General features: G+C 35.1%; 1 pseudogene; it reads right to left on the bottom strand.

Moving 5' to 3' along the window:
• Positions 1-24,099: 24,099 nt before the first annotated feature.
• On the bottom strand, positions 24,100-57,821 carry St13-ps4 (ST13, Hsp70 interacting protein, pseudogene 4; annotated as a pseudogene).
• Between the last annotated feature and the right edge of the window lie 14,268 nt (positions 57,822-72,089).

The raw sequence follows: 72,089 nt of genomic DNA, 5'->3' as shown, positions 1-72,089 counted from the left end.
AACTCTTAAAAATTAATTAAAAGGTAGAAAGAAAATAACAATGTCAGAAATAAAAGTTTAAAATAACAACAGACACTGAGGAGATTCAGAGAATTGTCTAAACATAATTTAAAAAAATTGTATTCCAGGAAATTGGAAAATAAGAAAGAAATACATAAATTTTCAATACTTACTCAAATAAAGTAAGTATCAGTTTAGCAATTTAAATAGACTATAAACAAAACTGAAATAGACCTAGTCAAAGCAGAGGGCCACAGGGTTTTATCACATATTTTTTCTAAACTTTCAATGAAGACTTAATACCAATACTCCCTATTTTTTTTTAACAAAATAGAAACAGAAAAAACATTGTCTTACTCTTTTTATGGGGCCAAAATTTCCCTTATATACAAACTACATAAAATTTGTAAAAGAAAAAAAAACTAGAGATCAAGTCTCATTTTCATCATAGATTCTAAAGTTCTCGATAAAATTATTGCCAAGTAAATCCAAGAAAACACTAAAAGATCGTCTTCTGTTAGCAAGTAGGATTCAACCCAGGGATCCACTTATATAGAAGCCAAATTCAGGAGACTACTGTGAGAGTTTAAGTGAACAATTGTGTGGACCAAAATATAGATTTTTCATGATCTTAGAAATTAATTCAAGAGAACTAAGAAGTACATCCACATGGTAATCTCTTGACAGCAAGAACGACATGAAATTTAAGAAGCCATGGATAGCAATGAATAGTCTAGTAAGAGCACCAGTGGAAGGGGAAGCCCTTGGTCCTGCCAAGACTGAACCCCCAGTGAACGTGGTTGTTGTGGGTAGGGTGATAATGGGGGGGAGAATGGGGAGGGGAAGCCCATATAGAAGGGAAGGGAGAGGGGTTAGGGGGATGTTGGCCCGAAAACCGGGAAGGGGAATAACAATCGAAATGTAAATAAGAAATACTCAAGTTAATAAAGATGGAAAAAAAATAAAAAAGAAGTCATGGATAGCAACTGAGAGGAAGCAATGTGTAGCAGGACTTGACATCAGTTAAGGGTCGGCAATCAATGTTGGCGTTGCCATCTCTGCAAAGAATTCGTCGACTGTCAAGTAAAGTACCTTTTCTGCTCTGCATGAGAGCAAATGGTAGCTAAAACACTGCTGCTCGATAGATGCTTACTTCCTACATCTTCTTCCTCCCTCTAATGTTCCAACCACCTACACATCACTCCTATCTTCTCTCTGTAGCTGTTTACCTGTCGGTCTTTCTGTCTTTCTGTCTGATTGTCCATCTGTCTTTCTATATTTACGTCTCCGTGTTTGTCTCTTCTTCTTCTTTTCTATTGGCTGAATTTCATCAGTTTTTAACCAATTTTCCACATTTGAGAACTATATTTTTCATATAAAGATCATCCAATTATTTCTTGTCTATGTTTGCAGAACGTACTGAATATTCTTAGTATTACATACTGATTGAATCAAATACGATCTTCTGGTTGCCCCACCTCAGTTTTCTCTCAGAAAAAATTCTCTTGAAATTTCCGCTATTCTGAGTAAGAATGTATTTGCATTAAAATTATTTCTTTCATATATATATTCAGTGTATATGTGTTTTATATTCCCAATATATTTAGACTTAGCTGTGACACTATTACAATACCGTATTTCTAAAATACTGCCATCCATCTCCTATTTTCTACATTCAGCACATTAAAGAGCTAAATACCATAGCAATGTGTATACCATGAAGTATGCATAATTCATGTTATGATCTTTTAAAATGATCCGATATATATATATTTGGTTCTTTTTTTTCTTTTCGGAGCTGGGGACCGAACCCAGGGCCTTGCACTTCCTAGGCAAGCGCTCTAACACTGAGCTAAATCCCCAGCCCCCCGATATATATTTTAAAGTGTAGCATGTTATATCTTCACTACATTGCTAATGGTTAGGCTCACATACTTATTTACATTTATTACATTGACTTATAGCCGTATGAAAAATATCCCTTGATACATTTGAAACATTCTTGCAAGAAGAAGCCATTTGGTGTTTTGGGAAACTGTTTATTAGTGAGTTTAGATAAAATGAAGCCGTGAGGAGGCAGCAAGTGAGAGTTAATTTACACTGCTTTAGGAGAGAAAAGGAGTGCAGCGACAGACAGTTCACAGTGGGGAAGGGACCAGCAGTATCGACACCGGACAAAGGAAATGCACGACTTTCAAAATTTATATATTGAGATTTCGAATTATATTTGCTTCAACTATTGTTGTTGTTCTGCAATGACGCTTACATGTCACGTGTTCTGCCAAAACAGAGACCCAAATATGCAGAAATGTGCGTTTAAGATTAATTTTTGCACGTTTTAGAACAATGTCATGAAATGTGTAAAATCGAATTGTATTCCAGAGACAAATTTAAGAGACAAAACAAGGATTAGCAAATAAACATTTGTACAGTGAAAAAAATGTTTCAAAAATCATATTCAGAATACGGACTGTTTTCTACCATTAGTTCTATTGTGCAACATTGTTTTTGAAATTTAACCAAAAGAAAAATAAATATGATAGGACCTCGTTCCTTGTGCACAGACAAATTTAGTCATATATAAAATATAATTCATTGTATTTGAAATATTTTATAATAAATCTCATCATTATATCTCCTCATAATGAAATTTATATTAAATTCATTAAAAAGGGATTTAACAATTGCTTGAAACTGTGTGGTCTGCAGTTGATGAGTTCTTTAAAAGGGTAGAGCTCCAAAATAAATACTCTGAATCATTGCTATAATATTCAGTGCTCAGTCACATTACTCAACTCTGTTACAAATTTGATCTAAATTAAATCATATACATTGTTTATATATTAGCTCATGTTGTCTCTTTAGAGTTGAAAACCAATATTATAATTGTTCCTTTAAGTTTCAATGTTCTACTTGCAGGTTTACAGAACAAAACAAAAACAAAAACAAAAACAAAAAACCCAAAACCAAAAACGAAAAAAAACAACCATGTTTTGACAATAACTTACTACATTAAAAATTAAAAATGGTATTTCTTATCCTCATACTTTAATTTTATCTAAGTTTGACAGTCCTTATTGACAGAAATAACATGTAATAACTAAGACTGAATACAGCAATCAATGAATCATATTATATTTTTTTTGTGGATATCACTACTTTGGTTTTTCTCTCTGTCCCTTTGGTCCTCTTCTTCAGCAAGTTAAATACAATATATATATATATATGTATATATATATATATATATATATATATATATATAGTGGCAGATTCAGTGTTGTAGGAATTTCTCAGATAAATCAGTAATTAATGATATATTTCAAGAGAGAGAAAGATAGAGAGGGAGGGAGGGAAGGAGAGAGAGAGAGAGAGAGAGAGAGAGAGAGAGAGAGAGAGAGAGAGAGATTTATATTTTGTTATATTCAATGCCACATTATTTTTCTTCTGGAAATTTATCCTTCAGGAGATTCCTCAGTTGACTTTTCTTGTTATATATTGACCATATATATCTTTCTAGTTTCTTATATACAAATATGATGCTGCTTAATATCATATAACTCCTATTGTGGTTCCAAAGAGAAGCTTTTGTTCATATATATGGAGAATACTTTGTTACCACATCTGGTCACTTATGAGGGGGATGAGTCTTCTTTCTCTTCTTCTTTCTCTTCTTCCTCTTCCTCCTCCTCCTCCTCCCCCTCCTCCTCCTCCTTTACTACTACTACTACTACTACTACTACTACTACTACTACTACTATTACTACTACTCATACTTCTGCTCCTCTTACTACTACTACTACTACTACTACTACTACTACTACTATTACTACTACTACTCATACTTCTACTCCTCTTACTACTACTACTACTACTACTACTACTACTACTACTACTACTCTACCCTGATAATCTATTTTTCAGGAAAATATTTTTATTGGATATTTTCTTTATTTCCATTTCAAATGTTATCCCCTTTCGTGATTTTCCCTCCAGAACCCCCTATCCAATTCCCCTCTCCCTATCTCTATGAAGGTGCTGATTTTCTACAGTGTTGTCAGAATACAGTTTTGCTTCTAGGCTGAGTCATAGTTTAGCCTTCCTAATAATGATACACACTTTTCTTTCTTAATTTTAAACTAGTTTGCCCTTCTCATTTAGCTGTTTTGTGCATTTAACTGTCTGTGGCTGCATCTTTCTATTGTATTTTTTCAGCTTTTGCTTTCCCTTTCTGTTTTTCTATTTGTCCCTATCTTTTATGCCAGGGACTGAGCCCAGCTGCAGACACTGAGGAATATAGTTGTGGTTTTTCAGACCCCTTTACATTCCATAAGTTTATAGTAAGTTTAAGATAATAATTCGAGTTATAAATTGATAAGGAGTCACAGCAGAACTGTTTATATGTGTTTCCACTAACTGTTACCTGACTGAGCATTCATTATGAGTTAGTAGCTCCATAAGTTCATTAAATGTTTAAAACAGTAATTCTTTTGTCTTAAATTAGCATGGTTTTGTCAAGAGGCAAATCATCTGCCTTATGTCTTAATAGTTTTGAAATTTTGTATAGATAAACCAGTTAATATTTAGTTTTTGTCTTCAAACCTACAATAAATCTGTCTATTCTCAATTTATAATCATTAGTTATTAAATAGCAGTCATAGAGCTAACCTAGAAAGAACATTTTTCCTGATTGTAAATCTGTTTGAAGCCTGCTTTCTTATACTAGTGCAATCAGCCCATGACAGATAAAGGTGTAACGAGACATATTCACAGCTTTTAAGAGATCTGGAAATTACTTATGTAAATTTGGAAGTTCTATAAAATCATTATGAGGAATTACGAAATCATCAATTTGTCTACACAACATTACTCCATGATAGTAAGTCATCATTGATCTGTAGAAAATCTGTACAATGGAATGGGCCAATGCCCAGGAGTCATTAGGCTCTGTAATAGCGACAGGAAAAGGCGTATCAGTAACCAGAAGCAATCCTGGAATGTAAATCTCTCTGTATGCTTTACAGTATTAGGCCTATCTTTTTTCATTGAGAGCAGACAAGGAAGTCCTCTGCTATGAATGTGCCAGGGTTCACAGAAGAGCTCATGTATACTTTTTAGTTGGTGGCTTTTTTGATGGCCAAAGGAAGTGAGATGCCCAGAGTGGTAGGGGTAGGGAAGTGGCTGGGGGGACTCTGTCAGAGGCAAAGGGGAGGGGAAATTGGCTCAAGAACATTTAGAGAGGAGACTGGGAAAAGGCAACATTTAAGATGTAAATAAAGTTATTTTTTAAAAATCTCTGAAGGCCTGCAACCCTGAGCTTACCCATTGCAGCCATGTAAAGTGGTGGGTCATCTCCAGAAACCTTACTTGCATGCCTGAACCTGATCCTAAATGGATCCTGACACTCACTGTCTCTCTGTGTGTATGTCTTTCTGTGTCTTTGTCTCTCTAATTCTCAATCTCATTGTCACTCTGTTTCTCTTCTCTCTCTCTCTCTCTCTCTCTCTCTCTCTCTCTCTCTCTCTCTTTCTCTCTCTCTCTCTCTCTCTCTCTCTCTCTCTCTCTCTCTCTCTCTCTCTCTCTGTGTGTGTGTGTGTGTGTGTGTGTGTTTTCTGTATATATCTATCCACTCTGACTTTTTTGAGGCAGAAATTAATCTGAGCTGTTCTTCAATTTTCCATCACATTTGAGGCACTACATTATACACTTAACTTGTATTTGCCTGATATAATTGTTGTATTGCAGACTTACTGCTTACTATACTCACCATTTTTAGTTCTTTCTGAACTCTGGCTGGTTCAGCTAAATTCTTCCAGCTCCAACTCCTTTCCAAGCTGACTGATTCAATCTGGCTGCTCTCGGCTTCTCACTGGATCTCTCGGCTTCTCACCGGATCTCTCGGCTTCTCACCGGATCTCTCGGCTTGACCTCAAACTGACTCTGGCAATTTGTTCTAATCTTCTGGTTCCATCTTGTTCTTTGGTTTCAATCGCCTCTGCCGACCTGCAGTGAACTGCATGAACTGAAGGAACTCAGCTGCACTGCACTGCACTGCACTCCCTGCATTGACTCCCAACTGTCCCCCCTCTCTCCCTGCACCTCTCATAAATAGCCTCTCTTTTCTGTGCTGTTCTTATGAGGATCAGGTGTATCCTATCTCTGACTTTGTCAAATCTTTCTCCGACATATCATTTTGCCTGCCCCTCAAGTACATGTCACTTTGAAACATGACTGTTTCTTTTAACAAACTAGTTTTTCCTTAAACGCGTACACTAAGTATAAATGGCAGTTTTTCGTTATCCATGGGTTGCTCCCAAATGAATGAGACAGAGACTATATTATTTATTTGATACACTTTATGGCTCAATAACTGAGCAGTTAATAATCTATTCTAATACTCTGAGATAATCTGGCTACTTCCCAATAAAAATTCCCTGAGAGAGTTGCATTTTAGTATTGGTCTGACTCTTTGTGCTTCCAGTGCTTTTTCCTGATGTCTCTTCTCAGCGCTCCTTTCTCTTCTCTCTCCCTCTCTTCTTCTCCTAGCTAGCATAAGCCCAGTCTTATTCTCTCTTGTGTCCAGCTATTTGCTGATCAGATTTTGTTGACAATTAAGAGGGTAAATGGAGAGCAATTAGACTATTAGAATAAGCATTACATGGTTATGTCATGATGGCAGTAAGATATGGGTGCAGAGAAATCAGCATTTGAGTAACACTAGGATAATTTTTACACAGTGCAAAATCATTATGCCTAAAACTCAGGGTGCATTTCAGTTCACACAGACTTTGTATGTGATCCCTTACCAACTCAGCCATATTGCTGGATTAGAATTCCTATAGACATCATTTGATTGTTATTTTTAATTATACCCTTTAATTTTGACATTTTAATTTAGTTATATCATTTCACTCTTCCTTTCCTCCATTCAAACACTTTTAATTACTCCTCATTACTACTTTTCAAAGTCTTCTCATTTTTCATTTTATGTATGCTATTACATGCATGTATATATGTATATAACATACATATATATGTATATATGTAAATATATGCATGTACATGTGTATACATACATATATAATATATACATACACATGTATATATGTGTATACACATGTATTTCCAAATACAGAATACCACATCTCAGTTTTTGTTATGCTACTCATGTCTCTGTTTTCAATCCTGACCACGTGATATTACATATCTAAGTTTCATACTCTTCCCAGTGTTGTTGTAAGACAGCAGAAAGACACTAATAAGTTTTTAAAACCCTGCTTCTGGTTCTATCTTACTCCTGAATCACTGGGATTAGAAAGATATGCTAAGTCCTCTTCTCAGTGCTGAGACCCTGCCTGAATTTAATCTAATTTAATCTAATCTAATTTAATCTACAAGCTGTCAAAGTCTTCATAAGTTCTAATATATGTTCATGCTGCTATATCTGGAAGATACTATTTCCTTGGTTATCCACCATGTCTTTCAAAAATCTTTCCACTTTCTATTCCATGTGTATCCTTGAGCCCTTAGGGAATCAATTTTATGAATACTTTCTGATTAAGAGTGAGTGCTTCAAAATATCTCACTCTGCCTATTGTCCTGTTGTGGGTCTCCTTTAATTCCCACCTACAGCAAAATGTTTCTCTGATGATGCTTGAGTAAAAATATGTATAACTCACATACCTATGGGGATAGTAGAATGTTATTAGTAGTCATTTTATTTCTATATCACTTTAGTAGAATAACTGTATTTTATTTTCCCCTAGGTTCATGGTCTATAGGGTTTGAGATTCCTGGTCACATTATCAGTACCAAGCATTGGCTCCATCCAATGGTGAGTCTTAATTCTTATCAGAGAATTGTTTGCTACTCGCAAAACATTGTGTGTAAGTTAGATGTGTGGCAGATGAGGCTTTTCTCAGAAGAGCTGGAAGTTGGAAAATATATGATCAAAATATATTAGATAAATATTATTTCTTTCAATTAAAAAAAAGAGAAAGGACACAAGTAATAGCATCCAGATTTTATATAGTTTCTGCTGTTCCTAACTCAGGAAGTACTTTTGTAATCTGTGTCATTTATTGAGCCTGTTTTTAGGTTTTTATTCCTAGAATACATGGCTATGATGTTACTGGTTTTCATGTACGGCACATATTCCAGGTTCTTTTCTTTTGTTACCAGACAATGATTCAGCACATGGCAGACCTGCACAATATGAATTCATCTTTAAATCTGAGCATTACATTTGCTTTCAAGGAAGTATTAACAACATCATAGACTGAATAAAAGAAGAATAAGTTAAAACACATTTTGCTGTGTTTTTTAATGTCTCTGAGATGAGTAAAATTTATTATGAAATATTTACTATAGAATGGATGGTAGGGATGTCCAAGTCAATGCTTACTTAGTGCTTTCTGCAAAATTCAAAAACATTCACATGCTTTAGTTGTATAATTAGATATTTTCTTACCTAAGAACATCTGCTGGGATAACAATATTTTTCATTGTATCAAGGTGTGTCTCTTTATTTTCAATTGTTAATTATATATGGGCAGAGAAGTAAATGCTGACAGGAGTTTGGTATCATCACTTCTATGGCCTGTCACCAGAGTGTTCTATTCTGTAAATATTTATCATTCCTCATCTACCTACAGGCAAGCCAGAATATCTTGATAGGTAATCTCACTACTGATCTGTTGTAATAGATATCAGACTGACAAAAGTTGAGCAGGACGTAGGGGGCAGAACTTATGGGAAGACAGCACAAGCATAAGATTTAGGTGTGCACATGAACCAGAGCAGAGCAGAAAAGATAGAGCAAGCCATGTGGAAGGTCATGGGCAAGATAGTTGGATTAGGTTAGATGAGTGACCTGAGAGACTGGCCTAGCAAAAGGCCTAAGATTAAACTACAATTAAAGCCTTCATGTCATTATTTATACTGCTGATGGGTCTGCAAAAGTACAGTTGTAGACATCTATTCTGACAATGAAAGAATTCATTCTAATCATTTCTTTAAATCATCATAAAATTTCTTACCAGTTATACTAAGAATATGTTTTTGACAACTTTGATAATATAAAGCACACAAATGTAAAAGAGGCTATATTTTATTTATTTGTCCTGATAGGACATTTTATAATATTGAATTCATAAATACCAAAGAGACCCACATTCTGCAAAGTGCTCCCCTCTGGATCCTAGACCACAGACCACACTCAAACACCAATTTCCAAACAAACCAAATGCAAAGAAATCCTTTATTAAGGCATGCAAAAGCAGAAGATGGCTGAATCTGAGTCAGACAGAAATGGCAGCAAATCGCTCTGTGAGTGTTAATTTGAAGAGAGAAATTGGGGAGGTCTGTAATAGGTTTGCTAGGATGTGTTGGTAAGTTTTGATTGGGTATTAAATTTAGGTTATTGGGTTATTAGGTATTAGATTAACCAGGTTAGTCAAACGAATGGATTTTGATTGCTGGACCTTGATGTTTTGATAATGGAATCTTGTTGATTAGTGTCAGAAATAAGGCAGTGGCCAAATAAGGGTGTAGATACGGGTCGCTAATCTATTTTAAAGTGTGAATAAGGATAAAAAGCAAAACCTGTGACCTCCATGTTTGTCATTCTTTAGATCTGTTAAAGCCCTTCAAATATAACATAGAACTACCATATTCAAGTGTTTAGTAATGGCACTTGCATAAAGATGATTAGTCTGGTTTTTATTAGTAGTAGCTCTCAACACAACCGTGCATAAATATATAGATCATGATTTTTCAGGAACTAATGGTGACATAATAATATAATTCTTGTGAACTTTTGTCCTGTGGTGAAGTGAAACATTTCAAGTAATCATCATTTTATTAGGTAAAACATAACTGATCTTTGAAGAAAATATAATACCTAGTGATAGCAAGACATCAAAAAAGGCATCATTACAAAGGACTTGCAGATATCTAAGCTATATAGAAACATTTACATATGAAAGTATTTCAAGTATCAATATAAATTCCTTTTTAGCTCAATAAGAAACAAATAAGACAACTCCTTTTTAATGGAAAGTTTAAAGAGCTTAATTAGAATCGCATAAAGTCATCATGTCAGTTGTTCTGTAAAAATTGGGTAAGGAACTCATTACATTTTCATAATTTAGTCAAATTGAAATGCTTCGACATGCTTTTATCACTTAGCAGCATTCTATGAATAAGTCAGTAGGTTAAAATTAGCATATTTCTTCAATGAAGTCTAATTTAGTTATTATTTTACATAATTTACTTAGCATAAGCCACTTTCTGAAATACTTACTTTGGTAAACTTTAATGAAAATCTAATATTTTAATGATAATACTGTAACATGCGCACATAACAATTTGGCAAACTTTAATGTTTTTTCTCGTTTATGAATATATGTTTGAGAAGGAATTTTCCAAAGCTATGAAATAATTTAAGATTTTTGATTTTGTGTATTCGTTTTCTCAGATTGTATATATTCCTACCACTGAAATAATCATATAATTAGAAACTACCAACAGTTTTTGATAAATAAAACATCAATTATTATACAATATACTTGATCATGTTTTTCCCTCTCCCAACTTCTCCCTGATCTTTTCTATGATGCTAACCTCCCAATTTCATCCCTTCCACACCTGTGTGTTTGAATATGAGTGTGTTGTGTTGTGTGTGTGTGTGTGTGATACATACAAACAAAACAGATCAAAATCAATAAGACAAAGATATGAGAAACAAAACAAAACAAGTCAAAAAGGCACCAATAAACATGAAGTTAATTTTGTGTTGTTCATGTACTCTCGGTCATGGGCTTTCACTGGAGTTTCGTTGGTATGGTCACTGACACCCCACTTGAGAAAACTGATCTTATTTCTGGTAGCACATACCAATGGGAAGTGGCTTCTTGGTTTGGAATGGGATCCTATGTCCACTTACTCTTCATACTAGGACATTGTCTAGTTTGGGCCTCTGTAAGACTTGACCATGCTGCCACAGTTTCTATGACTTTATATGTCCACAAGTCTTGTGGAATCTGCAAGACATTATTCCTTTGGAGTCATACATCACCTCTGATTACTAACATCTTCCAAAGAGCCAAGAGGAGAGAGGTATCATGAAGATATCCCATTGAGGACTAAGTATTTCAAGGTTTCATTCTCTGAATATTGTCCAGTTGTGGGTCAAGTGTTAAATTTCTATACCGTAAGAGGGGAGTTTCTCTAGAGAAGTGTTTTTAAATAGGTTTCTGATTATTCAGTTCTAACATGTACCTAGATCCTTGCCTAGGCTAAAAAAGGTGGTTGAAATGAGTATTCCCATGACATAACATGAGATGGCGAGTGTAATATCATCAGGGCGTGTATAACTGAAGCTTTCCTTCACCGTGACGCTGCATCACAGTATCAACCATGCTCTTAAGGAAAATGGATTTTACTTTTACAAGCAGCTATTGATTAGCAATAGCTTGTTATCTAGTATCTTTTAATTTTTTTGTTATATACATTGCAGTAGAATTTCAATCTGAAAAAAATGGATGCTTAACAATTTTAAATAAGTGAAAAACTATTTTTCACCATAGTTATATCATTTTATATTGTCACCATCAACCAACATCTTTTTGCAGGATTTACACATGTTTGTAACACTGTTGATAAAGATTAAAAAACTCATTATTGATTGAATAATGAGTAACAAAAGAAATCAAGACTTTTTTTATAAAAAAACATGGAACTAAATGAAAATTTAGAAATAGTATAGTGAAACCTCAAAAATATGAAATTATAGGTGCCTACATTAAAAACAAAGAGCATAAATAATACTTAATGATGTAATTCAATAGTTTTTAAAACAAAAACTAACCAATCCACAATTAGTCGATGGGCAGAAATAATAAAATTTGTGGCAGGAGATAATGTAATATATACAAAGCAAACACTAGCACATAGTTCAACACTGATATGTAGGCTCAACTACATCCCTCCTTCATCCATGACTGACAGTTGACCAATTCATTCTTTTTTTTTTTTTCAGTCTAATGCAGGAGTCTTTACCAACTGTGAATATGGGGTTGCAATGCCTTGTGTAGCTGTTATTTTCATTTTCTGTATCTGACATTAATTTTACTCCTTGTTTCACAATATTCCTTGAGGTTTTTTTTCCATCTTTATTAACTTGGGTATTTCTTATTTACATTTCGACTGTTATTCCCTTTCCCGGTTCCTTGAGTCTTGATTAATATTTTCCTATTCCAGACTTACTGTTTCATTTGGTTATAATAATCTCTTTTTAAACTGATGTGTCTGAGTACAGAGAAACCCAAGGGCAGAGAAGGATCGGATGAAGGACAATACGTACATTAGATCAACATGACATTTGGACATTTTGAAAGATTTTATCAAAATACATTTTTACATGTAGAAAGTATATACTAATGAGAAATAGTTTTTATATTAAGAGTAGAATCAAAAGGGTTATGGGTAAATTATCAGTATGTAAGATGAACTAACATTTTCACATAAATTAATCCAAAAAATTGAAAATAACCTTTGGTGCAAATTAGATCCAACATAATTAATAACCTGAAAATAAACTTTAGTAATTAAAAACATGTACACTGAACATTGTGAGACATTTCTAAAGTAAATTTATTTGCAGAAATAAATGGCCAACTCATATTCAGATTTAATTGCTTTTAAAATTACTTATCCCTTAAGATCTTTAAATACTCAATGCAAGTCATCTGAAGATACCAACGATATTTGTGGTATTATAAGAAAAATAATTCAAAACCAAGCTTCGATTTTCTACAGAGGAACAGAATTCCAAGCTAAATCAATATAGAATTTAAAAAGTGGGGAGGACCAATAACAAAAGCGTGCATTAGAAGCTTAGAGTTTGGTAGTATGTGCTGTAATACCCAGCTTGAGAGGGGCTAAAACACAAAGATTGTTGTGGCTACTTAATGGACTCTATCTCAAAAACAAACTTCAGAATCAGTTAAGTAAAATGAATATCTGTGATCATCAAAGAATACTACCTAGAACGTGCCAAACACACAACAGACCTGAGCAAAAGGCACTTTTAGATCACAGATATAACAAGATAGTAGAATCTGTAATTTTTGGAGGCTATATGTACAGCTGAACAAAATGGGTAACTATTTTAACAGATACAAAATTTAAAAAAGGGAAAATTTGGAGAATTTACATAAATGAAGCAGACACATGCAAAAAATTCTCAAACCAGAAAATGAGAGGCTCTGCCAGAGCCTTACTGATACGGATGTGGATGCTTGCAGCCAACCTTCAGACTGAGCTCAGAGACCCCAATGGAAGATTTAGAGAAAGGACTGAAGGAGATGAAGGGGTTTACAACCCCATAGGAAGAACAACGAAACCAACCAATCAGACCCCATCAGAGCTCTCAGGGACTAAACCACAAACCAATGAGTACACATGGAGGGACACACGGCTCCAGATACATCTGTAGCAGAGGATGACATTTCATCATCAATAGGATGGAGATTGGAGAGGGAAAAACAGGGAAGGAGATAACATTTGAAATGTAAATACATAAGCTATCCAATAAAAAAAAAATGCAAAAAAAAAAGAAAATAGAAAATGAAAATGAAAACCAAAATAAGATTCCACTTTATATGCACTTAAATTGCTATATTAGCAATTAGTTCATGGTTGCCCATCTTTAGCCTTCTTCCTATAACACCCCACACCATACCACCATAATCCACCCCATCATGGTGTCTTTAGAACAGCAACAACGAAAAGGCTTCTAAAGGGCAATAATAAAATATGTTAAATGTAGTAAAAACGAACACATTAGAAAAGAACAGAGCAAACAGAAATGAAAATTGTCCCTCGCGTGACCTCGCCAGCAAGAAAACACGCGGGGACATACGGATCCTTGCTACAGCCAAAACTTTTATTCAATCTTAAGGAGAAGCCCCGCACGCCCCGGAGTGGGCAAAGACCTGGCACGAAGGCACTCTTGCACATGCGCACACAGTTAACTTCCTGAAAGGAAGTTGGCTGGCGCAGCGGAGGCCAACGCCATCTTGTAATGGCAGAGGCTATCCTGGCCTTCCACGGGGGGGGGGGGGGGGGGGGGGGTGCAGTGGAAGCCAGCGCCATCTTGTGGTGGCAAATGTTATAGCGGCCCTCTACAGAAAATGTCAAAAATATAAAGGCTTCAGCATCATCCCATTCATTTGCACTCCCATGAATTCCATAAACTCATAAAATCAGGAGAGGTAATATGTATACAATGATGGACATGTAGGGTAAAAGCGTGTGTGTGTGTGTGTGTGTGTGTGTGTGTGTGTGTGTGTTTGAGAGAGAGAGAAACAGAGAGAGAGAGAGAGAGAGAGAGAGAGAGAGAGAGAGAGAGAGAGAGAGGAGACACAGAGAGAGAATAATTTAAACATAACAAAAATAAAAGAAATAATATAATATGAAACATAAAATTAAATAAAAGAACAAAAAAAGGCCTGACATAACAATGTTACTGATAAGGAACCTGGGAATTTGTCTTTGAATTGTTACTTTGGGCCCTCTACTGCTGGGCATGTGGTTAACCATTAATAGTAGTTTGTTTGCCCTTTGTGAATTCCTTGAAGAAAACTAAATTTTCATTTGCATGTTGCTACCAACAGGAAATAGGATCTAGTTGGGGCATGTGTTCATTTTACCTCTCAGAATTAGGACACCATCTAATGCAAACCCATGGAAGCTCTATGAGTACTGTCTCACATTCTGTGAGCTCACATGTATATGACATGTTCTGTCATTTATAGAAGCCCTTATTTTCGTGGCATTCTCTATCAGTTCTGGCCTTTACACTTTCTGCCTCCTCTTCTGTAAGGCTCCCTGAGCCCTGTAGGCAGAGGTGGTGATCGAGGCATCTGCTTATTGCTGAGTGTCCTAATATCTCTCACTCTCAATATATTGTCAGGCTGTTGGTCTCTGCATTTGCTCCCACCCGGTGCAAGAGGAAGCTTCTCAGATGATGACTGACGATGAAATTGATCCATGAATATAGTAGAATATCAATTGGAATCATTTTATTGCTGTGTTCATTTAGGAGAAGGAGAGTAGTTGGTTTTATTCTAGGTCCTGGGAATGAATGTGTGTATGTGTGTGTGTGTGTGTGTGTGTGTGTGTGTGTGTGTGTGTGTATAATCAGATTCTTGGTTACTCAAGTAGCTTCAGGTATGAGATCTGGAGTGCATCTCAAGACATATCAGATATCTCACTGCTTTGTGACACCATTACTCTAACATATTGTGTAGGATACCATTGTAGACTGATGAGTGTTCTAACTGGGTTGGTATGTTTCTTCTTTGGTAGCACGCAGAGTAACTTTAGGTAATAAAAACACTAGTAAGCAGGGGCAATAGCACTAGGCACACAACAACAGGTCTTCTCCCTGTTCAATGATGTTTGTACGTGTTGTCTTCGGTAAAAGGGCCTTTTCCATTAGTATCTGGAGATCAGCCTATAGCATTGGCAATGATATGGGCTATTTGTGTATTTATAGTACCTCTTTGACCAAAAAGACCTCAATGAGATGCAACCGATTCCTGGTGATAGAAGATGCCCATGTTGAGCTCTATCTCCCCTTTATTTAGTAATTTCATTTAGATCACCTTTATATATGTCTACATTTTAGAAACTTGTAGCAGATTTCCATAGCATCCCTCAAATGGCAATTAGTGTTAACTGTGTTGCCCTATATTAACTCACTCTCTCCCCTCTTCCCTCTGTATCCCTACCTGATTCTTCCATTCCAGTGCTCCCCACTTCCATCCATAACTCCATTTCCCTCCCCAATAATGTTAAGAAGTTAAATTTGTGTAATCCAGGTTCAGCGAAAATCTGTATTTTAAGAAAAAAATGTAAAAACAAGTAGAAGTTGTATAATATCAACCTCTGGCTTCTACATACATATGTCATGCAACCACATGTTTGTATGCATCTATGTACACATGTGTATAGAAGAACAGACATGTGCAAATACATTCACAGGCAAATGGATTTAAAAAGTGGATTAATAGGAGATGAATTGGAAGTTATTAAAAATCCTACTGATGGGGTTGGGGATTTAGCTCAGTGGTAGAGCACTTGCCTAGCAACTGCAAGGCCCTGGGTTCGGTCCCCAGCTCTGACAAAAAGAAAAAAAAATCCTACTGATGAATAATGTCATATGACAAAGCCATTAAATACCTAGTAGCAAATAAAACCTTTTACCCTGCCATGGTCTCTCCACTAATAAAATGTATTCAATCAAGTAAAAAAAATGAAGACATATTTATAGCTTTCCCTTAGTCATCACATAAAGACCTGTCATTAACAATCAATATGGTTTTCAATTAATGACCTTTTAGCCAATAGTGATGCAGACAATGGACTCTTCCAAAATTAAATGGAAGAATTATAGGAACAAAATAGTGAGTTTTTTTATACTTTGAGCAGGCAACCTCTCTTACTCCACCTATTACAGAACTCAGGTTGAGTAAAACATTGCATGATGGTTAAAACCCAAAACAAAAACTCTAGTAACAACTAGAGTTAAATAAAAGAGTTCACAAGGTGGGAAAACCCTGGTATCTTCATTTATTGTTGGTGGTAATATTAAATGGTGTACCACCTGTTCAAAATAATTGTGCATTTACTTCAAAATGAATAAACAGTTTATACTCTGTGACTCTGTAATTCTACTTATGCACAACAATATTTTAAAAATATATACTATCTTACGAACTAATTGTAATTCATACCTGTTTGGAGAGAGAGAGAGTCTGCTTTTTTAAGGACATGACTCCTGATAGGTTTAACACTTTTAGTAAGTGAGCACAAACCTAAAGACATATATACAACACAATATTGACTCAAGGGTTAAAATAAAATGAAGAGGACAGAAAGTTGAGTATGTTATGGAGTGGCAAAAGATAGATGTATAAAGGTCTGGGAAAGAAGAATGATCAAAATAAAAATACAATGCATGTAACTCTCACAGACATCAATATTTTTTTTAGAAAATTCAAAGTAAAACTTGTGCTAAACTAAGTCCATGTATCTGTGAGTTAATCTCAAAGCTATTCACAACAGCCTAAGTTATGATCAGCCTAAATTTGCATAAATTATCAAGTCAATGAGCATGTTATAATATATGCAAATGATGAAATATTTCCTAACCACTACTCGTGCTCCAGTATTGATATGTTCTACACTACAGATTGATCTCCAAAGCATAATCTCTGAGAACAATTGAAGAGAAAAAATGTTTTCATTTTTAAAATTCAATTTATTTTGCACATCAAATCTAAATTAGTTAATTAAGAAATAAGTGTACTTGTAGCTGCTGGAGAATTGGTCACTAGCTGCTTAATGTTCATGGCCATTCTTTTAGGGTAATAGAAACTTTTCATGCATGAGTAAGTTGCTGGTTAAAAAATGTTAATGAACTAGATGCAAATGAACTGTGCATTTTTTAAAAAAATGGGTGTTTTATTTATTTACATTCATTTCAAATATTATCCTCTTTCTTGGTTTTCCCTCTGCAAACTCCCAATCCTATCCCCCCTTACCCTGCTTCTGTGAGGGTACTCCCCGACCTACCCACCCACTCCCTCACCTCCCTTTGGTGCCAGATAAGACCCCTTTAGCTCCTTTGGTCCTTTCCCTAACTCCTCCATTGTGATCAGTCTGATGGTTAGTTTTGAGCATTCCTATCTATATTGGGCGGGATCTAGCAGAACCTTTCAGGAGACGGCTGTATCAGGCCCTGTCAGCAAGCACTTCTTGGTATCAGCAATAGTGTCTGGGTTTGGTATCTGCATGTGGGATGAATCCCAAGGTGAGGCAGTCTCTGGATGACCTTTCCTTCAGTGTCTGCTCCACTCTTTGTCCCTGTATTTCCTTTACACAGGAGAAATTCTGGGTTAAATTTTTGGAGATGGATGGGTGGTCCCATCCCTCAACCAGAGCACCATGCCTAACCTCTGGATATGGTCTTTACAGGTTTCCCTCCCCTTTGTGGTGTATACCAGGAAAGTAAGAGCCTCCCAGGACCCCATGGGGATGATATTAGCTGAATTGTACATTTTCTAAATAGTGAATTTCATTATCATTTTATGTCACCTAAAATGGTGACTTGTTAAATTAAAAATTCCTGTTTATTTGAAATTTATATGTGAATGTGTATCTACTATCTAGAAAAATTTGAATATTTGTCATACCTATTAAAACCTTAAATTGGGCATTAGTTATATTTGTATATCCATTCTATTCATTATTTTCAATAAGATTATTATTTACTTGAGATTTTATAAATAAAATTATGACATATAGCATTATGACATATTTGCTAAGCTTAGATCATGTATACTTGTGACTACATAGAGCCATGTGATTGTATTGGAGTCCAAATTTATTAGTAACTGATATGACAGTCATCCTTACTTCATCACGCTGCATATCACTCATACGCAGATATTGCCAAATCTGATATACTGAAACATAGTCACATGAGAATAGACTGCTGTCCAGTACGGTGTTCGATCCTTCAAACGTTTTCGATCTTGATAACTTAAATGAACTGTGATGACTGACTGCTCTCTCTCTCTCTTTTTTTTTTTTTTTTTCTTTTTTTCGGAGCTGGGGACCAAACCGAGGGCCTTGTGCTTCCTAGGCAAGCACTCTACCACTGAGCTAAATCCCCAACCCCATCTCTCTTTTTCTTATGTTGAAGTTTCTAAAGCCGTTTTAATGTATTGTTTAAAATGATGTTTGCCTCAACTACCAGATAAATCACCTAAATAAACAAATGCTATGCAGTCTCTTGCCAGTATCAGTACAAAAATAGAACTGCAGTCTACACCCGCTGACTCTTCTCAGCACACACAGCCCAGGGGAAGGCCTATGCCTGATTCAACCCAATACACTGAGGTAGCCTGAACAAAAAGCTCATGGCTCATTCTTTGCAAAGGAAGCGGTCTGTCTTGTGTTTGAGACCTGGCAGCCAGGTCCGGTCTGCCATTTATAAAGCAAAATCAATACCACCTCACTGATTCTGAGCTCCCCGCCCCTCCGTGAGCAGGAGGTGGAAAGAACTTGGCAATAAGATCACCATCTTACCAAATGAGAACCACGTGGCGCCAGTGGGCTCAACTGTGGCACTGCAAGTGTCCACACCCCAGGTTGAGGCATATCTTTACTCCAACCCAGTGAGGGAAAGATACAACCTAATCTCTACATTTAAATGAGTAGGGCCAGGGAAAAGTTAGGCAGGTGGCCACCACTCCTTGCTAGAATACTGGCCCTGTATCGCATTAGTGTGGGGGGGGGGGCGCGGGGTGGAGCGGGGATTAACTTTCCACTTGGGTAGCTTGAGTTTGGGAGCCTGGGTAGCCACTTGAAGTCTTCAGCCATTTTTTTTTTAACTATGCTAAGCCACATACACAACTACTTAAGAATAACTTAAGTATCTTTATGTTGAGCTAAAAATAATTAATGAAAAATAGTACTTACAATTCACTGCCTTTTTTCCTTTTATAATATTAATACCTCATTTCTGTAACTACATACCTGCTTTATTCTTGTCTGTGAAACTAAATTGAAAAACATAAACACAAATATGTAAAGAAATAAAGCATCATTTGACAGCAAATCTATTGTGTCTTTAACACACATAAACTGAAGTCATTTATTTTTAAATAATATTTTGTGATTGTTTCAGTTTAATTTTATAATTAGTGTATATAAATTACAAAAATTGGTTGTAAGTCAAATGATATTCTAAATTTCTCATACATAGTGTAAAAAAAACAGAAATTCTAATTTTTCAACCAAGAGAAAAATATAATATTTTATTAAATAGGAAAATATATTGTGGAAATATTAAATTCCCCACCTATATTATAGCAAACTAGTATCCAACTATGTTTATTCATTCATAGAAAATTCGGAAATTAATAGGAGACATTTAAAGTTATGCTTAAAGAGTATTCCATGGCAGAGTAAAATGTGACTTTCAAATTTGTGAGTTGCTCTGTGTAGACCAATATAAAGATGAAGGTGTATTAGTGTATTGCACATCAAATGATTAGTGTTTGGTGTTTTATCTTCTTCATGCTATACAAGACAGACTAGTAATCATATAAGGAGACCCTGAACTGTCAAGTGAAATTCAGTGTATGAAATACTTTCTTCTATTTTTTTAAACTTTCAAAAGCAGACACAAATCTTTCAGTAAGTAGCACTTACTTATCAAATTCAGGGAGAGTCCTCAAGGAAACCAATTCACACAGGATCTATAGTGTGCCAAACATTAAAACCTGACAATAAATTACAGTTACATATTGTCAAGCCATAAATAAAGTGATATCAGCTGGAAACCATGCAACGCATAATCATTTACCTTCTTAGCAGCATTGATGTTTAACATCAGGGAGACCAGCCAAGGTTATTAACTCTCATGAAGGATACTCACTATTCAAACATGTAGAAACGAATGTTAATCCATCATTGATGTTCAGCACATACATCTACTGTAGGGGAGCATGTTTCATATCAAATGTCATTTACTCAACAAAGGAAGATTTGCGGTGTCCAGCCAATCAGTCCTAGAACACTAAAATTATATGTATACTAATGGAACGATTGCAAGGACTTGAAAAAAAACTATTTATACCTGAATATGTTTATTTTGCGAAAGAAAAACTGACTCTTAATGAGAAGTAGGGACAAAGATATTCAGGAAGGGTATAAATGGAGGGAAAGTAAAATTTAAAAGATATTTGAGGAGTGGGGATGGGTAGGGGAGTGGAAGCTGTGGGCGGTGGGGGGAAACACTCTCTCAGAGGCAAAAGGAAAGGGGTAGGAATGATTGGGTGAAGAGCTCTAGGAGTGGGGCCCAGGAGATGGGCAACATTTGGAATGTAAACAAATAAAATAAAATAATTAATTAAAGAAGGCTGAGAGCAGTGCACAAGATGGAGACAGGGCTTAGGACGTTTCAAAGGGAAAAGTAAAGATGCTTTTAAGGCCATTTCCTCTTTTGAACTAACATTCTGAAATTCTTGTTAGAGTTGTGGCTGAGGAGTCACCCATAACTAACAGGAAATGAAACAGCACCATTGATGTGAAACCTTTGCATTACTGAGGCAATTAATTAATGCTGGTAAGCTGGAGCTAAGAAATTAGTGGTGATTAAGAAGATACGAGCTTCCCTGTGGTAAACTCTTCTGGAAAGTATTTTCTGAGAGCACATTGAAGCCGTGTCCCAGTGGCAGCCAGGATGTACCTTAATGGCTAGGATTAGTAAAATGTTAAGAGATGGCTCAGCGGTTAAGAGCACCCGACTGCTCTTCCAGAGGTCATGAGTTCAAATCCCAGCAACCACATGGTGGCTCACAACCATCTGTAAAGAGATCCGATGCCCTCTTCTGGTGTGTCTGAAGACAGCTACAGTGTACTTATATATAATAAATAAATAAATCTTTAAAAAAAAAAAAAAAAGAGTCACCTAGGAGGTACCTGCTTTAAAGGCCTGAAGTCATCATGGAGAGCAGCTGAGGCTTGGCACTGTGAGAGACCAGGGATGGTCTTTGGTGAAGGTGCAGCCTCAGTACCGAATAACACGCGCGTGCGTGCGTGCGTGCGTGTGTGTGTGTGTGTGTTTTAATCCTGCAGGCTTATCCCAGGTTCATGATGCGGTGTCAGTGTGGGCATCGACAGAGTTGAGCCAGCCAGAGCCTAGAAGACAAGCTGTGTGTGCTGCAAACACTAGAGCCAGAGAGGTGACCCAATCCCTTTGGAAGAGTCCTGAAAATCATTAGTGGGTCATAGACATGAAACATTTGGACTTTGATTTTGCTTTTTATTTGATTATTACTGTTCTTTTTTACCCTCCTGAAGTAAGAAAGTATTTGATTTATTTTTCATTTTAATGGAATCTACAATGGAGACACTTTAAATTTTAAAAGACTTCAGGTTTTAAACAAAACTGGCTACTCTAAAGGAACTGAAATTTTAATGTCTTTGAATTTATAAAGTCTGTGAGACTCTGAGAGTTATTTATGTTTTAAATCTGACATCATGGGGATGAATAAGAAAGGAGGGGTTGTAGCTTAATAGTGATGTATCAAGTTGACAAGGGGTCAGTTTTAATGGCTGTTTTTGTGTTAACATGAGTCATCACAGAGAAAGAAGCCTCAGTTGAGGAAAACGCCTTCATGAGATGCAGCTGTAAGGACTTTTCTCAATTAGTAATCAATGTGGGAGGGTCCAGACTACTGCGGGTGATGCAATCCCTCGACTGGTATTTCTGTGTTCTATTAAAAAACAAAACAAAAAACAAAAAACAAAACAAAAAACAGCTTGAACATGCTATGAGCCACGAGGAGCAAACTAGTGAGGTACACCCCTCCATGGCCTCTGTATCAGTTCCTGCCTACAGGTTCCTGCATTACTGAATTTTAGTCTCATGATACTTTATGGAATGACTATATGATAATACACATTTTGCTCATATGTTATGCTTTCTAAATTTGATTTTATATTTTGTTTGCTTGGAAGGATATATGTATCTCAGACTTTTCATGTATTTCTTTTGTCTTTGCTTCTTTTTTCCCCCTCTCTCATTTTATTCTGATTTTTAAAAAAATTTTAATTCATTTTATCGGTATTACTATTTCTATAGGATTCCTATCTGTAATCTAATGAGAAAAACAAGAGGGGGGGAGGCTTGGTATCAGTTGGTTTGGAAATTGGAAAAGGAGGTTGGGACAGAGTAATCTACAGTAAGAATATACTCTGAAAAATTATTTTTGTGAAAAAAAGAAAAAATAGTAAACATACAAAAATTTCAATATGCATGTATAGTATTTTTTTTTCCATGAGGAGAGGTTTAATGAGAGAAGAAGAGTTGAGGAAGGGAGGAACCAAGGCCAGCCATGGGCACGTGGAGGGAAGGTGGGGATGGGGAGAGAAGAGCTTGGGACAAAGAGGGCACGAGAGCAAAAAAGAGAAGAGCGAGAGCATACAGGATCTTTTCAATACTTTCAAATCTATAAATATATCAAGTAGGTTACTTAAAAGTGTAGAAATTCTGAGGTGATTTGCTCCAAATAATTATGCGCTTCTATAGTGGTATTGATGATGATGAGAGTTGTTGACATAAACATTGGACAGGGGCTCAATCGTCACAGAATGTACTGGGCCTTGGGTGAGTGTCAGGCATAGAAGTAAGAGACGGAACATGTGTTCACATAACTCACGTTCCACCCTCTTCCTCCCCTCTGGTTCTCATTTCTGCTTCTTTCTTTTCCCTAATAAAAGGAAAAGAATAAATTCCACTGAGGATCTCTGCCAAAGGACAACAACGGTTAAGTATCTTAATATAGATTTAATATAGATTTAGTATAGATTTTTACATATTCAGTGACTATTCCCACCCTTTTTAGAAATATTAATATAATTTTCATCATTTTTATGCCTGTAACATTCTAATAATGGTTTTGACTTACTACATCTGAAATTGCTATCATCTATATATTTAACACTGCTTTCCACAGAAGTAATGAATAACAAAAACATTGCATTTCCCTGGTTGTTTATTTTTGAGAAATTTTACACATAATAACTATGCAAAAACCAAAACTCAATAAGGGCTGAGGTTACTGCTGTGGCTGACCTCCAATCTTGGCTGACAAGTCAGTAATTAGATGCATAACCTTTGGGTTCCTCTAATATTTTAACATATTTACTGGGTTCTGGGCCACATCCTTGAAAGTTACCATGAGTTCTGGATTGTGCATGCTTCAAGAACATCTGGATCAATGAGGATTTCATTGGCTCTGTCATCCCTGACATTCTCAACACATCCTCCTATTCTGAGCATTCCCCGGAAATCAACTGAAAAAGCACGATTTTGAACTCTGAACTATCTTTTTTCTTCCTCTTCCTCTAAACCATATCATGCTCTTCTCGAGCTTTCTTCAGCCTCTCTATTCTGTCTTTTTCCCTCTCATTCTTCACTCTTTAACTTATACTTTTTCCAGTGTTCAGGATGTTTTTTTAAACTTCTTTCAGGATTGCGTCATTATAATACAGTTTACAAGAAAGGCAAAATCATGAGCTGCTTCTGCACAGTGACCCTGGATTCTTTGCTTTTCCTCCACCCTTGCAAGGCTGAGCTGAATCATGGTTTATTTTAATGGCCCTGTTACAGTCTCCAATGGCAGTGCTTGGCTCCTATAGTTTGATTAAGGCAGTAGCGCTCTTAGCATACGTAATAGGCAAGCTAGGATTTAGTTGGATGATGATGGTGGAAAAAGTGAATGGTTTACTGCAGCTCCCCATAATGTAAATCTTCGATGGAAGCTCCTTTCTTTTCATTTGCTCAATCCACCATGACTTCTGTTAGCTCTGCATATATTTCTCCCATTTCTGTAGTGCATCAATGTCTGTCTCAATTATACCTTCATTGTCAATTTCTTGATCAAATCTCTTCACTTATTTTGCCTGCCTTTTTGTTTCTTCTGTCTTATTATCTATTTTCCTTGGTATTTTCATCTGGATGAACTTTATGAGTAGCACGTGGTACTTCCCCCCTAATACTCTCCACATACTATCTCTAGATGCACATATCCTTCTTTTGGAAGAGTCTCAGATCCTGCTAACATGTCTGCACAAAGTCTGAAACTCGCTCATGTGAAACAATGATAGGAGGTGAAAAGGTAGAAGTGGTGGGTGGCAGTGCAGGCTGGATGCCATGCCCAAGAGTAGCTTAATGTGACCCAGTAGAAGCTGAATTTTAAGAAGTCCAAGTACTGTAATATACACTGATTGTCACTCATTGGTAAAATATTCAATGAAACAGTGATTTAAACAAAAAAATTGATCTGGAATTTTATATTGATAAAACAATTTGGCTACTCTGTGAGTCATTAGTATTAATTCCTTTACAACTTCAGATGATCTAATCAGGTGAATAGATGATAAAAAAAGTGGTAAGTACTTACATAAGTAAAATATATCCTATTAATGCCTAGAGAATATGTCAGTTTCCTATAATTTTTAAATATTGAATCACTATTTAAAATTTTAAATATTGAACCAATATTTAAAAATTATTATGTATTATGTATTATATGGAATTTTCCTTAAAAGAGAACATACATAGTATTTATATGCTATGTTTATTCATTTCTGTGTCCCTCTTCTTTCTCATAAGATGAAAATGTCATTAACATTCATTTTCAAGCTTAATCTATGCATGCATTAGGTAATGTCAATATTCTTCAAATTTCTGTCAGATGATACAGACAATGATAATGACTATAATGTTCCTTTGACAAGGAAATGTCATACCATAATGTGTCACTTAGAATTTAACAATGAATCAGTTCATCATAGAGGGAACACTTTTGAGTCCCTTTGTAAAAAGTGACCTCAAAAATGTCTTCAAGTTTCTCTATTCTGACATAAATGACACTTCTTTTTGAAACATGAACTTTTAGTGGGTCACATGTGCATAGTCTTAGATTTTCAGGACTATAGACCCCACATCCAAAGAGGCTACAGACATCCCAGGACAGAACAATTATAATAAGGACAAAAATATCTCTCAAGAAAGACCTCCAGAGTTTCATATACCATAAACTGACTTTTATCTTAAAACTATTCATAAAGGCCCACTATGTTCAAAGCAACATTTACACAGAAATCTTTTATTTTAAAGCCAATTCTAAAAATACCATTATGTGTCAGGATAAAATGTTATTTAAAGAAAAATGTATGTTTTGTTTTCCCAGAGGTCACTGTAGGGGAAATGTGGTAAAGTTGTCAGGGAAACCATCCACTGAAAAGTGTGAATATAAATTCAGAATAATAAGCATAGAATTGTAGCACTGGAGTTTAGGAGTCACTAATATCATGATTAAGAAAAATGAAAGACCATGAAAGGCAAGGTGGAGGAATTGTGAGAGCCAGAGTTGTTGAGGACACCAAGAAAGCAGGAAGTCAATTAACCAGGGCTCATGGCTGCTCACAGATCCTGCAGGGGTCTGCACTAGGTCCTCTGCATAAACATTAACTTAGTTGCCTTGCTGTTTGGAGGGGACTCCTCACAGTGAGTAATGGGAGTCTTTCTGACTCTTCTGCCTATTCTTAGAGCTGGTTTTACCCCAGCTACCTTGCCTTGCTCAGCCTTGATATGAGGGTTTGTGCTAGAGTATTGTATCTTGTGCAATGTGTGGTTGAAGTAACTAGGAGGACTTTTCTTTACTGGCTGGGATTGGGGCTGAACTTGGGGTAGAGTGGAGGTTGGGGGACAGTAGAATGACAGAAGAGAAAGGAAGCTGCAGTTGGTTGTACTGTAGAAGAAAACAATATTTAAAAAAAAATAGAAAAAAGACATGTAAAATATCATACAGATACCAAAAGTCTTAGAATTCCAAGAGTTCTAACCAAACAAAATATATCAAACATTCCTAAACTTGAGGATTCTGTATGAACCATTTTTAAATTTATCACTTTTGTCAATATTTGTAAATTAAACAGAGTAACATCTAAACTTGCCTTGTCTGAGTATAATTTAGGAAAATATTTACAAATATTTTAACATATGTTTTTTTTATTCATTTTTTTTATTAACTTGAGTATTTCTTATATACATTTCAAGTGTTATTCCCTTTCCCGGTTTCCGGGCAAACATCCCCCTCCCCCCTCCCCTTCCTTATGGGTGTTCCCCTCCCAACCCTCCCCCCATTGCCGCCCTCCCCCACACAGTCTAGTTCACTGGGGGTTCAGTCTTAGCAGGACCCAGGGCTTCCCCTTCCACTGGTGATCTTACTAGGATATTCATTGCTACCTATGAGGTCAGAGTCCAGGGTAAGTCCATGTATAGTCTTTAGGTAGTGGCTTAGTCCATGGAAGCTCTGGTTGCTTGGCATTGTTGTACATAGGGGTCTCGAGCCCCTTCAAGCTCTTCCAGTTCTTTCTCTGATTCCTTCGACGGGGGTCCTATTCTCAGTTCAGTGGTTTGCTGCTGGCATTCGCCTCTGTGTTTGCTGTGTTCTGGCTGTGTCTCTCAGGAGCGATCTACATCCAGCTCCTGTCGGTCTGCACTTCTTTGCTTCATCCATCATGTCTAATTGGGTGGCTGTATATGTATGGACCACATGTGGGGCAGGCTCTGAATGGGTGTTCCTTCAGTCTCTGTTTTAATCTTTGCCTCTCTATTCCCTGCCAAGGGTATTCTTGTTCCCCTTTTAGAGAAGGAGTGAAGCATTCACATTTTGATCATCCGTCTTGAGTTTCATTTGTTCTAGGCATCTAGGGTAATTCAAGCATTTGGGCTAATAGCCACTTATCAGTGAGTGCATACCATGTATGTCTTTCTGTGATTGGGTTAGCTCACTCAGGATGATATTTTCCAGTTCCAACCATTTGCCTACGAATTTCATAAAGCCGTTGTTTTTGATAGCTGAGTAATATTCCATTGTGTAGATGTACCATATTTTCTGTATCCATTCCTCTGTTGAAGGCCTCTGAGTTCTTTCCAGCTTCTGGCTATTATAAATAAGGCTGCGATGAACATAGTGGAGCATGTGTCTTTTTTATATGTTGGGGCATCTTTTGGGTATATGCCCAAGAGAGGTATAGCTGGATCCATCTGTTTCAATTTTGTGGAATAGTTTGGATAATATTGGTATGAGGTCTTCTATGAAGGTTTGATAGAATTCTGCACTAAACCCGTCTGGACCTGGGCTCTTTTTGGTTGGGAGACCTTTAATGACTGCTTCTATTTCCTTAGGAGTTAAGTTCACTCGTGTTTTGTTTGTTTTTATTTTTGCATGATTACTTAGGAATAATGAATTTAATATTGATTTGAAAAAGAATGAAATGTATTAAAAATCAAACAGATGTCTAGCTGGCACCCCAACCCCGCTGGGAGAGAGAGCTGATCACACAGAAGTGTGGGCAATCTTGAGACTGCAGGGCAGGAGAGACAGCCACTTCTGCCCACCTTTGCCCATATCCCTGGCCCAAGAGAGAACTGTATAGGGCCTCTGGGGACAGGAAGATAGGGGTAGTCAAGCTGCAGGAGCCCGGCAGTACAGACTGTGCCAGGATCTGAACAGACCCAGTCAAACAGCTCCCTGCACCCAAATCCTGTGGGAGGGAGAGCTAGACCTTCAGGGGGCAGACATGCCTGGGAAACCAGAGGAGACTACACTCTGCCCACATTTCTGACTCTAGAAGCAAATTCCTAGTGCCATCTGGGTCCCCTGCACATAGGGACCCAGGAAAAGGAGAGGCAGGCCTGTCTGGTTCCCACCAACAGGGACAGCTGAAAGCCAGTGGACAGGAAAAACTAACTACACACCTGAGAGCAGAACACTCTGTTCCCATAACTGGCTGAAAGAAAACAGGAAAAGAAGTCTACAGCACTCCTAACACACAGGTCTAAATGATGATCAAGCCACTGTCAGAAATAGCAAAACAAGGTAATGCCAGAGGCAACCTGATGGTGAGAGGCAAGCACAGGAACCCAAGCAACAGACACCAAGACTACATGGAATCATCAGAGCCCAATTCTCCCACCAAAGCAAGCACTGAATATCCAAACACACCAGAAAAGCAAGATCTAGATTCAAAATCACATTTTATCATGATGATGGAGGACTTTAAGAAGGTCATAAACAACTCTAAGGAAATACAGGACAACACAAGTAAACAATAAGAAGCCCTTAAAGAGGAAACAGAAAAACCCCTTAAAGAACTACTGGGGAACAAAAAGGGAGAAGGAAGTGAGCAAGACCATCCAGGAGTTAAAAATGGAAATAGAAACAATAAAGAAAGCAAAAAGGGAGACAACCCTGGAGATAGAAAACCTAGGGAAGAGATCAGGAGTCACAGATGTAAGCATAACCAACAGAATGCAAGAAATAGAAGAGAGAATTTCAGGAGCAGAAAATTCCATAGAAATTATCAACACAACGGTCAAAGATAATGTAAAACGAGAAAAGCTCCTAGCTCAAAACATACAGGAAATCTAGGACACAATGAGAAGATCAAACCTAAGGATAATACTTATAGAAGAGAGTGAAGACTCTCAACTCAAAGACCAGTAAATATCTTCAACAAAATTATAGAAAAAAAAAAACCTCCCTAAAGAAAGAGATGGACATAAACACACAAGAGGCCTACAGAACTCCAAATAGATTGGACAAGAAAAGAAACCCCTCCTGTCACATAATAGTCAAAACACCAAATGCACAAAACAAAGCCAGACTATTAAAAGCAGTAAGGGAAAAAGGTCAACCGACATGTAAAGGCAAAGCTATCAGAAATACACCAGACTTCTTACCAGAGACTATGAAAGCCAGAAGATCCTAGACAAATGTCATACGGATCCTAAGAGAACACAAATGCTAGTCCAGGTTACTGTATCCAGCAAAACTCTCAATTAACATAGATGGGGAAACCAAGATATTCCATGACAAAACCAAATTTACACAATATCTTTCTACAAATCCAGCCCTACAAAGGTTAATAAATGGTAAAGACCAACACAAGGAGGCAAGCTACACCCTAAAAAAAGGGAAGAAACTAATCATTCTGCAACAAAACAAAGAGAAGACAAGCACACAAACATAACCTCACATCCAAATACGAAGATAGCAGAAAGCAACAATCACTATTCCTTAATATCTCTCAACATCAATGGACTCAAAGCCCCAATAAAAGGACATAGATCAACAAACTGGATACGTAAGGAGGACACAGCATTTTGCTGCCTACAGGAAACATACCTCATACACAAATTCAAAAACTACCTCAGAGTAAAGGACTGGAAAACAACTTTCCAAGCAAATGGTCTAAAGATGTAAGCTGGAGTAGCTATTCTAATATCGAATAAAATGAATTTTCAACCAAAAGTCATCAAAAAAGATAAGGAAGGACACTGCATATTCATCAAAGGAAAAATCCACCAAGATGCAATCCTAAATATCTATGCTCCAAATACAAGGGCACCTACACACATAAAAGAAACCTTACTAAAGCTCAAAGCACACTTTGCACCTCACACAATAACAGTATGAGATTTCATCACCCATTCTCATCAATGGACAGATCATGGAAACAGAAATTAAACAGACATAGACAGAAGTTATGAACCAAATGAACTTAAAAGATATTTATAGAACATTCTATTCTAAAACAAAAAGATATACCTTCTTCTCACCAACTCATGGTACTTTCTCCAAAATTGACCATATAATCAGGCACAAAACAGGTCTCAACAGATACAGAAAGATAGAAATAATTCCATGCGTCCTATCAGAACACCATGGCCTAAAGGTGGTCTCCAATATCAATAAGGAAAGAATGCCCATGTATACATGGAAGTTGAACAATGTTCTACTCAGTGATAACCTGGTCAAGGAAGAAATAAAGAAAAAATTAAAGACTTCTTAGAATTTAATGAAAATGAATGTACAACATACCCAAACTTATGGGACACAATTAAAGCTGTGCTAAGAGGAAAACTCATAGCTCTGAGTGCCTGCAGAAGGAAATAGGAGAGAGAATATATCAGCAGCTTGACAACACACCTAAAAGCTCTAGAACAAAAAGAAGCAAATACACCCAGGAGGAGTAGAAGGCAGGAAATAATCAAACTCAGAGCTGTAATCAAACAAGTAGAAACAAAAAAGGACTATACAAAGAACCAATAGAACCAAAAGCTGGTTCTTTGAGAAAACCAATAAGATAGATAAACTCTTAGCCAGACTATCCAGAGATCACAGAGAGTTTGTACAAATTAATCATATCAGAAATGAAAAGAGACACATAATTACAGAACCACAAGAATGTAAAAAAATCATCAGATCCTACTACAAATGCCTATATTCAACAAAACTTGAAAATCTGTAGGAAATGGATAATTTTCTGAACCAATACCAGGTACCAAAGGTAATCAGAAATAGATAAACCATTTAAACAAACCCATACCTCCTAAAGACATAAAAGCTGTCATTAAAAGTCTCCTAACCCAAAAGAGCCCAGGTCCAGATGGGTTTAGTGAAGAATTCTATCAGACCTTCATAGAAGACCTCATATCAATACTATCCAAACTATTCCACAAAATTGAAATAGCAGAGTGCTACAGAATTTCTTCTATGAATTCACAATTACTCTTATACTTAAACCACACAAAGACCCAACAAAGAAAGAGAACTTCAGACCAATTTCCCTCATGAATATTGACGCAAAAATACTCAATAAAATTCTTGAAAACCGAATCCAAGAACACATCAAAAAAATCATCCCCCATGATCAAGTAGGCTTCATCCCAGGTATGCAGGGATGGTTTAATATGAAAAACCATCAACGTGATCCATTATATAAACAAACTGAAAGAACAAAACCACATGATCATTTCATTAGATGATGAGAAAGCATTTGACAAAATTCAACACCTCTTTATTATAAAAGTCCTGGAAAGAACAGGAATTCAAGGCCCATACCTAAACATAGTAAAAGCCATATAGAGCAAGCCAGTAGCTAACATTAAACTAAATGGAGAGAAACTTGAAGCAATCCCACTAAAATCAGGGACTAGACAAGGCTGCACACACACACACACACACACACACACACACACACACACACTCACATATAAAGAGATAAGTCTATTATCAATAAAAATGCATAAAAATCTGAAAATATATTAATGTAGGACAAAAATATGTAACATAAGTCTCATTTGTTTTATCAACATGACAGGTACATACCATGTGAACAGTGAGATGGTTATTAAGTAAAAGATTACTCAGAATGTCATGTGGTAATACACTCACCATTGGGAGAAAAGGCACAATAGGATCATTGTCTAAGAAGGAAGTTTAAATTTCAAAATATGACGTTTCTTTTTTCTACTGAATGTATATGTATGCACATATAGAGCACCGTGAAATGTAAACCTCAATAGAATAGGCATAAGTATGTCATTTTGTACAGATAGGAAATACTGAGATACATAAATATAAAAGTATCTTTTGTGCATAAGATGTAATTGTTTTTATTGCTTCTGATGATGGGATGTGATGGTAGCCATACTCAGGTAGTAGGAATACACAGCTTGTATTTAACTAAGCCCAGAGCATTTCTTTCTTCCCTCTACTTAGCCCTTAGCCTAAGACATGAAGCTTCTAGCTTCCATATAATCTGATCTACTGCAAATATGAATCTTAAATTATTTAGCTTCCAGCGTATGTGTGCTAACTTTGGCCTAGAATGTTTTAGCTTCCAAGACTTACTTCTGAATAAATTCATCCTTCTGCCTGTCAAAACTCTTACTAGCTGGATCAATTCAGCCATTCTGGCCTAAACTCTTCTGCAAGCTGACTGGCTTCTCTCAGCTTCTCACTGAATTGCTCTGCTTTGCCTCAAACTAACTATATGATAAGTTGTTCTAATCTTCTGGCTCCCTTTGGCTTTAACTGCCTCTAATGAACTGCACTGAATTGTATGATCTGGAAGGAATTGAACAGGATAGAACAAACTCAGCTGAACTCAACTGCACCCAACTCATTTGCATCCAACTGTACTGAATTCAATGCAACTGAACTTTACTGAACCTGGGCAGCTCTCAAGTTGTCTTTCTTTCCTGTGCTATTCTCATATGAGTTTTGCATACCCTACTTCTTATTAGACAACAAACCTAGATCAAGTGGATACAAATTGGAAAGGTAGAAGTCATGGTATCACTATTTGTGAATGGAATGATAGTATACATACATGACCCCAAAATTCTACCAGAGTTCTCCAAAAACTGATAAATGATTCACCAAAGTGGCTGGATTTAAAGTTTTCTTAAAAAAACAAAAAACAGTAGTCTTCTTTTATACAAATAGATAAAAGGGTAAGAAAGAAATTAGGGAAGCGATACCTTTCACAATAGGCAAAAATAATATAAAATATCTTAGAGTATCTCAAACCAAGCAAGGGAAAGATCTGTATGACAAGATCCCTGGAAAAGGAAAATGAAAAAGACCTCACAAGACAGAAGTATCTCCCTAGTTATGGATCAGCAAGATTAGCATAATAAAAATGGCTGTCTTACCAGAAGGAATCTACAGATTCGATGCAGTCCCTAACAAAATTTTAACACAGTTCTTCACAGACATGGGAAGAGCAATTCTAAACCTCATGTGGTAAAACAAAGAACGCAAGATAGCCAAGACAATTCTCAGAAATAAAAGAATATCTGATGGAATCACCATCCCTGACCTCAAGCTGTTCTATAAAGCAATAGTGATAAAAAAAATTAAAAAAAAAAACAAAAAACTTTGTATTATTGGTACAGAGACAGACAGGTCAAACATTTGAATATAATTGAAGACAGAAATAAACTCAGACTCATAGATAGTAAATAGATACTTGACCTTTGACAAAAGACTTAAACCCTACCCTACGATAGGGGTAAAAAGGCATTTGCAACAAATGATGGTTATCTAACTGGCAGTTTGCTTGTAGAGGAATGCTAATTGATACATATTTGTCACCTTAAGCCAAGTAGATTAAAGGCCTCAACTAAAATCAGATACACTGACTCTAATAGAGAAGAAAGTAAGGAAGCTTAGAATGCATTGTCATGGGAGAAAATTCCTCAGTAGAACAGGCTCTATGATCAACAATTGACAAATGGGACTTCAAGAAACTGAAAAGTGTCTGTAAGGCAAAGGTCAGTAGATCGAACTGACAACTTACAGATTGGGAAAGTATCTTCACAATTCCTACATCCAATAGAGGGCTAATATTCAAAATAAAAAACTCAAAGAGTTAAACTCCCAAAATTCAAATATCCTAATTAAAAATGGGGTACAGAACTAAACAGAGAATTCTTAACTAAGGAAGGCCAAGAAGAACTAAAGAAATATTCAAAATTCATAGTCATCAGAGAAATGGTCCTTTCTCCACATCCTCACCAGCATCTGCAGTCACCTGAGTTTTTGTTTTGTTTTGTTTTTGCTTTTGTTTTTTTGTTTGCTTTTTTGTTTTTTTTTGTTTTTTTTTTGTTTTTTTTGTTTTTGTTTTTGTTTTTGTTTTTGGCCATTCTGACTGACTGGAGTGAGGTGGAATCTCAGGGTTGCATTCCCCTGATGACTAAGAATGTTGAACATTTCTTTAGGTGCTTTTTGGCCATTCAATAATCCTCAGCTGAGAATGTTTTGTTTAGCTCTGTACCCCAATTTTAATAGGGTTATTTGGCTCTCTGGAGTCTTAACTTCTTGTGTTCTTTGTATATTTTGGATATTAGCCCTCTATTAGATGTAAGATTGGTAAAGATCTTTTCCCAATCTGTTAGTTGCCATTTTGTCCTTTGCCTTACAGAAGCTTTGCAGTTTTATGAAGTCCCATTTGTCAATTCTTGATTTTAGAGCATGAACCATTGGTGTTTTGTTAAGGAAATTTTCCCCAGAGTCCATGTGTATGAGACTCTTCTCCACTTTTTCTTCTATTAGTTTGAGTGTATCTGGTTTGATGTGGAAGTCCTTGATCCACTTGGACTTAAGCTTTGTACATGGTGATAAGAATAGATCGACTTGCATTCTTCTACATGCTGACCTCCAGTTGAACCAGCACCATTTGCTGAAAATGCTACCTTTCTTCCATTGGATGGTTTTAGCTCCTTTGTCAAAGATAAAGTGACCATAGGTGTGTGGGTTCATTTCTGGGTCTTCAAATCTGTTCCACTATCTATCTGCCTGTCTCTCATACCAATACCATACAGTTTTTATTACTATTGCTCTGTAATACTGCTTGAAGTCAGGTATGGTGATTCCCCCAGAAGTTCTTTTATTGTTGAGTATAGTTTTAGCTATCCTGGGTTTTTTGTTATTCCAGATGAATTTGGAAATTGTTATGTCTAACTCTCTGAAGAATTGGATTGGTATTTTGATGGGGATTGCATTGAATCTGTAGATCGATTTTGGTAAAATGGCCATTTTTACTATATTAATCCTGCCAAATCATGAGCATGGGAGATCTTATTATCTTCTGAGATCTTCCTCAATTTCTTTCTTCAGGGACTTGAAGTTCTTGTCATATAGATCTTTCACTTGCTTGGTTAAAGTCACACCAAGATATTTTTTATAGTTTGGGACTATTGTGAAGGGTGTCATTTCCTCAATTGCTTTCTCAGCCTGTTTATCCTTTGAGTTGAGGAAGGCTACTGACTTGTTTGAGTTAATTTTATATCCAGACACTTTGCTGAAGTTGTTTATCAGGTTTAGTAGTTCTCTGGTGGAACTTTTGGGATCACTTAAGTACACTATCATATCATCTGCAAATAGTGATATTTTGATTTCTTCCCTTCCAATTTGTATCCCTTTGACCTCCTTTTGCTGTCTGATTGCTCTGGCTAGGACAGAACCACAGGTACTGGTGGCTGTCCGTTCCTATATCCCTGTGTCCAGAGGCACTGTGCAGTTTTCCCTTGGACCAGGTATGTGGGCAGAGGTGTGCAGAGGTGGCAGCCTGTCCTGTGGTCTCAGGATGCCTACATTCCTGGGTGGTCATCTCCCTTTTCCATGAGATTTTGGTGCAGGGAACTGTGGGATTGTATCAGTTCACTTCCAGGAAGAGACAGAAACTGGAACTGCCCTGATCCACAGGACTTCTGCCTCTGGGTATTCTGAATCCACCAGGCAGGTCACTTGGTAGTAGAAAAGTGGGCCTTAGCTTTGCTCTCAGCTGTGATAGCGCTTCTGGAGACTGTCTCGGTGTGGGCAGGAACCAAAGGGTACAGACCCTGATTGTTCGTTTAGATCCTTGCGCCCAGCGAGCACAGTTGGCACAGAGAGTAGTCTCCTCTGACATCTGAGGAGTATCCACACTTCTGAGGGTCCAGCTGTTTCCCCCATGGGATTTGGGTGCAGGGAGATGTTTGGCCGGTTCAGTTTGGTCCTAGGTGCAGAACAGAACCACAGGTACAGGCAGCTGTCTGGTCCTATATCCCTGTGTCCAGAGGCACTTTGCATTTTCCCCTTGGACCAGGGATGTGGGCAGGGGTGTGCAGAGGTGGCAGCCTGTACTTTGGTCTCAGGATGTCTGCACTCCTGGGTGATCAGCTCTCTTCCCCACGGGATTTGGGTCAATTTCAAACATTTTGTGGATGGTTCACAATGTGTTTTGGATTTTCAAGCCTTTGAATATACAGCAATTTGAGTTTAATTCTGTGTCTTCGTTGTAGCCACCAGCACCTTGGCATGCAGTAGTACTCGGTGTGAGAATTTCTTAGGATTATTTTTATAAAAAAAATCTCAGTATATAAAGTCACATGTAGATACATACTAGTAAATTGTGATTATACCCTAACTCTTGCCCTGTCCTTTTTCTGTTGTTTCAAAAAAGCTATCATGGAATTTTTTCCCCTCCTCCCACCTGCTATCATGGAATTTACAAATTAGGAAGAAAAATTTGAGTCAAATGCATGGTCTTATTTAAGGGAAAGTCTTAATAGAAGAGAACTCTAGCTCGTTATAATGGCTACTGGAAACTTGGTCTCAGAAATTATCTTCTGCTTAAACAATGCTTGTTTTATGTTGTTGATGAAAGCATTTGTATAAAAGATTATATAGGTTGAAGGAACTAGTCGTTATAGATGCATCTTCTTGTCACCTGGGTTCCAGCTGAAAAGGAAGTGCATTTTGTGTTTACCCAACAAAACCCAATATAGCTTTTGAATCCTCCTTTGCTTCCAGTATGTGGTGTAGGATTTGACAGAAGTGACTTTCAAAATAATGGCTAAGTGTCTCTAAATCTGTGTTAGGCCTCATATTTGAGAGAGGAAATTAATATAGAATTAGATAGGAACTGAATAAAATTTTTGTGATGTGTCTACATCTGAATGTATCCTGGAAATGTTATTGTTCTTAAATGCACATTTATTCATCATTGTGGCAGGAGAGGGATCAAAAAAGAAGAAATGTGTGCATATTATATAATATTACACCACTATTTTATGCTGTCTTATATTTTTTCATTAGTCTCAAACTGCTATCTTTGATTTAAGTTATTTATCTTACTTTTCTCATATTTTAGTAAGATAAAAAAATTAGATGTCCATAAAAATACTCATTTAATAACCAGAGAGAAGACAATGAGACTAATAGCTTCATATTTACATATCTTGAGATTAATTCCATTTGTTAACTTAGACACATAAAATCAATTCTCGACATACCTATCCAATCTAGTTGTCATTTTCTCTGAAATGATTTTAAACACTAATATTGTAACAAAAATGAAATTTGTTTTCTGAGCATGTATTTTCATCTCATATCTCCTTTCATTTGAGGATGTAAGAGCTTTTTACAGCTTTTTATGATTTCCCAGAGGCAAGATGAGTCCAAACCTATACTCTTGTCTGTGACACAGCTGCCCTTTCTCTAATGAACACTCATACATAGCTTTATTACTCCCGAGCACAATTTTTGACCTGTTATTCTAAACATAAATCATTAACTTGTTGAGAAGTTACTATATAATAACTTTGTCTATCCTTTCTGATTAGAAACATACTGAAAGGTGTAAAAATGTAATTACCTGCAAAACATAAATTCTAGACCTTGGAATAATCATATGCAGTTAAATAAAAGCTTGTTATTAGCTGAAGCTCTTTCAGTAGAATACTTCTATTAGATTTTGATAACCCTTTGTCGTTATCATCGTCATTTAAGTATCAGTTTTTATAGTGTCATCAAATATCTTAGTCATTCAGTTGCATTTTCTCCTGGGATATTACAAAGACTTTTCCTAGTTTCTTCATACAAATGCCATGCACTTTGAAAGGAAAAAGAATGAGTCAGCTTTTCTTTCAATTGCCCTGGCATAGACTAAGCTCTTGACAGTCACTGATTTATGTGATTATAGATAATACAATAAAATGAGAATACACAGCAGAATATGCAGATAAGATTTATTCCATATTTAAAACCAGGTGATAGTATGAGGGTGGTAGGGGACTTTCCATGCACCAATGGCTTATACAATTGTTTACTAAGCATATGTTCGCCACTTTAGATGCATAACAAAACTATCCGCAATGGTGGTAAATATATAACCATAGTCATCAGAAAATTTTTATATTTTAGGAACCAGGTCAATCCTTACAATGTATTTGTTTACTCATTTTCTCTAGAATAAAGATATTGAATTATAATTTAGATTTCTATGTTCGTTTCATTTCTGTACTTGAAGCATTCAAAACTGAGAAATACCCTTGCTGAAAAAATGGTCAAGTGTTTAAAATCAGATCTGATAGTTTTTACCTTAACAAAGTGGTACATTTTTGTCTTAGAAATGGATTTTGTTGTAAATACATAAAGCATACCAAACTGGCTTTTGTAGTAAGCAATAGGTCACTATTTTAGATAAAAATGTGAAGCAAGAGGTAACCAATGGTGAGAGTACATAAAAACTTCTTCATGAATTGAGTAATATAGTAAAAGTTTTCTAAAATCGAAATCTACTATGTGTTCATGGTAGATTTTTCTTACCAAAATCACATTTTTAAATAGACAAGAGACGGGACTGAACCTTGAGAAATGAAGAGGAACTGGCTACAACTTAGATAGCGAAAATTGTTAATATAGACAAGATCACACACGCCCTGTTTAGAGTCCAAGCATTGTAAGAAAGGTCTCCTGAAGCCAACACAATAATTTAGAGATTGGCAATATTTTGTTTCCACAATATTAGGCAAAGATCAAGTGTGCCTTCCTAATGTACTTATAAAATTTTGTTGGGGTTTGTTCTGATGCTGCTATGTATTTGAATGCTGAATATTAGCCCTCAAGAGCTGATTGTCCCAGTCAAGCAGAATCTTGTGTACATCAAGTTATGCTATGTAAATTTGCTCCCCAATTTAAAACTATTGGTTAAATAAAGGTGGCTGCATCCAATTACTGGAGAGAATAGAGGCAGGCAGAGTTTCAGTTACCAAGCTTGGTGACATAGCTAGGGACCATGTCAGGAAGAAAAGGAAGAAGGGTAAAGGAGAAAGATGATGGAGAGAGCAGGAGGTGTCCATTGCACATGATGGGCAGGAGCATGTGCCAGAGTGAAATGGTCACCCACCCCCAGGACAGACTGCAGGATTAGAAGTAAGACTCAAACAGCAAGCATTTAGGGAGTGCAGCTGGGGAATTAACAGTCTATCAAATGGAAGGATCAGTTAGGGGTAATTCAACCAGTAAGTGTGTAAGAGATGATTAAATAAACCGATAGGTGTCTGCCTTCATTCTTAGGCACTGGCCAGGTCCTGTTAATCATTAGAGATTATTAAAACTCGCTTGCTAAAATTATTGCTTATTTGGGGTATTAGTTGAATAGTATAAATATGATAATTTAAAAATATTTAAGCTACTTTAATAGTTAATGTTTAACTATTAAAGTTAATGTATACATGTTTGTACAAAGGTTTATCTCTCCAGTTTACTAGGAAATATAAGTGGCAATGAGTAACATTCATATTAGGTCATTAAATCAGAACTATATAATATAGTGATTAAATAGCTGTCATTATTTTTACTTTAGAGGTAGGTTCATAAGAACTATTTAAGAATAATGGTCTCGGGGTTGGGGATTTAGCTCAGTGGTAGAGCACTTGCCTAGCAGCCACAAGGCCCTGGGTTCGGTCCCCAGCTCCAAAAAAAAAAATGGTCTCAAGTTCTAATATTAGAAATATTTGAAAGAAAATTAAAGACATGAATCAAGATTCCCAGTGTAGGGGAAGGTCAGAGTTGAGAGGAGGGAGGGAGCACACTTATGAAAGCAGGGGGAGGGGAGATGGGATAGGGGCTTCTGGAGGGGAAAGGAGATAACATTTGAAGTGTAAATAAAGAAAATATCCAATACGTTTTTTAAAAGAAAAAATAATCATATATTAGTTTCCTTAAAAATTTAGTTAGCAAACGTAAGAGAAACTGTAGAGAGTTGAGTTGTACATGTCATAATTTTGGGCCGTTCATGACATAATATTGGTATGCAGGAATTTGACACACACAATAAATTATTGTACTTTTAGAAAACTTATAAAAGAAATATTTTTAAACTGGGGGAGAATCTTTACTGTCGAGTGTTGAAGGAAACATGTGGCAGTAGGCAAGTGAGAATGAGTTTGAATAGATGCTATGAAATATTTGTGGCCATTGAATAGTTTGTATCTTAGCTGTGCCAGTAGCAATTTTCTGGTTGTAAAATTTGGCTACCCATCTATAGTGAGTTCCAATTACTTATGATGTGATCTATATAGATTTTACAATTGTTCACAAACTGCCATTATTTCTAAACTATGTACATAAATTTTAATCTCTAAAGATTTTCAATGTATTGTTTTATTTTAAATATTTTAAAGCAATAACTCCATTTACTGATGATAAAATTATATAAATTTTTGAAAATAGCTTTAATTTACTTAACTGAAATACAGATACTTTTAGAAGCATTGTTTTCAAATTATTATAATGGGAAAAGTAGCAAATATATTCTCAAATTCAACTACCTATATGCCAAATATTTATTGAACTGCCTTGGATATGTATTACATTCGAAGAAGTCATAGCAGTTTGAATGTAGGCATTAAAAAACACACTTATGAACTGAATATAAATGTGCCTTATGCTAACATAAATCCAAGAAAAATAAATGTTATTTATATGTAAATACATAGTCAATAAAATTTACAAATTATACTTCTGAAGTTTTTATAAAAAATAAAAAATATAATATACCAATTATGTCAGATCTTTTTCTTAATGATTTGTGGTTCTATTTCATTTAAACTTCACTTCCTTTAAAGAAAATATTTAATAATAATCTTGTACAAAGCTGTACAGCTAGACATGGAGATTAATTTGATCAAATAGAAACTTTTTATCTTTTAAACATTCAGAGAGTGCAATACGCTAGCTACAAACCAATCAATCCCCTTGGTATGGCAATAGAAAGATGACCTTATAATGTCTGTCAGAAGATGCCATTTTTAAAATTATTTTTTATTCTTGAGATTATCATATAATTTTGTCATTTTCCCTTGCTCTTTCTTTACTCCAAATGTTTCAATATGTCACTCCCTACTTTCTTTTTATTTCATGGCCCATTTTTTTATTAAGTTTGTTTCATGCATATCTGATACAGTTCAAACTTTAAAGGGTGGTCTGAAATGTCTCCTGAGTTTTTCAAAACATTAGTGTACTCATTAGCCCTTATGATGCTAAATTAAACTTAAGATTATATGGGGTAAAATCACATGGTTAAAGTGTTGGATCATAGATAGAAAATGAATGATATGAACTATTGAGAGAAAAATATTAAGAAGAAGAAGAAGTAGAAAGAGGAAGAAGAAGAAAGAGGAGGAGAAGGAGGAGGAGCAGAACAAGAGGAGGAGGCGGAGGAAGAGAACAAGAGGAGGAGGAGGAGGAGGAGGAGGAGGAGGAGGAGGAGGAGGAAGAGGAGAACAAGAGGAGGAGGAGGAGAATACTAAATCAGTTAATGAAAACAATAGGCCAGTATTAGTGGAGGAATTTAAACATGTCACTGGGAGCCTGCCTGAGCACCAACTATCTCTGGAAATCTATAGAGATCAGGCAAAGGATAAAACTTGGTTTCGCCAGACAAAAGATTGCTCAACATTACCTGTCTTGACTCTAAATTATTCTGAGACTGGAAGCTATACAAGTTTGGAGATTAATACTCAACTGATAAACAACAGGGGCTCTGAGATAAGACTTCACAGACTGTTTGACAGGTAGAGAAAGTCACAAAAAAAATGAAAAGAGATTCTAATTTTTATTTCAGAAGAGAAAGAAACAGGGAGAACTAACTTTCTACTGATCTTAACTGAAAGCCTGACTGCTCTCTCTGCTCTGCTCTTTTCCGCTTTCCTCTGATTTCTGCTCTCCTTTATTCAGCCTCAGTTCTCCTTCTGTTCTGACCAAATATTGTTATCATTCCTTGTTCTCGTACTTTTTATTTTTTAAATAATACATATATATTTTTTTCAAAAGTTTACAAGTTCAAATGCAAATTCAAATCATAAATTGAATAAGAAGTCACAACGAAGGTGTTTACATGAGTTTCCATTAAGACTAATCATCTAACTAAATATTTTTATCTGCCATTGGTTCCAAAACTTCATTAAAAGTTAAAAGCTATAATTCTTATGTCTAAGTTAGCACAATTCTGTCAAGAGGCAAATCATTTGCCTAGTGTCTCATTAGTATTAAAATTTTGTATAGATAATCCCAGTCAATATTTTATCTTCTGTTCTTGCACATAAATCATCCATTCTCCTTTAAGACTTTTGCAGCAGCACAAAAGCAATGTCTTCCTTGATTGAGGATCTGTTACACACTTGTATTCTTAGTGCAATTAACTTGTGACACACAAAAATTTGCAGAATCCTAATTACAGTTTTTGTATTATAGAGGGCCAAAAATTACTTGAATAAATATAGTAATTCTATAGAACCATTATTAAGAATTAAGAAAACATCTATTGGGTTCGGTCCTCAGCTCTGGAAAAAAGAAAAGGAAGAAAATATCTACTTGTTTACATTGTACAACAATGTTTATCTGTAGAAAATCTGCCTAGTAGCGTGGGAAATTGCTGACAGATTGTTATATTAATTTATAAATGGCAGAAAGGGCATATCAGCTGCAAGAAGCAATCCTGACATGAAGTCGCTTGAGGCCTTTCTTCCCAGAGCTCTCACATTATAAACTATGGAGAAACAGTGGACCATCTCATGAAAATCATCTGCTAGATGCCTCTTGACATCATATGAAAACTAATCATGGGAGGTGGTGCAGTAACAGCATTGGAGGTCTAGACTGATTCACTTTTATGGTTGAATTTAGTGTTTTTTCAAATATTCTAAAGAAAATGAAACTCTTGGAAAGCTTTAAAATAAGGTACATATTTAATGTTTTCATAGAATTAAATTAATTTTTTATAACTTTATTATTGTTCTTATAATACAAGGCTGCAATTTGAAGGCTAAGTCAGCTGATATTTCATTACACAAGCAAATAGTTTGGCTTGTGGAAGATGTAAGCAGCAGAATAAAAGGGCAAGAAGTTGGCTGAATCCAAAGTTTGCAACAGTTAAAGCTGTTGTTCTAATTGGTATGAATGAATATAGGAATCATAAGTTGACTTCTAGTATGATGATATTGCTTCCTGCTTGTATTAAGCTATTTTATATTGATTTGAAGAAAATAAATGGAAGGGTAAAAGTGTGGAAGAGATAAACAATTTGTTTTGGCTAGGCTAAAATATTGATACACAATAAAAATGATACTGGGAAATATATCAGGATTATAAACAAATGTTTATAATTCAGATATTTAAAGACATATTTGATTTAATACATTTTAGTTTACTTGCATAAAATAACTATTTGTATAGCCACTTATATTTTAAAACTTGCTAATTTTCTTTTTTGCAGTAAGGAATTTTACTTCATCAATCAATTGAAAACAAGTGTATTACCTCTAAATTATTGACTACTTATAATCTGATTTTCATTTATTAACTATGTTCTTATTACCCAATGGTAATATAATGTATAGAAAATGTTTATAACATATATATACATATATATGTCATAAGTTACCTATAAGTAAATAATCAAAGAAAGATTTACTGCATTTTATCTGATCATTCATTTATTATAGTATATGCCAGAATAATTTGTGAATAAAATACTTAAAATCAACTGTTTACTTAGTTTGGTGTCTCATAAATATATGAATATAAATTAAAATGCTCATTTTCAATATTTGTTCCAAAAGTCAAGTTAGGTTTAGTTTAGGTGAGAGAAAATTTAATTTTCCTCAAAATTTAGATAGCATTCATGTTTTCATTTTGGTTTTAGATATATTTTGTCTTTAGATGACAATGGGTTGACGCTGTAGTTGTCCTTTGAAGGTATCAAAATTTGTACGGAAATTATCTCTATAATCTTGCAGTAATTTATAAATTAAGTAAAAGTTTATTTCCCTGGAGAAGCAGAAGACAGCAAATACACCTATGTGGCAGAGAGTAGCATTGTCCAGCATCAGTGGGAGGAAAAGTCCTTGGTCTCGTGAAGGCTTGTTTCCCCAGTGTAGTGTAATGCCAGAGCAAGTTTGGAGTAGGTGGGTGGTAGTGGGAGCATCCTCATAGAAGCATGGGGAGGGGAAGGGAAAGGGGATATCATTTGAAATGTAAATACATAAAAATCCAAGCCAAGTAAAATTATAAAAAAAAGCTGAAATCATAAATAATAAAATAAAATAAAAACATCCCCCAGGCACATCAGTGTCAGAACACTAAGAACAAAAAGCAGACATTATTATTATGTATCAAATTGCACAATGGCTCCTGACTTGGAATTTAGAAAAAATATAAAATGTAATTATTTTGCTTTTCTTCCTGAACTTAAACCGCTTGTCACCGAAGTAATCCATGTTCTATGCATTTGAAAATCTTTCACAGTATATTAGAGATTCAAATAATATGTATCCTGCTCATTCAGGTAAGCCCTGAAGAAGAAGGTGAGGAAACATTGTAGGTGCCAGAATGGTCAAGGATACCACTCTATATCCACAAAATCAAGAAAATTAGACGTATAAGGGCTGAGATTGAAATAACAAAAAAGGGATCCTGCACGGGTCTAACCTATAAAACCTCTGCATATGCGCTATGATTGTGAAGTGTGGCATTTATGGAAATCTTAAAAGTGGGAAGAGAAATTGTCTCTGACCCTTTTGCCTGCTTTTGGGACCCCTTTTCTTCTCATAGGTTACCCAGTTCAACCATAAAGTGAGGGGAGGGGCCAAGCAGTATTTCAAATTACTAAGCTACTCATTTCTATACTTTAGATCACACACTGAGGATATATATTATGGTTAAAACAATATATTTCTGCCATTGTCCATTCTGTTTCATCTCTTACTAAATAAAATCAACAACTCCACTGTGTCTAGCTTGGTTTGCACATCACAGCTTGCTTTTTGGCCTTTTTCTCAATGTTGCTGGGGAGAGGCCTTTCAAAAGGTTACCTTTATTGTGACTTGTTCTTTCCATGCTCAGAATCACCTGTGGTTTCCTCTTCTTCTTAACCACCTGTTTCCTGGCTTCCCTGAAAAGATAACTCAAGTCCTTCTCTTAATTTGGAAAAGCTGTATTTTGCATATCACCTTTTCCTTGTGAAATGCTTCCAATAAAACAGAGCTTTCTGACCCAATTCTGTCTTCAAAAGATCACTTCACACTTTTTTTAAAATAAACATAAAAAAGCTCAAAGTTAATAAGTTTAAGTATAGAAGCATTATTTAAAACATTTTTGTTAATTCATTTTTAAATATTCTTATGCTTTAACTTAAAATGCTTGTCAAATCCTATACTTTGTAATATTTTCTTGTTCCCAACTCCTTCCAGACCCATTTCCTTCCCACAGAAACAACTTAATACCATTTCTCTATGCCCAAAATCTAAAATAAAAAAGTAAATTAACCAAATCAAACAAAAGATGCACACAAAATACATAGTATCTACTTTGTACTCATTGTTTATGGGATCACAACTGGTACAGGAAATATGGAAATCAGTATGGAGGTCCCTCAAAAGGATGCAGGTAAATAGCTGTGACACTCTTGCAGCTAGCCCTGTACTACACAGATGCTTACTCAATCATAATCATCGCTGCTCTATTCACAATAGCAAGGAATAAGAAACAGCCTTTATATTCTTCAACTGATGGATAATGAAAATGAGGTACTTATTCACAGTGGAATATCAGTCGTCTTGTTTTTATTGGTTATTTTATTTATTTCCATTTCAAATCTTGTCCCGCTTTCTGGTTTCCACAACTCCCCCATCCTTTCCCCCATCCCCCTGCCTCTATGAGGGTGTTTCCCCACCCACCCATCCACCGACTCCTCTGTCACCACCCTAACATCCCCCTAGGCTGGGGCACCAAGCCTCCACAGGACCAAGGTCCTCCCCTCCCATTGTTTCAAGACAAGACAACTCTCTGCTACATATGCAGTTGGAGCCATGGGTCCCTCCATGTGTACTCTTTGGTTGGTGGTTTAGACCTTGGGTGGTCTGGGTGGTCTGTTTGGTTGATACTTTTGTTCTTCCTATGTGGTTGGAATCCCCTTTGGCCCCTTTCAGTAAGAAAGAAAAGTTCTGAAATTTGGAGGAAAATGGATGGAGTTAATCAACTTGAATGGGATAACCCATGTCCAAAAAGACAAACATTGTAGGCCTTCCCTTATATGTGGCTGATTATTTCCGAAATTCTTTGGATATGTGTGTCCGTGTGGAATATCCACAGATATTCTACTGTGTACTAATATTCCCAGAAGGAAGAAGGAATTTCCCAAGGAAGAGGAATTAGAATATAGGGTTTTTAATTGTATTTCATCACAAAATTGAAATTCATTTGTTGATTTAAATAATTTTCTACTGTAGACAACAGTTGAGAAAGAGTTTTAGGTCCAAAATTTCAAGTACACAGATTAATTGTGCTTGTATAAAGTGAATAATTAAAAACGTTTCAAAACACTGAAATACTTGTTGGCAGGAGGATAATTTGTAACTAATTCCTTACATGCCCCTAGGGAACAAACAAAGAAAGATACAACTAAAACAAAACCAAAAAGGGTAAATAGTGTTTTACATTATGTGGCTAAATCAATGCAGGAATCCCAAACCAGAAGAATATGCTGAGCTCATGACTGATGTGGGACTAGGGAAAGACTTGAGTAAGCATCATGAAAAGGAAATTTCTGGACGAAGGTGCTTATGATGCACATATATACATATATATATAATATATATATATATATATGTGTGTGTGTGTGTGTGTGTGTGTGTGTGTGTGTGTGTGTGTACCTTGTTAAAAAGAGAGAGAACGTAGTACAGGAAGACAAATTAACCTTCGGACAAAGAAATAAATATAGTGTTCCTTTAATATATCACACGCAATTAACATTTTAGAATATTGTTTTGATAAAGTGGAATAAAGTTGGTAAAGTGAACTCATAATTAACTAAATGCTGCATGTTTGCTTTAATGACTGTTCTCGTTTAAATGTAAATGTTATAAAAATTGCTCTGATGGGTACTGTTTTCAATCTATCATATAGGCTGTGTAAAGTAACCAGGCAAATTATAAAGCAGTAAACTATGAACTGATACAGCTGCGTTAGTAGCACAGCCGAGGCTGAATTATCCTTTCCACTATGAGAGGCATACCTCATACCCTTTTTTCCTTTTCTTGTGGAAAATTAAAGCATCTGTGTGACCTCACAAGGATAATTGAATTTCAAAGAGCGTTTTCTTCCAAAGGGATCCATGAATGTTAAGATAAAACAATCTACTGTTCTGATGGCTTTCTTGTATGTAGCTGTGCTGAGTCCTGGAAACATTTCTCTGGATATTGTTTGCTTTTGCTGTTTTATATCTTATTGTTATACCTACATGGCTCATTCCTTTCTTTCCCCTTATGCCACTGACTTTTTTTCTGTTCCTAAAAAAAAAAAAAAATGACTCTATACACACAACCAATCTCTAAGTTTTTATTTCTATAACTTGTAAGTAGAATTTTTACAAAGTTAGTATTTTAACATTTTTAAGCTTTGAATATTCATATAGAATATCTATCAGGAAATAGCAGTAATAATAAGAGGAATAGAGAAAAATAAACCCAATAGAAAATACGCAGAGAAGAACAAATACTTGTTTACTCTTGCTTCGTTAGTTTTCTTTGAAAAAGGTAATCTAGCAAATGTGTTCAATAAATTTGGCATGTAAACATGGGGTCTTAAAACTCTATATTGTTTTAAGTTATTTTTTAAATAAGTCATTTCAAATGTTTAGAAAAGTAACAAAACCAAAATAGTAACTTAAAACACAAACCTAGATCAGACTGTCCTTCTCTACTATTTTTATTAGTTACTAAAGAATCTAGTCTGGTGAGTTCAATAACCTGGGACAAAGGTGTGGAGTCAGCAGAAAGAAAGACTGACTACCTGTTGAAGTTCAAGCAAATGTCCCCAAGTAGCTGGAGCCATCTTTCTTTATACAGAATTTTAGATGCAGTATCAGATTTTCTTTAATTATTATCCAAGAATCTCAATAAGTACTTAATGACATCCCCTTTAAATTCTCCTTATTTTCTTGTGGTCAGTAATTAATCTTTTCCCATATCTAAGAAGTATATTATTATAATCTGAATGATTATGTCATAGCTCAGTATACCTACATATTGCAAGCCAAATGATCTAAATATTCTACTGCAAGCCAGGTGGTTATATCTACCTAGGGACATCCTGTTTGGATTGTGCACTGGTTGGCATCAGACATATAGTGTCAAAGTAAAAGACAATTAGAATCAAAACAAAGTTTTAAAAGAAATATAATCTTCATATTTAATCACCATCTGATTTAACAAGCCCACCATCTGTTTTAAGTTGCTTTATTATCTGTGTTAGTATTATAGTATGTTTCTGCTCTACACAGCCTTTCCATAAAGAGCAGAGACTTACAATTAACATTTTTCCATCAACCCATACTATTTCTTTCTTATATGTAACCCTTTAACTAAGGGAAAGATGAATCTATCCAAGTTATTTTTTAAGAGCATAGTAAGTTTTACTTATCAACTTTACCTAAGGATGAACTTGTCCTGAGAATGAAATCTTTACTGTTGACTTTAAGCCCTATCTCTTTACACCCTATCTTTTCATAGTAGGGTTTGAACTTTCCCTCACTATAATGTACTGGTATGCTTAAGTCCTCAGAAAAAGTACCTGACATTCCCTTAATTTTTCTTCAAATAATCCTATCAATTTTTGAGGACATCCACTAAGGAATCTTTTTTAAAGTTCTTGATCAATAATAGCTTAACCTTTTATGTAAGCAGGGATTGTGGCCCTGTCTCCTGAGGACTGATGCAGTTGTTCTGGATATCAGTCCTACTGTTCCTTCCCAAGTGGCGGAGAAATTCCAAGGGTCTTATCTCGAGGAGGGCAATTATGGAATATTCTTGCATCTTTCCCAGGAGACAAAAGATGGCTCCTGCAAATTAGTTCATTGAAAATTCTATCCAGGGGTTGGGGATTTGGCTCAGTGGTAGAGCGGTTACCTAGGAAGCGCAAGGTCCTGGGTTCGGTCCCCAGCCCCGGAAAAAAAAAAAAAAGTAAAGAAAATTCTATCCAATATATGTTGAACTTATCCACCTTCAGATCCAAAATCACTCTAGATCAAACCCTACTTTTCACCCAAACAAGTTTATATATTCTTTGTTTTTGAAGACTCATAAAGTACAATTTGTGCTACTCATATATGCTTGGATGTGTAGATTTCTTCTGGAGCATGACTGTCTTAACTTGGATACATGCTTAGATTTATATGTCGTTCTGTGTTCATGAATGTTACAACTACCAGTAGGTGCCCTGTTAATGATTTCTGGAATTATCTCTACTCTCCATGTGGGAATTTTTGTCTGGATTGAGCTGGTGTGTGTGTGTGTGTGTGTGTGTGTGTGTGTGTGTGTGTGTGTGTGTGTGCTCGTCATCTAATAAAAGTATTAAAAAAGAAGAAAAACAAAGAAAAAAAGATTAATGAAAAATGCAACAACTTATAGTATAAAATAAGATAATAATATTTTATCTAACAAAGAAACAGTTACAATTCCTCCCCTATACCCTACAATTTGGGTAGTTACAGCCCCTTGTCCCAGATAAGGGTGGGAGTATAAACAGGTTTACCTTTTATGGCAATTCATGTGGATACTCTCCAAAATAGCATAAATGTATACTGTTATCCAACAAAACAATTCCAGATATTTACCCTAACTACTCCAGATCTGGCTGTAGAAAAATCTGTTCACCTGTGTTTATTTATGCTCCCCACGCAATACTCAAAACACATACATGACTTGCTGATCACAATAACGAATGGATGATAGCAATAGAATTTACTTTTGTAATTGAATACTTTCAGATACTAAGAAAAAATAAATATTGTGACTGTTATATGGGAAGGGGTGAATTTCTATTAGAGAGCTATATCTAGTTAGAGAAGACAAACCAAGAAACACGAAAAATGTATGTTTTTGTTTTGTCATTTCTGAATGTTAGGCTAGAATCTTCAGATATATGATTTTCATTTGGAATATAGATACACAGCAGAAAATTTGAAAGGGGCCATCAGGAAAATTTGAGGGGGCAGAACATACAAACTGCAAGCCCAGCAGCAGTGAGAGTGCCCTGCCCCATGAAGGCCTCACTCTTTTGGCTCACAGCTCTGCATACATTCCTGGAAGCCTGCAGCCACCAGTGACCACCAGAGGAGACACCTTCACCCAGTGCCCTGCTTGCCTGTCGTCCTGTGGCAATCCCAGCATCAGTGGAGTTTCACTCAGTCCCCTGGATACAGCATTTCCCAGGCCAAAGCTTCACATTCATTTTGAGAGGACTGTAAGCACCAGAGACAACTAAATGAGACCTTTCCCCAACTCCAATACCCTGCCTGATTGGTCCCCTTAGGCAAGCGCAGCACCAATGAGGTACTTCTTTTTCCCCAACTCTAATTTCTAGATGCCATACTAAAGAAACTACAGATTTAATCATCACCAACAGAATAGAAGAGACAGACTAGAGAATCTCAGGCACAGAGGATACAATAGCAATTGATGCTTTGGTCAGCAAAACTGATAAATCTAAAAGGTTCCTCCATCAAAATATCCATGAAATCTGGGACCCCATGAAAAGACCAAGCTTTCCCTTTTCAGAGGAGCAAGGGCAGGAGGGGAAGCTGTGATCAGCATATAAAGTTAATTAATTAATTAATTAATTATTGAGAAAAAGAAGAAAAATATTTGAAAACTTATTTGAAGTTGTTGGGCAATGAAGTTTATGACAGTGTTCTTGATTACTTTACCAAATTTAACTGTATTCCTGAAGACACAGTAAATTTGAATCAGAATAGAGAATTCACACTGGGACTAACTTGGAATAGCCATCTATACCATAAAGCTTTCATATTGCAAGAAAGTATTAGGTCAGCTACCATAGGAGGTATGTAATCACCGGCCTTCTACAGTTGTGAAACTTCAAGCTGTAATAATGAATGAGTTGACCTGATACACCATGTAGTGTGATAGTGGCATGAATATTGTGGTGGTAACCAATCATTCTTTGAATGAATCTAAGACTCACTGCAAAAGTTTAAATCCATACTTGGAAAATTGGATTTTGCCAGATACTGACACTTAATTTGGTACAAGTGAGAAATATATTTATCAATGGTCAATCCATTTTACTAACACAAAAGTAGAACAACAGTAACAATGAAGCATGGTTTGCTATTTCTTTAAGAGAGCCTTGCATTTTGGTTAGTAGAGTATTATAAAAATGTCTTTGTTGTACTGTAAAATAAAATTGAGAAACATTTTGAAAAATATGAAGTAGACTCAATAATGTTGATGTAAAACTATTTTCAGTAAATGTGTTCTGTCAGTTATAGAGCAAAATAACTTAGACACTTTAATATTTAATCATATTAGACAGAAAACAAAATAAGGGTTTATTTTCTCTTAAGGTATCATAACATTCAGTCTATTATAATGGGGGTAGGAATGTAAATTGTTGTATACATGAGGGTTCACAAGTTGGACGATTGCAAATTCAAGTGCTTTTTGACCTCAGAATCTAAAGAAAACAAGAAACAAGAGGACAACTTGAAAAAAATTGCCTATTAAGAAATTTTAGCTCTTAGTAGTTTTTTATCAGTTATTAGAAAAAAATGAGTATATCAGGTCTGGTGATTTAATATAATTTTCATTAGATTATATGTTTAAATTCTAAAACAGAAAGAGTTTTTTTTTTTTTTTTATCAATCCCCTAGGCCCTACGTTCCTGGATCTATGAGTAAAAAAAGGTAAAAATATATAATATCATTGATGATTAATGACTTTTAAGAGTGCCTTTCAGACACAACATGAATAATCAGGTATGAACTCACAGAAACCATGGCCCATACAAAGGCACCACAAGTTCAAGCAAGACTGGTTACAGAACAAAGTCGAAGAAGCAGATGAAGGACCCCACCCCTCATCATGAGACTAATTTACAGTGACATTTGGTAGAAAGAGGGAAGAATGTTTTAGCCAGTGGAGTATGCCAGGATATATCAACCACATTTCAAAGTAGAGCCTGGGACTAAATAATTGGGCTATACAATTTCAATGATAGTATGCTCACTTTGAGATATATTTTTCTTTGTTTCGGCATATTTTCTTATCAATCTTATACCCATTTGTTTTAAATTTTCATTTTTGTCTTACATTTGTATTTATTACTTTTTATCTTTCTCCTCTATTTCTTTCTTTCTTCCTTATTTTCTCTTTTGTAAAGCTATGAATGAGCTAAAACAATGCTGTTGGATACTGAGATAAGGCAAATCAGGGAGGAGTTGTGGTAGCAGAAACCATGGATGAATTATATTGCGTAAAAATTAGTAAACCAAACTCAAAATAACAAAAGCACTGAAGTATATCTCAAAGTATGCAATAATAACCACCGTATTGTGAAAGATATATTACACATTAGTATCAGATATTTGTGCTTTGAGTTTAAAATTTTAACATTTAACATTGATTGTAAATGATATATGTGAACAAGAGTATGAATAATGGAGAAACAAAAGAGCTTGTGAAAACAGGCTCATACTTTATGAATAATTCAAAAGACACTTTGAATGTATTCTCAATAAACTTATGAGGTAAAATTATTCTAGCCATTTTCTTCAATTACCTGGAATACAGTCCTCAAAATCTTCACAAATTATGTTCACCGTGGAGAAAAGATTGTCCAGGTATGATAAAGGGAATACTCTATGAGTGAAATATAATTACTAGAATTGAATTGTTAGTGTACAACTGGACGTGAAAGGTAAAATACAGGAAATTTTCTTTTCTTTTCATTAATTAACTTACCTTACGTCACATTCTAATCACAGCTTCTCTTCCACCCTCTTCCCCTAGTCCCAGATTCTCAACTCCCTTCCCCCCCAAATTTTTCTCATTAATTGCAATTCTTTACATGAAATCTTTTATTTTAATAAAACACATATATAAACAGAGTTTTGTTTCAAATCTTACATACACAGAGAGAGTAAGTGTTGCAGAGCAGTGCTAGTCACGAGGTAATATACTTGAAGAAGGATAGAAAAATATTGTGTAGAAGTGTTTATTGCTGAATTTCTATTCAAGAACAACAAACAGACCATCCAGAAAATAGAAAGAAATATTGAAAATTATAGCATTTTAAGGTTCAGGTAACAGATTGTGTCAAGTAGAACATATTCACATGTTTGTAATTCGATGCCTCATGTAGTATCAAGATTTACAGAGAAGGAAATAAAAGAAATAAAAGAAACCATGAAACTAAAATTGATATCTGTAGATATTTTTGAGGAGAGAAAGTCTTTTAACAATACTATATCTTAATTCTCAATCCACCAGGAGAAATGTGTTATTTCTCTTGAGGATATGTAGAAAAGTTAGATGGTATTCAATTTTCAGCAAACCTTGATCTTTCCAAGTCCACATAGAATAACAAGAGCAACTGAGCAAGGCAAAGTCAGACCGGAAGAGGAACAGTTGCAGGTTCAGTTTACATATTTTACTTTGACTTTCAGGATCAATGTGGTTTTAACATGTCAGTAGAATTTGTACAGTCTTGTCTTGCAAAAAAAAAAAAAACTAAATGTTGTAAAAATCTCTATTACTAGTCATTTTGGTCAATTAGTTTATCAAAAAAAAAGAAGAAAGCCTAACTGAAACTTACTATTCTCTGAACAAAATGAAATTCATTGAAGATAATCTACAGATCAGAGATAAAACATAAAACATTTATATTTCTGTAGTGGGGCTGAGACTGGGCTTGATTTTCTTGTGTCAGATCTGAGTTTGCCTCTCAGAATTCACAACAGGCAAGCCTGACTCTAAATGTAACTCGTGGTCCTGAAAATCTGACAATCCTTCTCACATTTTTCCTACACACACACACACACACACACACACACACACACACACACACACACACAGACACACACACCAACAAAATACAATTAAAAAAATCTCACCATTATTTTAACACCTCACACCATTTCCTAAATGGATAATATTACAAAGCAGACTGTTAATTCTAAGTTAACTTCTGATCACAAACTCAAATGGACAGATAACCTGTGATACAGTTAAAGATGCCTCCAATACACGACAACAATAAAATTAAAGGGATTAATATGAAAAGAATGACATCCAGATAATATCCAGAAGAAAGCAATAAAACACAAAGAGAATAAAAATATGTTTAAAAATTATGTCATTAAAGCGTAAACTAAATTTAGATTTGGAAACATGGCAGTTTATCAAGATAAGAATCTTGTATTTTTTGCTGGTGCTGTGGAACCTTGTCTTTGGGATAGTCACTAAGTAAAAATAAATACAGTTTCTTGGTGATGAGTTTAGAAAAATGGCAAATTAAGACATGTCTAAAGGAGAGGAAAAGGGCCTCAGATTGTTAAATTTATTTCTTCATGAATTTTAAAGTATGACGTAAGTTAAGTCACTGGGCTATATAACTTTTGTGAACTAATGTGTATATATGTGAAACATTCATATGGAAAGGTTCCATATAGGTCAGTGATTTCTTTGAATGAATAGACCATCATAGAAAATTCATACTGGCCATTCCATTAACTTTCAAATGCACTTGTAAAGAGTGTATATTAATTAAGATATAGGATTTTTATTGTATAGCATTATGAATTCTTCAAGAGATTTGCAATTATAGCATAAGGTTTGATTACAGAAGTATAAGTATGAGTAAATTTCTTGAACTCATACATCTTTATGTTATTAAAATATATTATCTTTTCCAATAAAAGTGAAGTCTAAAATCACATTACTTTATTGTGACAGATGTTGTTTTGCTCAAGTTAGTCATATTAAGGAGGTATTTTTATTGATGAATTTAATTGTAAATTATCACACCAAAGAAATATTTTGACTTTTTAAACTTTAAATAATCTTTATTGATAAAACTGCAGTCATTTTTAGTAATAATGTGCAGGATTTTTATTTATGCAGTTAAGACAATTCACTTTAAATCATTTGAACATGGTCAATACTGTTTCAAAAGGTGAATATCATATTATTTTAAAATGTTATCACTGTCATTTAAATCATTATCAATGTAAAACAAATGAATAATAGTTGGAAACTTGAAGTTTTGGTCATTTAGAAATATAACTGCTTTGGTATTCACTGTTACAGAACTAAACCAAAGAGGGAGTTTTAGCACAGAACTCATGGGAGCTGTTGGCAAATATAAACCTAGATGATTTGATAACATATTGAATGGCTGTGCCAGGTCGACAAATCTATGCTAATTTGGATGGCATAAGGAAAAAGCCCATGAACACTCCAGCATGGAGAGCAGAGGAACTCACATGTCTCTATAGCTATATATGGTTCTATTAATTTGGATGGCTGCTTGGGACAATAATCAGTTTTCCTCAGCCGTGTGTCCTCTGTTAACCTGTCCAGTTTCTTGTGCATGGTACCTCACAGTCATAGGCATATGTGGACTAACTTCTAATACTATAAACAAGTCCCAATCACACTGATTTTTGGTTAGAGTTACCATGACCATGGTGTCTCCTTGCAACAAAGAATATTGACTAGGAAACTCAGTCATCCCATTTCTGGGTATACGTCTATATTCAAAGGAGTTTAAATCAGTACTTCAAAAAGATATCTTTTTACTCTCCTTGTAATTGTGCCAATAATCACAATAGCCAAGCCGCAGGATAATCTACAAGTTCATTTTCAGATGCATGCATAAAAAAATCTGGTAGCCATATACAATGGAATACTTTTTCAGCCATATCAATGCAAAAGACTTGGGCATGTTTAATGAATTAAAACAAACATTGCATCTTCTCTTTCATAAATGGACACTGAATATACTGTCTCAGAACAAACAGCAGGGGAATAGTGATTCATTTTTCCTAGAAAAGTTGAACATGGCAAAAAAAAAGTTAAATGAAGGACAAAAGGATAATTAGGTACAAGATGTATTCAGCAAAATGGAAGGTGACTGATGTCCACATTAAACTCTTATTTAGTTTTTGAATGACTAAAACTGAAGAGCAAAGGGTCGAACATAAATAAAGAGATAGAAAATAGATCGACTTGGTTTTACTAAGAAAAAGTAGACATGTCTGCAAACTTCATAATTTATAGTGCAATGTCTAAATATTTTATTAAATAATAACAAATGTTTTAAAAAACCAGAATAGAATATTTATATGCCTTCGTATTCACTAATGGATTGTTCTTTTCAATTTTACTATGCTTACATTTTGTTTTTTGTTAATGATAGTGTTTTACATTTTGTCCTTGGCTCTCCTTAAGTAAGTATTTTGGGCTATGCTCTTGAAGGGCCCAGATTGCTGGTGTGTTCACTGTTTCTTATTTCCTTTCATGTACACTATTTTCTACTCTCACACTCACGTTTACATTAAGTATGTGTTCCTGGTATTGGCATAATGTACGTGATAAAAGTCATTTCCTCTGCACAAGGTTGCAATGCATGTTTGTGTGATTTTAGAGACTGTCCCAAGAACTTAATTACTGAAAGATTTTATTTTAACTCAAAACATCAAGAAAACACATATCCCAAGGTACCTCCCCTTTTCATTTCTTTGGAACAAAAAACCTGAATTCCTCCCTTAAATTAAATATTTAAAATATTCATTCTCTATGTAGTTAACTCAATGACTCTATTACTTTTTATTTTGGAGGTTAAGAATATGAACACTGTAATTTAATTCACAATACATGCTGTGAGAATCTATATTCATAAATGAATTTTATTTAAATTTTAAATGTCTAGGGTCATTCGTGGACTCTTGTCAAGAAAGGAAAAGCAATAATGGTGTTTGCAGACGTTACTGACATAGTTGCAACGTGTTTCCAAGGTTACCAAACTAAAATAAAAAATTAAAATCATAAAGGAAACCATAAAAACTGGATGGTGGGATTGATATCCTAAAATATGAACTCCTGTTTCATTTTGCTTGTTTTTTACGTTGAAGCACTGATAACACATTTGCCAGTAAATCTTACAGATACTTACTCATGAAAGAGAGAAAATGCCACATTTAAGAAGTTACACATAAGTATATTTCCCTAGATATGTCTGAACCCTGAAAAATCAGAGTTGAACAGAGCTAGACTGTGATATATGAAGAGAGGAGATAAATTGTACCGAACAGTGGATGCTCTTCCTGACATTTACCATCTGTAACACCTCCATTTCTAAATAACACATTTCTGTCCACAGAATACACACAAGTAAAAGTACTGTGGGATGGAGCGCTTCATCAGTCAAGTATTTAGCAACCACAGTTTAAAAATACTTTGTATAGGCCTTGTGCAGATACCGTATGAGCATGAAAGGGATAGGGCTATGAGCCCTCCAATCAGCATTTCTGAGAGGTCACCACCAGACTGGCATTTATAAGGACTAGGTGATACGCAACGTAAGGCCAATGGAAAATCGCTAGTTCTCATTGTTAATTTCTGAGTGTTTCACGTGTCTCCATCTGTAAGTTTATTTTTTGTTTACGATGACGTTTTTAAACGTCATGACTCCAAAAGTTTATGTCTTTTCATTACCTGCGCTTATTCACGCTGTGGTCCTTCCTTCCATCATTCAGTGTTTAGAGTCCCTTTGTTCATTCAAAGCAGTTCAGAGCCCCCTTTTTTTTTATTTTTATTTTTTTTTATTAACTTGAGTATTTCTTATATACATTTCGAGTGTTATTCCCTTTCCCGGTTTCCGGGCAAACATCCCCCTCCCCCCTCCCCTTCCTTATGGGTGTCCCCCTCCCAACCCTCCCCCCATTGCCGCCCTCCCCCCATAGTCTAGTTCACTGGGGGTTCAGTCTTAGCAGGACCCAGGGCTTCCCCTTCCACTGGTGCTCTTACTAGAGCGAAAGGGTTTGTGGCTTGCGTCTCAAACAGTACAGATTCTCTAGAATCCAGATGCATCTCATTAGTGAGGGGTTTAGGAAGGTTACTTTAAAGACAATAAAGAGAATTTTTAAGAGAATTCTACAGGTATATCCCAAGAGCAACAATTCGCAGTAGCGTCAAGAACTCAGATAAAGTCCAGATTAGACAAGTTCCTCAGGACATCCATTCCAAGCAGATCCTTGTCTTTCAGTGTTGGGGCTAATTCAGACCAGGGTCATTGCAAGCATGGTACTCTCACTTTCCCACTGAACAACAGTCCAATCTGCATTTGTATGTAGGATTGAAATGTAAATGTTCATCCTTCAATCAAAACATTTCAAAATGACAACAAAATTTTATAATCTAAGCCCTGTCTTAATTAGCATAAAAGATCTAAAATACATTTAGAAGCTGTTTTATATCTCTACTAATGTTGTAGTTGTGATTTTTTTTGTATACAGTATTATTCTGTATTTTAGGCTTCGCATAAATTCATTACATACAACATCAAATGTGAAATAATTTGGCATTTTTAAACAATTGGGTATTTTGTTTCAGAAAATATTTTGCAGACATTTAGCTCTTTATTATTGACAGTAATGTGCTTCATAAAGGCTATGGTGATAATATGGATATAAAAGGCTATGGTGATAATGTGGATAAAATGTGTTTTATAATTTTTAGCACAAAATGTTTTACAAATGTGGCTGTGAGAATTGCTTTTAATTATTTTTCTCTGCTTCTGTTTATAGAGCTTTTATCTCTCTTATTGGCCTTCCCTGATAATAGAAGCCATATACCACGTTATTTTCCAAGCGGCTTACCCAGATTGCTAGCACAGTACAATGATGCACAGTGCTATTACAATGTGCCATGCAGCACACATCTTATAAAATACAAAAGTGTAATGACTGTCTTCCTTTTCAAATTGCCAGAACAATGATCTGGCTTTCTCTTCAGACTGAAATATCTGAAATATATGAAATTATCTATCACTTTGTAACACTCATTTTCTCAAAGACATTTTACGAAAACATACTTCTTATACAGTTTTCTTTGTTATTTGCCTGATTGCTTATTTTCTAAACCTTAGTTTACTGCTTTAGGTGCAAATTACTTTTGAGAATAGAATATCTATCAGAGGATAAATAGTTAACAGTGTTACTGTTGGTAATAACACTCTAGAACTAATGGAGATTGTTTTATGCAACTTCTCAATCTGTCATTTGTTTCCTATAGTTACATCAGTAATGGTGATCAAATAGAAAAGACAGTGCACCAAACAAACTTACTTTTTTCAACTTACATTGTAATAGTGATCAAATTATAACTTTAGCAGTATTGTCAACTTTAAAGGATGTTAATCAATTATGATAAAAGGACTAAATCATAGGCTGACATTTAAAGCAAAATTTGAGATCAGAGTAAGTCTTAAAAAAAATCCTCAGAATCTTAGAGGCAAAATAAGTTGTGATATGTCAAACTTTATACCTTACACATTACACACACACACACACACACACACACACACACACACACACACACAATGTTCAATAAAATGGTTAGAATATATATTTATGTATTTTAAATTCATAGAATCTTTTTCTTTTCAAAATATAGCATGTATGAAATATGTCTATATTTCAATAAATACTAAACAAAATATCATGTATCTTTCAATTCTTAATTTTCTATTCAAGCGTGTTCAGTATCAGTATTGACCTACAATAGAATCTTTTACTATAGAAAAAAACATAGACTGCTTGGGCACAAACTTTCACTTTCCTTCATTTTTCTTTTCTTGCTAAAGAAAAATTAATATTTGAATTATGGGAAGAACAAAGTTTGCAGAAACCTTACTGCATTACAAAATGAGTAGACTTAATCATAAAGGGCCTTCTAGTTCAATCATTTCCTCCTCTTTCCTCTAATATGAGGATGATTCCAAGTTCATGTGACGCTACATTGTGACTGCACAGCCATATGAATGACTTTCAAAGAATGAAAAAGAAAAGACTCTAGGCACGTTAGTTTGTTTTTAAGGAAGACACTTACTTACTTTGATTTACAGTTGGAGCCAATGCTTTGTGACAGTGGCGACTGAATGATGAGATAGATCATCACATTTATCTCTACTCTAAGGGCAGAAATGCTGTATTAATCCACCCTTTCTATGTTTTTGCATTTATTCCAGATGTTCAGACCATAGCGTGGTGCCAAATACATTTCAAGTACATTTTTAAACTCAGTTAAAAATGACCCAGTCTAATAAATGACTAACATAGTCCTTGACAAGATTAATCATTTGATATACTTATATACTTATAAGTGTATAATATATTTAATAAATTAATGCCAATGTAGTGATATCATTTTTAATGAATAGAGCTATAGTTCAAATTGGAAGTACAAGTGAATACTAAATTGTAATAGAAATTTGTAGTGTTTAATTTTTTGTTCCCTATTATTGAGGCTAATATACTTTCAGTGACTGTTTTCATAAGCACAAACATATATATGCTTATATATATGTGTGTGTATATATGTATATCTATATATACCATATATGTATATCTATATATTAACAGGTATAATATTCATATATACATATATAACTTTCAAGATTGAAATTTTATTATATGATCTAATTGAACCTTAATAAATTCAGATGTATTAATTAATTTTGAAGTGTTTTAAAAGCAATCTTAGAAATTTGTGTATTATTAAAACTTATCTAACCTAGAATTTCCATAGGTTTCTTATTCAACAACCTCTTTACAAATCAATTTGGTTCAATCAAATTTCTATTGGGTTTATTCTTCGACAATTTTATGCATTTGCAACCTGTCTTCATATCATTGTATTTAACCATCTAACATCCCTCTACCTTGGTCTCTCTGAACTACAGATCCCTGCTATGACTCATCACTACATTGCCGTGTTGTCTGAGACCCAGTGAATTGAAACAAAATGATATTTTTCCAATACAATGGATACTGGTGAGCTCCTCAGTGAGCACACAGTTAAAGACAATGGTTGTCTTCTGCCAAAGGACCACTAGCCTGTAGTTCTGCAAGGCGGATTTATGGAAGAACAATATAAAGTTATGTGTACTTGATAGTCACAATCATCATGCTTTCCATAGCATTTCAATGCTTTTCCATGCTTTTCTTGAAGTAGCTGAACAATTTCTAAAATATTCAAATAAATATTGGAGCAGGCATAACATTTTCTAGACTTTGTATCAACAAAATTTGTATTTATGTACTATTAATTGATCTATACTTTATTTTTAATCTATAAATGGTTTTATAAATTTTAATTTACTCAAAATGAAGAAATATAGAATTATAAAAGTCAATATACTAGTTTAAAAGTAGAAAAAAGTTGGGTACTTAAATTAGTTTCACTTCAAACCCATTGGTAATTTCATGATGGTAATATGAAAAATATTAGGAATAACTTTATCATAAAAATGTTTCATCATATATATTTTCTATTAACTCTGTGCTTAAATATATGTACCATTTCCCTTTAGAATATCATACTAACAATAAGTAGAAATTAGATGAAATTTACTTTTAGCTATAATATACTTTTATTTTATTTTTTATTAGATATATTTCTTTACTTACATTTCAAATGTTATTCCCTTTTCTAGTTTCCTGTCCATAAGTCCCCCATCCCCTCCCCCTCCCCCACAGGGTGTTCGCTCCCACCCCCTTTCCCCACCACAACATTCACTACATGGGTGTCCTTGGCAAAACCAAGGGCTTCCCCCTTCCACTGGTGCCCCAACAAGTGAATTCTCTGCTATATATGCAGTTGGAGCCCTGGGTCAGTCCATGTATAGTCTTTCGGTAGTGGGGTTAGTCCCTGGAAGCTCTGGTTGGTTGGCATTGTTGTTCTTATGGGGTTGCAAGCTCCTTCAGCTCTTTCAATCTTTCCTCTAATTCCCCCCCAACCCCTGTTCTCAGTTCAGTAATTTGCTGCTAGCATTGACCTCTGTTTTGGACATGCCCTAGATGTGTCTTCCAGGAGAGATTTATATCCAGCCCCTTTCAGCATGCATTTTTTTAGCTTCATCAATCTTATCTAGTTTTGAGATATATATATATATATGGGCACATGTGGGGCAGGCTCTGAATGACCGTTCCTTTAGTCGTTGCTCTCTTTTGGATATAGATTTAGTTCTTAAGTACTTACTATAATTTTCAAGGAGTATTATTAATCCACTAATGGCATTAGTAACTGATCATGGTAAATTATAAATGTCTGAAGCATATTAATTTTTTATTTCTGTGTTTTAATATACTTTTGCTGCTCACTACAGTGACATTATTTGGATTTGAGACTCTGTTTAATGTAGAAACTTTATTAATAGTGTTTTTATGTAAAATGTATGACCTGATAGTTGTACATCTTAAAAGAGACATTATAAAAAATATGTATTACTGAAAAGAAGTAAATTAATACATATTGAATGACATTTTTAGTTATACATAAAACAGTATTTTTGTTTACATATATTTATGTCTACATATATTTACTTATACACATATATAAACACAGTCCACAGAGTCCATTTAATGATGGCTGTATGTATATATTTTCAGAGCTGACCATTTGATACTAGATAACCAATAAGGAGTTCATTCTTGTGAAAGATGAAATTACCTGGTTTCAGCATTCTGTAGTTCCCCATCATTCTTTAGTAAAATATACTGTGTTTTGATACATCTTTATAATGTTGGACTGGCCTAATAGATATGATATATATAGTTCATAGATATATAGATATATAGAAATAGATAGATAGATAGATATAGATAGATAGAAAGATAGATAGATAGATAGATAGATAGATAGATAGATAGATAGATAGATAGATAGATAGATAATAAAAAAGAAAAGAATTGCTGGTATGAATTTGCTGGTAAAGTTATGTGACAGAAAAAACATCAAGTAGACAGTTTCAAGGAACAATTTTGCAAGGCATGGAAACTCCAACCCTGATTGACCAGAGCAAATATTCTATTCATTTATAATTTTCCAAGGACATCTTGGAAATATATGACCAACTCTCATCCAGACAGTCCAAGTGTGTCCACGATGATATATGAAATCATCTATATATAACTCAATCTCCAACTGTGAAGTTGTTTATGTTGAAAATTGTCAGTGCTGTGTAAGCTCATAGAAGAGCTGAGTCTGGAAGTGGTTTAAGACTTATTTTCTCAAAATCAGTTGAGCCTCCACGGTAAGACAGTAAGGAATCAGCAAAATATCGTGACTGAAATCATTGTGCCCTTAGGAACTATAAACCCTGTCTAGAAGATGCCACGCTTGCTTATTACCATAGTATCAACTTGTCCATGAAAAGGTTGGTCAAGGACAGATGTCTCTTACTAGGACTCTTAATAAGGTTTCTCAGTAATTTCCTGATGCATATTTGAGCATCACATTTAATGCTACTTGGTATTTATCTATACATCTATTGATCTTTTACTTTCTATCTACCATATATCTATCAATGTATCATCTATTTTTTCTTCTTTGTACTTTCTTTTTTTTTTCTTTTTTTCAGAGCTAAGGACTGAACCCAGGGCCTTGCATTTACTAGGCAAGTGCTCTACCACTGAGCTAAATCCTCAACTCTTCTTTGTACTTTCTATGTATGATGTTTGTCATTTATCTACTGTCTATATCCATCATCTATCTCTAGCTTTATCTGTCTACATATCTGATATTCTTTACTTTTTTGTTTTCTTTGCTTGTTCTATAGTTCATAAATTTACGCATTCAAAAATGAAAATATGGCTATCATTCTTAATTCCAAGATGTATCAGAATATCAATAAAACTAAAGTAATATATATCAGGATAAAGATTCAGTGCTTACCTGAATATGGGAAGGAAGATTCCAGAAATAAGCAAAAGGTATAAAAAAATTAGGAACAATGGCAAAGCATAACTTAGCAAATAGTATAGATGCTAAGAATCTTAATGTAATTAAGACCTTTGAAAAAAAGTTATGAGACTGATATGCCTGTGACTATTCAGAGGATATTTTCATATTAAGCTATGATTTGTCACCTTATCAGAATATCCAGATATTCAGAGATTAATTTATTTTAAATAGAGAAATCAGACTAAACATTACTGTGATTGTAGTTTTTCATTAATTACACCTGATAATAAATATTATGTTGAGGGAAAAACATTAAATATCATGTGAATTATTTATAAAAGCCATTAATTATGTATTTGAGGCTCAGTTGAACTGTGGAGAACAGGAGAGTGTGGACATCTGTTTTCAGAGGTACGGTTTCAATTAGCACAGAAGTATATTTTCAAAACCTCTCTCCATTCCCAAAGGGGTTTACACCCAGAGAGAGTTAAAAGCACTGTTTAAAGCATGCTGACAACCTTTTGCTTGAAGCAGGAGTGGGTATGTGAATCCTTTCTGTATTATGCTTTGAGAAATATTTATTGAATTAATTGAAGAGGTAGACAAGTCATAAAAACCCTTTCTTCTTTTCTAATTTTTCTATAATTATGTTCTCAATTTCTTTACTCACACAGTTTGAAACATCAGCTTTTACAGACTACAATAAACAATAATTCGTTGTTCTAATAGCATTATGAAATAGAAACATTGTTGAAGTTTTGTAGAACTCAAGGCTATCTTTAGCCATAAAAATTACAATATGGATGGGGACAAAACAGTCATAACCATTTTCTTGCCTTCTGAATATCAGTGTTTCTATGGATGTTGTTTTGGTCATTCTGCATTTACACAGGGATAACAAACAGGTTGGATCCACAAGGACAGGCATGTATTTTATGCAAGAGTAGGAATTTACAGAATTATTTATTTTATTTATTTATTTTTATACTTTTTAATTGGTTATTTTATTTATTTACATTTCAAATGTTGTCCCCTTCTCCTGGTTTCCTCTCTGAAAATTCCCTCTCCCATACCCCTTCCACTCTCTCTACAAGGGTGCTCCTCCACTCACCCACTCACTCCCATCTCACTACTCTACTATTCCCCTATGCTGGGGAATTAATCCTCCACAGGACTAAAGGCCTGTCTCCCATTGATGCCTGACAAGGCCATCCTCTGCTACAAATACAGCTGGAGCCATGGGTCCCTCCATATGTACCCTAAGGTTCGCGGTTTAGTCCCTTGGTGCTCTCATTAATCTGTTTGGTTGATAATGTCATTCTTTCAATGGGGTTGCAAAATCCTTTAGTTCCTTCAGTCCTTCCCCTTACTCTTCCATTGGAGTTCCCATGCTTAATATGATGGTTAGCTAAAAAAACATCTGCATCTGAATTGGTTAGGTGCTAAAACCCAACTCCTCTGGCTTTGTGGAACAGTTCTTGAAAGGATGGTCACCAGAATGACCTCAGGCGGTTGGCATGATGTGACGTGTACTTTAGGTTAATATAATGACTCTCTTGAATATGATAACTGTTTTTGTTCCACATCACCACGATCAGTCAACCAAAATCATGATTTAAAATAGAGGCTAAAGTTTTGTGGGTCAGTTGGCTTCCTTATCTCTCCACTGTGGATCCTGCCTGGCTACAGGAGGTGTCCTCTTCAAGTTCGATATCCTCTCTACTGTGAGTCTCAGCTAATGCCACCGTCTATAGCTCATAGACTTAAAGACTCCTGGTAGTCTCGCAAACCCCAGGTTTCTGAAACTTCCTAGAGATACTCCACCAACCCTGTTGGGTGCACATCTCCGTTTACTCTCCTGTCTCTCCCCAAACCCAATCTGAACACTCCACCCCCTTCTACATCCCTTCTCTTCCTCCATCTATTTTCTATGATTATTTCATTATCCATTCAAAATGAGATTCAAGCATCCTTGCTTGGACACTCCTTCTTATTTAGTGTCTTTGGGTCTGTGAAGTGTAGTGTGTGTATCCTAACTTTCATGGATAATAACCACTTATAAGTGGGTGCATAGCATGCATGGCCTTTGTGACTATGTTAACTTCATCAAAATGACATTTTGTAGTGCCATCCATTTGCTAGCAAAATTCGCCATATTGTTTTTTTCTAAAACTAGCTGAATAGTTTTCGAAAATTTTGATTCAAAATTGTCAGGTCTACAAGAAATGCATACATAAAGATGAAGCGGACACTGAGGGAATGGCTAATCAATAACTAGCCTAACTTAATTCCATCCTATGGTCAAGCACCAATCCCTGACTCTAATAATCATACTCTGTTATGCTTGCAGAGACACCCAAAGCCAAATATAGGAATGAGCTCAGGTGCTCTTTTGGAAGAGCTGAGAAAACTATTGAGGGCCATGAAAGGGAAGGGAAACCCACAGAGTCGATAAACCCAGACCCTTGTGGGCTCTCACAGGCTGAACCACCAGCCAAGGAGCATAGATGGGCTGGACCTAGAACCCCTGCACATGTGCATAAGACGTACAGCTCAGTATTCACGTGGGTCTCCTAGCAATTGAAACTGGTCCTATTCCCAAACCTGATGCTGGTCTGTGGAATCTGTTCCCCCAAACAGGCTACTTTGTCTTACAACAGTTGGAGAAGTGTGTCTATTGCTGTAGAAACTTGATGTGCGAGAGTGGGTAGATACCATGGGAGACCTGAATCCTTTTAGAGGAAAAGGGGAAGGGACTGTGTGAGGGGGTACTGGGAGGGGGTGGCAACTGGGATGTAAAGTGAATAAATAAATTAATAAAAATTAAAATAAAATGAAAAAATGCTATAATATTTTCAATTTAATTGTCTGTTCTTTACAGATAATTTTAACTTGAATGCTGTTTCCAAGTTTTAGAAGGCAAGTGTCCTACTTTAGCAGCCATAAGAGATGGATGTAGTAAGGCTAATGCATTACTATACATATAGCCATTGATTTATTTTCTTTGCTGTGAAAGCTTTGATTAGAATCATATACTGTAACACTTGTTCTATTTCACTACAGTGAAGTTACTGAGGTCGACTGTATTCACACTGCCTACAGAATAATGGACTCGTCCCTTGAAACTATGTTCAGCCTTGGATTCTGCTGTAGGCTTACTGGGAACTCATTATGAACTGTGAAACCTTCAAGCTTTATGATTTGAAGAACATATTGTGAACCCAGGCATAGTCCTATCCCTATAATTATGGCTCTTCCTGTATAACTGTGGGGCATGGCAGGCTATCTAGAAAAAAGAAAAAAAACTAACTTGAATACATAGAACAACTGAACCATTTCAAAACATATTTGCAAATCCTCTAAATCAGCAGTTCTCAACCTGTAGGTCACGGTTTATATTTTAATTCATAACAGCATCAAATTTATAGTTCTGAAGTGGCACTTAAAATAATTTCGTGGTTGTGGTTTCACAACACAAGTTGCTATATTAAAGGGTCACACCATTAGGAAGATAGAGAGCCACTGTTCTAAGAAATATTAATATGGCTCATAAGCATTTTATCTTCAAAAATGATCCATTCAAGCATTTTCTTAATCTTCTTTATCTTTTCCTCAGTTTTCAAAACTCTTCATTCCAGAAACAACTAACCAGCAAACGACACTTTTAACTACAGTTCATGATTCATTCAAACCATATCTGGCTACTTATTCTTCTAAAGAAATTGTGCAGCCAGATGTACTATTCAAAGTTCTATCTAATGGGAGTTCCTTCCCTGTTGTCTTTCAAAGCTGTCCCAGTAAGGGAGTAACTTGCTACATCTGTCCACTGGAAATCTTTGGTAATTAATGAGAGCCACTGTGTTAGAAGTCAATAAACCAGGCAAATATTGCTTGAACATTGAATGATTATTCATATTCTCCAAGACAGAAGCAAAATTAAAAACACATTGTTGGGTTGAAGATTATTAATTTATTTAAGACATATAATTATAATTGTATTAGTCAAAATAGGTGATGGTTCTAAATTATGTTTTTAAAAATATGATTGTATGACTATTATTCCTCCTACCATCCTTAACTCAAAAGCAAGTATTTGAGGTTTTACCCTGTTGAGCACAACACTACTATTTTGTCATAATTTTATATCAGTGATTGTTGTGTATCCAAAGCCTTTCTTATGGAAAATGAATATAGTTGCAACTCCTATCAAAATCTATCTAAACCATAAAATACATGTTAAAATTCCATGTTATATTTGAAAATTTCATAGTAAATATGGACTGATGACTCACTTGACACTATTTCTTTTCTTTTTTGTTTGTTTTACTGAAATGGCAAGGTTTTCAGGACAAAAACCTCACATTCTCTTTATCAAAGGGTGATTAATGACCCATCCATCCTGGAAATAAGTGGCAGTGTATATCTCTTGAGAGGCATGAGGATTTGTCATGATAGAGCCATTTGCTTCATCTCCAGTGCATACAAAAGCTAGAGCTTTAATGTGCTCAGTAGATAATAAGTTTGCATACCAGAGAAAAGGGAATTTCTTCTCAAACTTAAAAGATGATAGGCAAGCTGTTGCTAGTCAGCTCTGTGATTTTTCTCTGCAGTGTAAATAGTTCTCTATGAACATATAAAATCTGGCTCTTATCAGATTAAGCAGTAAAGAACGAAACTATAGGAAGTTGGCACAAAATATAACTATTCTGAAGAAACATTCTGATAACTCTTAAAGTGTCTCAGTCTTTATACATACATTTATCAATAAGTAAATGTGTATTTGTGTTTCATTTATCATCTATCTATCTATCTATATCTATCTATCTATCTATCATCTATCTATCGATATATTTAATCTTGAGAACTAGGTCTATCTATTTATCTATCAAGATATAGTTAGGTAGACCTATATATAGATAGGAAGATTTATATCTATATCTACATATATACCTATACAGGTATATCTCTATATATTTATCTATATATGCATATATGTATGCTAATATACACACTATTACATTTATCCTTCATTTTATATGCATTTCTGTACAAGTCAGTGTATACTTAATACGTTTAAACCACTAATAATTATAATTTTAATAACATTCTTTTTTTCTATACTCCTATTTAAAACACTTTGCAAGAAATTCTGGTTCTGTTGAAGTGAACTCATATTTAAAGGCTGGATTATAAAATTGCATTTTCCATTTTTCCAGGGCTGTATATCAACTTCTAGAGACTTGTTACAACTTACACCATCTAATACTCTACTTTAAAAATTGTTTTACAAAGTATTTCACTTTCAAATTGATATGTTTGCTTTGTTTGGTTATTGATCTAGAAAAAAGCCTAAAGTTTTCAAGTCAGTTAAAGATAACAGTTAGTGAGAAAACAAATAATTTCTTCTAAAACCATAGTTGACTTTTCAGAATTCTCATTTTGACTTAATTTCCAAAATTTCCAACTTCTTAGATGTATGTTATATCCATTTCTATGTTAAAAATATTTAATCATGAAGAATTTTTCTTAGAGCAAATACAAGAAACAAAATAAATATATAATTGGTAAATAATACTCAAAATATCTGTTGAAGTAAATACAAAATAAAAACATTAATTGGTACAAATTGAAGTTGCCTAGGAAACCATTACTTGAACTAAATATCAGTTTTTTCAATTAGCTTTTCTCCTTTTGTAACACTATATTACTAAAAGTGATAGATTATTTCACATATGACATTGAAAAAATTTATAAAATGTTTTTCCTAATATCTGTACTTTTTAATTTGTATAACAGTTTAGCTTTCAATTTTGTTATATACATATTTGTAATAATATCATTTGCCTTTAATAGACTGTCACAGTACACCTCAGCAATCCTAACATTTATTATTTATATACTATTTCAATGTAGTTAATTATAAAATATTATTAGCACATGGGAGATTTATAATACTGATTATGTCTTACTTCTTTATCTACTTTAAAGTTTTTATCTTTAAATATAAGCAATATATAGTTCAATTGTTGAAAAAAATATTTCATGGTAGGACTCTATGAGTGTTCTACCACATCAAGCTTACATGGTGTTGGATACTGACCTCTGAGATCTGTTCATACAAGGTAACAACTTTATAAATTGGTAAAAGTGCATCCACAGCACTTTCTCAATATACACACTTTAATTTTTTTTGTTATAAATTTGATTGTTTATTTATTTTACTTTAATTTCAGGACTTTTATTTTTCAAAAAATTCATGCATTATTTCTTTTTTCCCAGTTTTTTAATTGAAAATATATTCTTTTCTCATATAATACATCCTGAGCATAGTCTCATCCTTTCCAAGATGTTTCCTACCTCCACTCTCCCTCTTAGTCACTCCTCCTTCTGTCTTCCATCTGTAAATTAATTTTAATCCTGCAAAATGACTGCTCTGGCATAAGATCCTATATTTTTAATCCCTCTGGCTGGAATACAGACATAACCTTACTTCACACCTTTAGGGTAAAACTATTTTGTAGAAGGAAGTAGCTATATTTGAAAGTGACATGTAATCGAGTGGCATACTAAGTGGCAAATAAAAGAGAGATTTGGCCAGACATGTGGGCAATGCTGAGACTGCAGGGCAGAAGAGACCGCCACTACTGCCCACCTTTGCCCACATCCCTCCCCCAAGAGGAATGTATAGTGCCTCTGGGAACAGGAAGATAGGGGCAGTCAAGCTGCAGGAACCCTGACATCCATACTGCCTCCGGATATGAATGGACAACAGAATACATGAGATAGAAGAGAGAATCTTAGGAGCAGAAGGTTCCATAGAAATCTTCACACAGCTGTTGAAGATAATGTAAAACACACAAAGCTACTGGCCCAAAAACATACAGGAAATCCAGGACAAAACGAAAAGATAAAACCTAAGGATGATAGGTATAGAAGAGAGTGAAGACTCCCAACTCAAAGGACCAGTAAATATCTTCAACAAAATCATAGAAGAAAACATCCCTAACCTAAAGAAAGAGATGCCCATAAACATACAAGAAGCCTACAGAACTCCAAATAGATTGGACCAGAAAAGAAATTCCTCCCATAATATAATATTCAAAATACCAAATGCACAAAACAAAGAAAGAATATTAAAAGCAGTAAGTGAAAAAAGTCAAAAAGGCAGACCTATCAGAATTACATCACATTTCTCACCAGAGACTATGACAGAAGATCCTGGACAGATGTCATATGGACCCTATGAGAACACAAATGCTAACCCAGGTTACTGTATCCAGCAAAACTCTCAATTAACATAGATGGAGAAACCAAGATATTCCATGACAAAACCAAACACAATATCTTTCTACAAATCCAGCCCTACAAAGGATAATAAATGGTAAAGCCCAGCACAAGGAGGCAAGCTACACCCTAGAAAAAGCAAGAAACTAATTGTTTTTGCAACAAAACAAAGAGAAGACAATAACAAAAACATAATCTCACCTCCAAATACGAAGATAACAGGAAGCAATAATGACTCTTCCTTAATATCTCTCAACATCTATGGATTAAATTCCCAAATAAAAAGACACAGATTAGCAAACTGGATACGTAATGAGGACCCTGCATTCTGCTGTCTAAAAGAAACACACCTCAGAGACAAAGTCAGACATTACATCGGAGTAAAAGGCTGGAAAAGAACTTTCCATGAAAATAGTCTGAAGCAGCAACCTGGAGTAGCCATTCTATATCAAATAATATCAATTTTGAACCAAAGTCACCAAAATAGGTAAGGAAGGATACTTTATATTCATCAAAGGAAAAAATCCACCAAGATGAACTCTCAATCCTAAATATCTATGCTCTAAATACAAGGGCACCTACATGCATTAAAGAAACCTTACTAAAGCTCAAAGCACACATTACACCTCACACAATAATAGTAGAAGATTTCTACACCCCACTCTCATCAATGGACACATCATGAAAACATAAAGTAAACAGAGAC

Source organism: Rattus norvegicus, chromosome 15 (genome assembly GCF_021556685.1).
Source record: "Rattus norvegicus strain SHRSP/BbbUtx chromosome 15, alternate assembly SHRSP_T2T, whole genome shotgun sequence".
NCBI classification, from domain to species: domain Eukaryota; kingdom Metazoa; phylum Chordata; class Mammalia; order Rodentia; family Muridae; genus Rattus; species Rattus norvegicus.
The sequence above is the reverse complement of the archived record's forward strand: the minus strand, read 5'-3'. Positions and strand labels throughout refer to the sequence as shown.